The sequence below is a fragment of the Bufo bufo genome, chromosome 4 (genome assembly GCF_905171765.1).
Source record: "Bufo bufo chromosome 4, aBufBuf1.1, whole genome shotgun sequence".
Classification (NCBI taxonomy): domain Eukaryota; kingdom Metazoa; phylum Chordata; class Amphibia; order Anura; family Bufonidae; genus Bufo; species Bufo bufo.
The window spans coordinates 408,331,711-408,403,799 of NC_053392.1; positions in this window are offsets into that span (position 1 = coordinate 408,331,711).

Consider the following 72,089-nt stretch of genomic DNA (forward strand, 5'->3'; position numbering starts at 1 on the left):
GGTCATACCTCCGAATCAGATCTTGGCCGCCATTCGCACCAGCCTGACCTCTCCCCTGGGTGAGCAGATTTTGGCGGCTCAATCTGGTGCTCCCTCTGGGAGACCCAACGGCAGATGTTTTGTGCCTGAGGAGTTGCGCACTCGGTTGTTGCGAACCTACCATAACTCCAAGACCGCGGGGCATCCTGGAAAGAATCAGCTGTCCTGGGCTGTTTCACGTCTGTTCTGGTGGCCTTCCCTACGTTCCGACATCGCCGCATATGTAGCGGCATGCTCCGTTTGTGCCCAGAGTAAGTCCCCTCGGCACCCTTCCGTTGGGCCTTCTGCAACCCATAGCCACCGGGGAGCGCCCATGGTCACACCTGGGGATGGATTTCATTGTGGACCTCCCTGCATCCCGAGGCCATACGGTCATTCTCATGATTGTGGATCGGTTTTCCAAAATGTGCCACTGTGTTCCTCTCAAGAAGTTACCCTCTGCACAAGAGTTGGCCACGATTTTTGCCAGGGAGGTCTTCCGGTTGCACGGTTTGCCTAAGGAGATTGTGTCGGATCGGGGGAGTCAGTTTGTGTCCAGGTTCTGGCGCGCCTTTTGCTCCCAGTTGGGGATTCATCTCTCCTTCTCCTCGGCCTACCACCCTCAGTCCAATGGGGCCGCAGAACGATCCAATCAGGCCTTGGAGCAATTCCTTCGTTGCTATGTCTCCGATCACCAAGACAATTGGGTTGACCTCCTGCCTTGGGCTGAGTTTGCCAGGAACACGGCGGTGAACTCTTCCTCTGGGACGTCTCCCTTCATGGCCAATTATGGGTTCCAACCTGCCGTGTTACCGGAGGTATTCTCTCCCCAGGATATTCCGGCTGTGGAGGATCACCTTTCCGTCCTACGTGCTTCTTGGGTACTCATCCAGAAGTCCCTTGAGGTCTCTGCGCAGCGCCAGAGACTCCAGGCTGATCGCAGACAAGCGCCTGCTCCTTCCTACCAGGTCGGAGACCGTGTATGGTTGTCCACCCGCAACCTCAACCTTCGAGTGCCCACTCCCAAGCTGGCGCCTCGCTTTGTTGGTCCCTTCCGAGTGCTTCGCAGGGTAAACCCGGTAGCCTATGCCCTTGCGCTTCCTCCTGGCATGCGGATCTCCAACGTGTTTCATGTCTCCCTGTTGAAGCCACTGGTGTGTAATCGTTTCACTTCCTCGGTTCCTCGGCCTCGTCCGGTCCAAGTGGGTAATCGTGAGGAGTATGAGGTGAGCAATATCCTGGACTCACGCCTGGTCCGCGGTCGGGTGCAGTTTTTGGTCCATTGGCGTGGTTATGGTCCAGAGGAGCGTTCCTGGGTTCCCTCCGCAGATGTCCATGCTCCTGCCTTGCTCCGAGCCTTCCTGGCACGCTTCCCTCAGAAACCGTTCTTTACTCCGCGGAGGAGGGGCCCTTGAGGGGGAGGTACTGTCATGGTCTTACCTTCTTGCTGTTCTCCTTCGTTTGACATGTGCTGGCGGCCATCTTGGTTTCTGGGTTTCTTGTAGCCTCCCATCCTGCGGCTCCTCCTTCCCACTGGGAGGAGCTGGATGCCTAGCTCATATATATAGGAGGTCTGTGGCTTCAGTTCCTTGCTTGGTCCTCCTGTGTTCACATGCTTCTAGTCTGCTGCTGCTTCTGGTTCCTGATCCTGGTTTCGTCCGACTACCCTGCTGGTTCCTGATCCTGGTTTCGTCCGACTACCCTGCTGGTTCCTGATCCTGGTTTCGTCCGACTACCCTGCTGGTTCCTGATCCTGGCTTCGTCTGACTACCCTGCTGGTTCCTGATCCTGGCTTCGTCTGACTACCCTTCTGGTTCCTGACCTCTGGCTTCGCTAAGACTCTGCTTCGGTTTCGCCATCCGTTTGGACTTTTGCTTTACAGCTTTATTTTCAATAAAGCCTTCTTATTTTCACTTATCTCTTGTTGTACGTCTGGTTCATGGTTCCGTGACAAAGAGTCCCTCACAACGATATTGCCCCCCTAATCGGAGGGCTTGATTGTGATCGACATATCCATCCCAAGCACCTGAATCGCCCTACGTTCCTTGCCACTACAATTCAATCTCCTAGTGGTTGGATTTATATGGGTCAGATCTGATGTGACCTGTTTCACAAAGACATCTATGCACGACACTTCACATTGTGGGGCATTTTTCGACTTTTATTCTTTAAGTCTGTGAATGGTCCCTCGCCCTCTATATTTATAGGTATTTTGTCCAAGCTAAACAACTTTAAGGATCTCCACCGGTATTCCCAGCTCGCGACTCTCCTTCTTGGCGATGGTTTTAAAATATTTGTGCCACTGTAATCTGCGAGCAAACAGGTAGAGATCCTTAGTCCACTCAAAGGTGTTAAATCACCAATTTTTCTTTCGTGAATAAACTGTAGGCAATGACTGCGGGTTTAGATTTTGTAAAGGGTAGTTTATTCCCCCATCCAAAAAATGGGAGAGGGTAGGTTGATTCTGTTTATAGCGTCCACCCCTCCTTCTCGGTCTGAACATACCCCTACCCCTACCCCTTGGTCTGGGTTGTTTATCGCTGTCAGGATCATAATTATCCGTTTCTGTTGAAGAGAGGTCTGACTTCTTCTCTAAGGTTAGATCAGAATTGTTAATGAACAAGTAGGCCCTATTTTCTTTAAAATCCTGCAGGTCTTTTGCAAATAATCTATGTTTTCGTTCCTTTAAATGATATTGGAATCGATTAATCGTGTTTTCTAGTTGTTTCTCTTTGGTACTAAAATCCGATTCCTGATTACATTTTTTTATAACTAGAGATGTCCCGAACGATTCGCCGGCGAACAGTTCCCGGCGAACATAGCTTGTGCGTTCGCCGCGGCGGGCGAACATATGCAATGTTCGGTCCGCCCCCTATTCGTCATCATTGAGTAAACTTTGACCCTGTACCTCACAGTCAGTAGACATATTCCAGCCAATCAGCAGCATACCCTCCCTCCCAGACCCTCCCACCTCCTGGACAGCATCCATTTTAGACTCATTCAGAAGCTGCAGTCTTAGTGAGAGGAGGGACAGTGTAGCTGCTGCTGATTTAATAGGGAAATCGATAGCTAGGCTAGTGTATTAAGTGTCCACTCCAGTCCTGAAAGACTCATCTGATCTCTGCTGTAAGGACAGTGTCCTGACAGCACCCCAAAAAGCCCTTTTTAGGGCTAGTACATCAGTCTGCTTTTTTTTCCCTGTGTAATCTAATTGCAGTTTCCTGCCAGCGTGTGTGTCAGGCTTACAGCGTATACTGTGCCCACTTGCCCAGTGCCACCACTCATATCTGGTGTCACAGTAGATTACATTTAAAAAAAATAATAAATTTTGACTGTAAAATAATAGCAGTCAGTTGCCTGCACGCGTGTGTGCTTCAGGCCCTGCAAGTGCACAGTGTTACCAGCGCAACTCATATCTGGTGTCACAGTAGATTACATTTAAAAAAACAAAACAATTTTGACTGTAAAATAATAGCAGTCAGTTGCCTGCACGCGTTTGTGTTTCTGGCCCTGCAAGTGCACAGTGTCACCAGCGCAACTCATATCTGGTGTCACATGTAGATTACATAAAAAAAATAATAATATTTTGACTGTAAAATAATAGCAGTCAGTTGCCTGCACGCGTGTGTGTTTCAGGCCCTGCAAGTGCACAGTGTCACCAGCGCAACTCATATCTGGTGTCACAGTAGATTACATTTTAAAAAAAACAACAATTTTGACTGTAAAATAATAGCAGTCAGTTGCCTGCACGCGTGTGTGTTTCAGGCCCTGCAAGTGCACAGTGTCACCAGCGCAACTCATATCTGGTGTCACAGTAGATTACATTTAAAAAAAACAAAACAATTTTGACTGTAAAATAATAGCAGTCAGTTGCCTGCACGCGTGTGTGTTTCAGGCCCTGCAAGTGCATAGTGTCACCAGCGCAACTCATATCTGGTGTCACAGTAGATAACATTAAAAAAAAAAAATTTGAATAGCAGTTAGTTGTCTGCAAGCGTGTGTGTCAGGCCTACAGCGTCTACTCTGCCAACTTCTGCCAGTGCACAGTGCCACTCATAGTAGTGCACGCATAGTACAACTAAACTAATCTAAAAAAAATGACAGGCAGAGGCAAGCCACCCCGCAGGGGCCGTCGTGGTCATGGTGCTGTGATTCCCTTTGGCCCTAGAATAATGCCCAGTGTTCAGAGGCCACCTACCCTGAACTCAAAAAGTTCTGAGGACATAGTTGACTGGCTAACACAGGACACCCAATCTTCTACAGCTTCCGCTCGGAACCTTGACGCACCATCCTCCTCCAGCTCAGCTTCGGGCACCTCTCAAGTTACCACTCGCCACCACCAACACTGGCACCACAGCTGCTTCACTTGATCTGTCAGAGGAGTTATTTACACATCAGTTGGAAGAAATGAGTGATGCGCAACCATTATTGCCAGAGGATGTAGATAACAGGGATATGTCTCAGTCAGGCAGCATTACACACATGGACGTACGGTGCGATGATGATGATGTTGTACCCGCTGCTGCTTCCTTTGCTGAGTTGTCAGATACAAGTGAAGCGGTTGATGATGACGATGTGTCAGTGGATGTCACGTGGGTGCCCGCTCGAAGAGAAGAAGAACAGGGGGAAAGTTCAGATGGGGGGACAGAGAGTAGGAGGAGACGAGTTGGAAGCAGGGGGAGGTCGTCGCAAGGAGCTAGTGGCACAGTCAGACAGCATGCATTGGCACCCGGGATCAGCCAGACAGCACGCCAATCAACGCATGCTGTTGCCACCACCAGAATGCCGTCATTGCAGAGCTCAGCAGTGTGTCATTTTTTTTTGTGTGTCTGCCTCAGCGATGCCATTTGCAACCTGGGCCAAAAGAAACTGAGTCGTGGGAAGTCCAACACCCACCTAGGTACAACTGCTTTGCGAAGGCACATGATCTCAAATCACAAACGCCTATGGGATCAACACATGAGTACAAGCAGCACACAAACTCAAAGCCGCCATCCTCCTCCTGGTCCAGCATCTTCAGCCACGTCAACCACTGCTGTCCTCCTTGCCCCCTCTCAACCATCCGCCACTCCGTCTCCCGCCTTGAGCAGTTCCTGCTCATCTGCCCACAGTCAGGTGTCTGTCAAGGACATGTTTGAGCATAAGAAGCCAATGTCACAGACTCACCCCCTTGCCCGGCATCTGACAGCTGGCTTGTCGGAACTCTTAGCCCGCCAGCTTTTACCATAAAAGCTGATGGAGTCTGTGGCCTTCAAAAAATTTGTAGCTATTGGGACACCGCAGTGGAAGGTACCCGGCCGAAATTTATTTTCACAAAAGGCAATCCCCAACCTGTACTCGATTGTGCAAAAGGAAGTCATGGCATGTCTGGCACACAGTGTTGGGGCAAGGGTCCATCTGACCACTGATACCTGGTCTGCAAAGCACGGTCAGGGCAGGTATATCACCTACACTGCGAATTGGGTAAACCTGCTGACGGCTGCCAAGCATGGAATGCGTGGCTCTGCAGAGGAGTTGGTGACACCGCCACGACTTGCAGGCAGGCCTGCTGCCACCTCCTCTACTCCTCCTACTCCATCCTCTTCGATAACCTCCTAGGCTGATTCCTCTTCTGCTGCTGCGTCTTGCTCCACATCAACTGCACCCCCCAGCTCCCCAGGGGCTATTCCACATCCCGGATACGACAGTGTCACGCCGTCTTGGGGTTGACTTGCCTGAAAGCAGAGAGTTACACCGGACCAGCACTCCTGTCCGCCCTGAACGCACAGGTGGATCAGTGGCTGACTCCGCACCAACTGGAGATCGGCAGAGTGGTGTGTGACAATGGAAGCAATTTGTTGGCGGCATTGAATTTGGGCAAGTTGACACATGTGCCGTGCATGGCACATGTGTTGAATCTGATTGTACAACGCTTTGTGCATAAGTACCCAGGCTTACAGGACGTCCTCAAGCAGGCCAGGAAGGTGTGTGGCCATTTCAGGCATTCCTACACGGCCATGGCGCACTTTTCAGATATCCAGCGGCGAAACAACATGCCAGTGAGGCGCTTGATTTGCGACAGCCCGACACGTTGGAATTCAACACTCCTAATGTTCGACCGCCTGCTCCAACAAGAAAAAGCCGTCAACGAGTATTTGTATGACCGGGGTGCTAGGACAGCCTCTGCGGAGCTGGGAATTTTTTTGCCATGTTACTGGACGCTCATGCGCAATGCCTGTAGGCTCATGCGTCCTTTTGAGGAGGTGACAAACCTAGTCAGTTGCACTGAAGTCACCATCAGTGACATCATCCCATTTGTTTTCTTCCTGCAGCGTGCCCTGCGAAGAGTGCTGAATCAGGCCGTAGATGAGCGGGAAGAGGAAGAGGAAGAGTTGTGGTCACCATCACCACCAGAAACAGCCGTATCAGCATCGCTTGCTGGACCTGCGGCAATGCTGGAAGAGGAGTCTGAGGAAGAGGAGTCATAGAAGGAATGTGGCTTTGAGGAGGAGGAGGAAGACCAACCACAGCAGGCATCCCAGGGTGCTCATTGTCACCTATCTGGTACCCGTGGTGTTGTACGTGGCTGGGGGGAAGAACAGACCTTCAGTGAGATCAGTGAGGACGAGGAACGGGACATGAGTAGCTCGGCATCCAACCTTGTGCAAATGGGGTCTTTCATGCTGTCGTGCCTGTTGAGGGACCCTCGTATAAAAAGGCTGAAGGAGAACGACCTGTACTGGGTGGCCACGCTACTAGACCCCCGGTATAAGCAGAAAGTGCCTGATATGTTACCGAATTACCGCAAGTCGGAAAGGATGCAGCAGTTCCAAAATAAATTAAAAGGTATGCTTTACACAGTGTATAAGGGGGATGTCACAGCACAACGGGAATCTAACAGGGGAAGAGGTGAAAGTAATTCTCCTCCTACCATGACCACGCCGGCAAGGACAGGACGCTTTACAGACGTGTTGTTGATAGAGGACATGCAGAGCTTTTTAAGTCCTACGCATCACCACAGCCCTTCGGGGTCCACCCTCAGAGAATGACTTGACCGACAGGTAGCAGACTACCTCGCCTTAACTGCAGATATCGACACTCTGAGGAGCGATGAACCCCTTGACTACTGGGTGTGCAGGCTTGACCTGTGGCCTGAGCTATCTCAATTTGCGATAGAACTTCTGGCCTGCCCCCCTTCAAGTGTCCTGTCAGAAAGGACCTTCAGCGCAGCAGGAGGTATTGTCACTGAGAAGAGAAGTCGCCTAGGTCAAAAAAGTCTAGATTACCTCACCTTTATTAAGATGAATGAGGAATGGATCCCGAAGGGACTGACAGTGGGCGATACATTTGACTAAAAAAGGCCTGATGAGATGAGCTGCCTTGGGCTAAAAGTGGTCCACACGCTGCTGTATTTTATCTCTGCATGCTGGATGACTTGCATGACTTATCCGCCACCAACTAGGGTTCAAGCCGCAATGTTTTAGTGCACTTTCTGCCTGGGAAGAATTAATATTTCTGGCCGCTGCTATAGCAGCGGCTGCAACAATACCTGACTTTTCTGGCATGTGTACATGCCTAATTTTTCTGGCCTCTGGTGCTGCACTGTGGCTGCAAAAACAAAACAAAAAAAAAGGCACATACATGTGTCAATTCCCCTTCGTGATCGTTACCTTGTTCTGGTGAAGGGGCTTGTGTATCAGAATGAAGCGACCACCTCTATGAGTGTGTTGGCAATGGCAATGTTGGCACACCCCAGATGATAAGGTCATTGCTTCATTGTGAACAGACCAAAAGCGATCGGCTGGATAATTTTGCATAGAAAAAACATAATTTTTTTTTGTGATCATCTAAGGTGATCATTAAAGCCTACTAGGCCAACAATGGGCCCACACTGCAGAATCATTGTTTTCTGTGTCACTTAACTGCCACTGAACTACCTCAGCATGACCATAGGCTTTGAAAAAACCCCATCGCCTCCAATCTCCCAAACGTGCGCACGAGCACAGTCATCACTACACCAAGATTGACGCATAGAGGAATAAAATTTATGTCATGCATGAGTGTGTCAACTATTGACAACTCTTTGCGGTTGTCTAAAATCTATTCCATACACGTCCCCTGATAGGGGACGTAACAGGGATTAAACTGCTAGGAATAGTACTACTTAACATACCACTCATATTGGGATTGTACAGTACATTACACGGCGCACGCGCAGTGCCCCAAATTGGAAGTAAGGGGACCGACCAAGCATCTTTTTCCATATCCCGGTTCCTAAAATCTATTCCATACACGTCCCCTGATAGGGGACGTAACAGGGACTAAACTGATAGGAATAGTACTACTTAACATACCACTCATATTGGGATTGCACAGTACATTACACGGCGCACGCGCAGTGCCCCAAATTGGAAGTAAGAGGACCGACCAAGCATCTTTTTCCATCTCCCGGTTCCTAAAATCTATTCCATACACGTCCCCTGATAGGGGACGTAACAGGGATTAAACTGATAGGAATAGTACTACTTAAACACACCACTGATATCTGGGTGGCACAGTACATTGCAAGGCGTACGCGCAGTGCCCCAAATTGGAAGTAAGAGGACCGACCAAGCATCTTTTTCCATCTCCCGGTTCCTAAAATCTATTCCATACACCGGCCCCTGATAGGGGACAAAACAGAGATTAAACTGTTAAGAACAGATTTTTTTTAATAAAGGAGGACAGCCTCTGCGGAGCTGGGTATTTTTTGGCTGCGTTACTGAACGCTCATGCACAATGGCTGTAGGCTCATGCGTCCTTTTGCGGAGGTGACAAACCTGGTCAGTCAAACCCAAGGCAACATCATCGAACTCATCCCATATGCGTTTTTTCTGGAGCGTGCCCTGCGAAGAGTGCTGGATCAGGCCGTAGATGAGCATGAAGAGGAAGAGTTGTGGTCACCATCACCACCAGAAGCAGCCTTGTCGTCGTCGATTGCTGGACCTGCGGCAACGCAGAGAGAGGAGTCTGAAGAAGAGGAGTCAGAAGAGGAAGGTGGCTTTGAGGAAGTGGAAGACCAACCACAGCAGGCGTCCCAGGGGGCTTGTTGTCACCTTTCGGGGACCCTTGGTGTTGTACGTGGCTGGGTGGAGGAAGAGACCTTCAATGACGTCAGTGAGGACAAGGAACAGGACATGGCTAGCTTGGTATCCAACCTTGTGCAAATGGGGAGTTTGCGGTTGTGCAAATGGACTGTTTGCGGTTGTTTGCGGTGCGTTAAACGGGGAGTTTGGTCTGTCAGAGTTTGGTCTGTCACTGTGAAGCGGGCGTAACCCTTACACTACCTGATCGATACAACATCATACCTGATCGTATACACACACTGGATGTGTTAAAGCACGTTATTCCAAACAATTTAGGAATGTTAGTTGATTTATGCCCTTTATGGATTAAAACCCGACTTTGCGTCAACTACGTAATTTTCCATGGGAGTTTTGCCATGGATCCCCCTCCGGCATGCCACAGTCCAGGTGTTAGTCCCCTTGAAACAACTTTTCCATCACTATTGTGGCCAGAGTCCCTGTGGGTTTTAAAATTTGCCTGCCTATTGAAGTCTATGGCGGTTCGCCCAGTTCGCCCGTTCACAAACATTTTTGAAAATTTGCGTTCGCCGCTCGCGAACGGAAAATTTGATGTTCGCGACATCTCTATTTATAACCTCGATTTGTTCTACTAGTTGTTTCTCTACTTATTCAAGTGTGACCCTCTCTTCCTCTAGCAGGAGTTGCATAAACCGAAGTGAGCTATTTATTGCTTCTTTTTCCCACTTCTGCATAAGTTCGTGATTTCTGCCACGCGTGGCTGGAGGTAATGTGATGCGCAAACCCCGAGGAACAATACCATGCTTGATATACATTTCTAGTCCCTGTACCTCCCACCAGGAAACAGGATGTTCTTTATACACTTTAGTTAACTCAGAGAAAGCCCCATTCAGTGTTGGAGTATATTTTTTCTGAACGAAGGCTTCCTTCGAAAACACCGCTTTTGCCTCCGATAACCATATGCTCTTGTTCAGACCAGCAGCGAGAAAGCCAGCCATATCCTAAACTCATAAATCCAACTAAATCAATGCAAATACAGCCAGAGACTGTTCCAGTTTTAAGACCACATACAGTCCAAGCAGACCACCGCAGTATATATGGAACAAAAATAATAAAACGGAAAGTAGAAAAATTTTACTTTTAATATTATACCTTTAAAATTTAAAGGCCCACAATTCTATTCATAGACACCACCACTAAATGAGCCAGTACCACCGGCAGTCCCTACCATGGAGGTGTGTTAATACCTAAGAAGGGTAAACCAACATACAAAAAGGCATACACTTCTTACCAGAAAATGTGTACAGGTAGGGCCTTGCTTGAATCTCACACCCAATCAGGTTGCTCCCATTCTCACAGATAAGCGGTGGGAATTCTGCTGTATTCCACCAAATGGGACCACACCGATATCTCGCCGTCTGGTCCGTATGTGTGTGTGTATAATGTTGTAGAAAGAGCAAAAGGGTAGAGTCCTACCACTAATAATAAAGGGTGCAATGAAACCTACATATAAGTGCTCAAATAAATAGATATATGCGTCCCTACACGTTTCATCTATTTTTTAGCCCCAGATTCATCAGGGGACACGGGGCTAGTGCTACCTACAAAACAAAAACAAAGGAAATATATATATAGTTATGCTTATTAACCTATATGTACATTTGAAATTAGGGGTAATTGGATAGCCCATTATCACCATTCAGGGCATCCAATACACCACTCACTTACATCTATATGGGCTGGTTAGTCCCCGATGTAGCCGTCCTGGAAGATGTATGGTCGCACCTCCGGATCTATTACCCCTTATAAGATGAGGGTACTGTTGCATGGGTTCACGCCATTAGCGATGTATGGCATCCCCTATTACATGTGGCGTCTTAGCAACCGTCCTTTTAAACTGAAATTACCGCCCCCCGATGTGTGCTGACGTCATCACGCACCGCCAGTGCGTCACTGCACACACGGGGAGCGTCATGTGGGTACGCTAGTCACACCCAAAGGGCGGGGACAAGGGCTGGCAGGTCCTGAAAGATACCCCAAGTATCCAGGTCCTTGAAGGTCAGTAAGAAACTGGTAGCGTAAGGGTGACATAAAGGGGCGTGACATCGTTATTACCATAGTATATTACACCAACCTATGGCAAATGCCCAATTAAAGCGGACTAGATACTAGGAAGTCCTTAATAGGATACTGTCCAAATGGACATAAATACCAATGGATATTTCGGCCTTATTCTCGCTGCGGTCATAGACAAGAGCACAAGATTAAATCACGGAAAGGGCAAGGGGGTTTATATAAAGCAGCCAAAATTCAATTGTTCATTCAGGCCACAGGTATTAGACATATCAAGTTCGAAAATCCACCAACATTCTCGTTGCAGGATACGTCTATCCCAGTCACCAACTCCCCCCCCCTCCCCCCGGCAATGGTTTGCGAACTCGTTCTATCCCCGTAAATTTGAGTACCATCAAACGTCCATTATGGACAGCATTAACATGTCTGGCCACCGGGTTCTCTCTGTTATTCCAAACATCCCCAAGGTGTTCACCCACCTGGCAGCGTAGTTCTCTTCCTGTCTTACCTACATACTGTAAGCTGCAAAGGCAGGTAATCAGATAGACCACACCCATAGTGTGGCATGTAATGAAGTCACGTATATCATATGACTTCTGAGTACTGATACTAGTAAATATTTTTTCCAGTTCATACAGTATAACTATATAATGTTTTTATAATGTTTTCCCTGTGTTTACTAGTTTCTAGACCTCTATATTCACTAAGCGCATTTTGGTAGAGTTGATTTGAGTCTAACTAGACCAGTTGATGACTGCCCCTGGTCTCAAATGAAGCAATGATGATGCTTTGAGACAACTATCCCTGTGAGATTGCTTTTCCCATGTGTCGACATTTGATGATAGAAAGAATAAAGCATACATTTCTGCTTCTGTTTGGGCCTGGAAATGATAAAAGCTCTCACAACTATGCTGATGCACATACTGTAGGTTGTTTGTACTGCAGAAATTAAAAATCGGAATTTCAAATAATCTATTCTTTCTTGCACATATGTAATATTTATAGGATCAGTGCATCAGAGTCGATTGTTTTCATAATCTTCAAGCAACAGCCAGTTTGGACCAAATGCCAGAAACCCATTTTTCAAATCTGACATGTGTCAGTTTATGTGGTAATAACTTTGGAACTCCTTTACTTATCCAAGCCATCGAACTTCATGTTAGTGGTGAATTTGAGTTGATAAGTTTAACCTTTATGCATAAAAAGATCCAAAATTTGCTGAAGATTTGGAGAAATTAGCTATTTTCAAAATTTGAAATTCTCTGCTTTTAAGGCCTCTTGCACACAAACGTTTTTTTTTTCTGTTTATGGTCCGTTTTTTGCGTTCCGTATACGTTGTGTTTCCATTCTGTTCAAAGATAGAACATGTCCTATTATTGTCCGCATAACGGACAAGGATAGTACTGTTCTATCATGGGACAGCTGTTCCGTTCCGCAAAATTTTTGTGCAAATTTTTCATTCCGTTCAAAGATAGAACATGTCCTATTATTGTCCGCATAACGGACAAGGATAGTACTGTTCTATCATGGGACAGCTGTTCCGTTCCGCAAAATTTTTGTGCAAATTTTCCATTTAAATAAATTTTTCCTGTAACACAGCAAGGGTTAACAGCCAAACAAACCTCAATATTTATTACCCTGATTCTGCAGTTTACAGAAACACTCCATATGTGGGCGTGACCTGCTGTATGGGCAAATGGCAGGGCTCAAAAGGAAAGGAGCGCAATATTGTTTTTGGAGGGCAGATTTTGCTGGAAGCTTTTTCATGTCACCTTTGAAGAGACCCTGAGGTACCCCTAGAAAGAAAACCCCCCAAAAATGTGACCCCATTTTGAAAACTACGCCCCTCAAGGAGAAAATCTAGGGGTAAAGTAAATGCTTTGACCCTACAAGCATTTCATAGATTATCATTTGGAAATACATGGCTGTGAAAATAAATAATTTACTTTTGTTTACAATATACCGGTATACTGATGAGCAAAATGGTAACACTGTTTTGAACTTTTGACTTTCAGGCTCCATATGTCACCATCCACACCATACAGTTTCAAACATGAGACTACCATAATTTTATATACAATCATCCTGGCTATCTCATACATAAATTAAACTTGCAACTAATAAGCATATGATTAGTTATGCAGATTCTTCTCATGTAACTGCATTGCTACTGTTTTGCTCCTAAATTTAAAAATTGTAATTTTTATTATTTTGTTACTATTTTGTAAATCCACCAAATCCTTCTGGGCAAGCTCTCGATCAGATTCAATCATGCCTCGACCAAAATCTGTTCTACACTTTCCCAATGTTGATGCATACTGGTCAACTCACTTGGGTATGAATACAGCTTTTTCTTCAACTCTACCCAAAGGTTTTTGATCGGGTTGAGGTCTGGAGACTGTGAGGGCCAATCCAGCACTATCGACGAATGCTTCGGGTCGTTGCCCTGCTGGAAAACTATATCGTCCTTTTCATACCCATAGTACTTCAGTGTACAAAGTAACTCGTCTTGTAGGATACTCACATATAGCTAAGCATTGAGACCACCATCAATCCTGGTAAAGAATCCACCTCCTTTGGCTGTGAAACAACCCCATATCATCATGCTTCCTCCACCAAACTTGACAGTTCCTTCAATTTCTCAATCCATTGGCCCTCTTTTCCCTTGTTACTTTCAGACCCATCTGCACCCATTAGAGCCCAGTCTATTGACTTTAGTTTCATCACTCCAAATCACTGTTTCCAATATTCTACTGTCTACTGTTTGTACTTTTTTGCAAACCCGAGCCGACGCTTCTTATGACAATATAGAATTTTTTTTTAGCCACCATTCCAGACTTGGTTGCATGGAAGTTGCTTACATGGACGTCTGTGATCTTACTAATACGAAACATATGAGCCACCTCCACTGCCGTGTTTGTTGCATCAGAACTGATAGACCTTAGGATGAGACAACTTGTTGACTCCGATATTTGCCTGGATGTCCACCTCTTAGCTTTGGAATGGATGGACAGACTTAATTTTTTATTTTTCCAACTGTCATGGCACTCACATGATACAGTTTGGCAATTTTCTTGGCCAAGATACCGCTATCGATGAGCTGGATGATGCTGTTTCTCTTTTCTTGGGAAATCTTCTTCATGGCTGCTCCTGGATTTGAACCAGTGACCTTTCGCTTGGGAATCAACCTGATAACCGAGTGAGCTATTAGGGAATGTGAGAACAGGTTGTAATTTGTAGTATACAAGAAGAAAAAGATTGTTCCACCACCAGGAGCCAAACAGTAACAATGTACACTGCTCAAAAAAATAAAGGGAACACTTAAACAACACAATGTAACTCCAAGTCAATCACACTTTTGTGAAATCAAACTGTCCACTGAGTGACAATCAATTTCACATGCTGTTGTGCAAATGGGATAGACAACAGGTGGAAATTATAGGCAATTAGCAAGACACCCCCAATAAAGGAGTGGTTCTGCAGGTGGTGACCACAGACCTCTTCTCAGTTCCTATGCTTCCTAGCTGATGTTTTGGTCACTTTTGAATGCTGGCGGTGCTTTCACTCTAGTGGTAGCATGAGACGGAGTTTACAACCCACACAAGTGGCTCAGGTAGTGCAGCTTATCCAGGATGGCACATCAATCGAGCTGTGGCAAGAAGGTTTGCTGTGTCTGTCAGCGTAGTGTCCAGAGCATGGAGGCGCTACCAGGAGACAGGCCAGTACATCAGGAGACGTGGAGGAGGCCGTAGGAGGGCAACAACCCAGCAGCAGGACCGCTACCTCCGCCTTTGTGCAAGGAGGAACAAGAGGAGCACTGCCAGAGCCCTGCAAAATGACCTCCAGCAGGCCACAAATGTGCATGTGTCTGCTCAAACGGTCAGAAACAGACTCCATGAGGGCGATATGAGGGCCCGACGTCCACAGGTGGGGGTTGTGCTTACAGCCAAACACCGTGCAGGATGTTTGGCATTTGCCAGAGAACACCAAGATTGGCAAATTCGCCACTGGCACCCTGTGCTCATCACAGATGAAAGCAGGTTCACACTGAGCACATGTGACAGACGTGACAGAGTCTGGAGACGCCGTGGAGAACGTTCTGCTGCCTGCAACATCCTCCAGCATGACCGGTTTGGCATTGGGTCAGTAATGGTGTGGGGTGGCATTTCTTTGGAGGGACGCACAGCCCTCCATGTGCTCGCCAGAGGTAGCCTGACTGCCATTAGGTACCGAGATGAGATCCTCAGACCCCTTGTGAGACCATATGCTGGTGCGGTTGGCCCTGGGTTCCTCCTGATGCAAGACAATGCTAGACCTCATGTGGCTGGAGTGTGTCAGCAGTTCCTGCAAGACGAAGGCATTGATGCTATGGACTGGCCCGCCCGTTCCCCAGACCTCAATCCAATTGAGCACATCTGGGACATCATGTCTCGCTCTATCCACCAACGTCACGTTGCACCACAGACTGTCCAGGAGTTGGCAGATGCTTTAGTCCAGGTCTGGGAGGAGATCCCTCAGGAGACCGTCCGCCACCTCATCAGGAGTGTTGAGGGACGTGTTGGATTTAAATATATATGTATATATGCCCTTACATATATGCATGTATATTGGCCCGTTTGCATGGGCCGGTCCAGGTGGTATGGGTGTATACATGGAGATGTATGTATGCCCCCTTGTCAGCATACATCTCTACATCTCTACTGTATGTATAATATATCCATATGCAGGTGGGCTTATTACTGCCCATTTATGATATTGTGTATATGTACATGCATGTAGATGTGCCCCAAACATCTATATGGATGTATATACCTAAGTATCCCCAGGTTGTGTAGTGTGTATATGTGTACATATATATATACACTACGTGCAGAATTATTAGGCAAATGAGTATTTTGACCACATCCTCCTCTTTATGCATGTTGTCTTACTCCAAGCTGTATAGGCTCGAAAGCCTACTAACAATTAAGCATATTAGGTGATGTGCATCTCTGTAATGAGAAGGGGTGTGGTCTAATGACATCAACACCCTATATTAGGTGTGCATAATTATTAGGCAACTTCCTTTCCTTTGGCAAAATGGGTCAAAAGAAGGACTTGACAGGCTCAGAAAAGTCAAAAATAGTGAGATATCTTGCAGAGGGATGCAGCACTCTTAAAATTGCAAAGCTTCTGAAGCGTGATCATTGAACAATCAAGCGTTTCATTCAAAATAGTCAACAGGGTCGCAAGAAGCGTGTGGAAAAACCAAGGCGCAAAATAACTGCCCATGAACTGAGAAAAGTCAAGCGTGCAGCTGCCAAGATGCCACTTGCCACCAGTTTGGCCATATTTCAGAGCTGCAACATCACTGGAGTGCCCAAAAGCATTAGGTGTGCAATACTCAGACATGGCGAAGGTAAGAAAGGCTGAAAGACGACCACCACTGAACAAGACACACAAGCTGAAACGTCAAGACTGGGCCAAGAAATATCTCAAGACTGATTTTTCTAAGGTTTTATGGACTGATGAAATGAGAGTGAGTCTTGATGGGCCAGATGGATGGGCCCGTGGCTGGATTGGTAAAGGGCAGAGAGCTCCAGTCTGACTCAGACGCCAGCAAGGTGGAGGTGGAGTACTGGTTTGGGCTGGTGTCATCAAAGATGAGCTTGTGGGGCCTTTTCGGGTTGAGGATGGAGTCAAGATCAACTCCCAGTCATACTGCCAGTTTCTGAAAGACACCTTCTTCAAGCAGTGGTACAGGAAGAAGTCTGCATCCTTCAAGAAAAACATGATTTTCATGCAGGACAATGCTCCATCACACGCGTCCAAGTACTCCACAGCGTGGCTGGCAAGAAAGGGTATAAAAGAAGAAAATCTAATGACATGGCCTCCTTGTTCACCTGATCTGAACCCCATTGAGAACCTGTGGTCCATCATCAAATGTGAGATTTACAAGGAGGGAAAACAGTACACCTCTCTGAACAGTGTCTGGGAGGCTGTGGTTGCTGCTGCACGCAATGTTGATGGTGAACAGATCAAAACACTGACAGAATCCATGGATGGCAGGCTTTTGAGTGTCCTTGCAAAGAAAGGTGGCTATATTGGTCACTGATTTGTTTTTGTTTTGTTTTTGAATGTCAGAAATGTATATTTGTGAATGTTGAGATGTTATATTGGTTTCACTGGTAAAAATAAATAATTGAAATGGGTATATATTTGTTTTTTGTTAAGTTGCCTAATAATTATGCACAGTAATAGTCACCTGCACACACAGATATCCCCCTAAAATAGCTAAAACTAAAAACAAACTAAAAACTACTTCCAAAAATATTCAGCTTTGATATTAATGAGTTTTTTGGGTTCATTGAGAACATGGTTGTTGTTCAATAATAAAATTAATCCTCAAAAATACAACTTGCCTAATAATTCTGCACTCCCTGTATATATATATATATTGATCAGCCTGGTTTGTTTATGACGTGGGAGTGTGTGATGTTATGTTGTAGCAGCTGGGGGGGGGAAGGCTTACAGCTTGGGCAGGAAGTCCTTTGTTTCAGTTCTAGCATTCCGTCACACAACCCCACGATGATGTCATCACCCTCCAGTTGAAGAAGGAGGAGGGGGCTGCTTTTGGGCTATAAAACCCCAAGCAGGACAGAGGTGCGGGTCTTGGAATCTGGTGTCACGAGGGTGTCAAGAACCACACCTGACTCCGTTATACCCGGGGTCAGGAAGTCGCAGCGGTTGGCTGCACGCTCTATGTAAGATAGGGCTGTTTCCTTATGGTAGCTTTCTGGGTTTGCTTTGCAAACCCTTTTGGCTCACTCAGGGATCCGTAGCTCCTTCTCCTCAGCTGTTCCTTGTCCAGCACTCCCAAATCTCCTTATATTCCCCTCTCACACTTCTCTGGTTGCCAGATATAGAGCTTCCTGCCTGGACATCTATTCTGACCCTCTGGAGCTGTGTTGCTGCGTTCTCTGGTTGTTGGTCCAGAACGCTGCCCTCCGGATCCCTGTTGGACCTTTGTGGTCTGCTGTGGTCTCCCACCTGGGTGTATGTGTTTGTTTGTATTGTCTGTCCTCTCCCTGGTGTTTCCCTCTTAGTGTCAGTGGCGCGGACTAGCGATCCCACCGGCCCGTTCACTATCTAGGGCTCATTTTAGGGAAAGCCAGGGTTTAGGCACGTGATCGCCGCACGGGTGAGGAACCCGTCTAGGGACATCAGGGCAGTCAGGTGCCAGCCGCAAGGTGAGTCAGGGGTCACCACCTTACCCTCTCCCTTGGGCAGGGCTTTCCCTTTTCCCTCCCTGTGCGTGACGCCGGTCATTACATTATATCTGGCCCTTATTTTGTGTAGGTAAAAAAAAAAAAAATTTTTTTTTTTTTTTACCTACTTAGAATCTAGTATGGATCAAATTGCTGCTCTGTCCAAACAATTTCATGGCCTGTCTTTGGAGATGGCAGGATTGAAGGCGTCGGTCCTCCAGCAACAGCAGCATTTACAACAGACCGCAAGCCCAGCGGTTGCTACTGGTAACCAGGTTGTTGCGGAACCCAAGGTCCCTCTCCCTGACAGATTTTCTGGGGGAAGGGACAAGTTTTTGACATTCCGTGAGGCCTGTAAATTATACTTTAAACTGCGCCCTTACTCCTCTGGTAATGAAGAACAGCGGGTGGGGGTTGTTATTTCCCTGCTGCAGGGGGACCCGCAGTCCTGGGCGTTCTCTTTACCTACTGATTCCCAGGCTCTTCGGTCAGTGGATGAGTTTTTCGGGGCCTTGGGTCTCATATATGACGACCCTGACCGAGTCGCACTGGCTGAATCAAGATTACGGAGACTCCTACAAGGAGAGCAGCCGGTAGAGGAGTATTGCTCTGACTTCCGTAGGTGGGCTACGGATACCCAATGGAACGACCCGGCTCTCAGGAGTCAGTTCTGCTCTGGGTTATCCGAAAGGGTTAAGGATGCGCTTGCATTATATGAGACCCCCTTTTCCCTTGATGCGGTTATGTCCCTTTCTATCCAAATAGATAGACGCCTTAGGGACAGGTTGAAAAAACCGGAGCCATTGGTAACCCCTCCCAAGCAGCAGTTAGTCTGTACGGACTTAGACGAGCCTATGCAGCTAGGAGGAACTACTCGTCAGGTCCATCCTCCTGAGGCTCGCCGTAGGCGTGGGGTTTATTTTTTTTGTGGGGAGAGGGGTCATTTCATTAATGTCTGTCCGTCTTTCCTCAGAAACAAAAGACCGTCGGAAAACTACTAACCCCAGGCTGTGTGGAGGATGTCAGCCGGGGGGGGGTATACGTTTCCTCCATACGTACATCGCAATTTGTGTTGCCAGCGGTTATTGTTTTTGGTGATAAGATGGAGACTATTTCTTTCTTTCTAGACAGTGGAGCAGGGGTAAATTTGATAGATGCCCATTTTGCCCGCACTATGGGTTTGTCACTCTGTACGCTACAGAGACCTATTCCCATATTCGCTATTGATTCTGCTCCTCTGTCTCAGACAAACCTCACCCACATTGTTCATAATTTACACCTTCGGGTAGGGGACCACCATAACGAGATGCTTTCATGTTATGTTCTGGAGGGGCTTCCCACTCCGGTAGTTCTGGGTCTTCCCTGGTTGGTAACGCACAATCCAGTGGTGGATTGGCAGGCCAGGGAGATATTGGAGTGGAGTGAGCAGTGCAGAGAAAATTGCTTAAATAGCAATTGCTTAGTCGCCTCCATAACTACCCTACCTACATTTATTTCGGATTTTGAGGACGTTTTTTCTGAAAAGGGTTGTCAGAAGTTACCACCTCATCGTCCTTATGATTGCCCGGTTAACCTTATTCCCGGCGCAAAATTACCCAAGACCAGGTTATATAATCTTTCAGGTCCAGAGAGACAAGCCATGAAAGATTATATCTCCGAGAGCTTGGCTAAGGGACACATCAGACCCTCTTCTTCACCCGTGGCTGCAGGGTTTTTCTTCGTTAAAAAGAAAGATGGGGGCCTGCGTCCTTGCCTAGATTTTCGCGAATTAAATCGGATAACCATCCGAGACCTATACCCTCTTCCTCTCATTCCTGACCTGTTTAACCAGATTGCGGGTGCTAGGTGGTTCTCCAAACTTGATCTTAGGGGGGCCTACAATCTGATTCGTATTAAGGAGGGGGATGAGTGGAAGACAACTTTTAACACCCCTGAGGGGCATTATGAAAATCTAGTTATGCCTTTCGGTCTGACCAATGCTCCTGCCGTCTTTCAACATTTCGTTAATGACATTTTTAGTCATCTAATCGGCAGGTTTGTGGTAATATACCTAGATGATATTTTAATTTATTTGTCTGATCTGAGAACACATGAGGTGCATGTCAGACAAGTACTGCAGGTCCTACGGACGAATAAATTATATGCTAAAATTGAAAAATGTGTCTTCGCCGTTCAGGAGATACAATTCCTAGGTTATTTTTTATCTGCTTCAGTTTTCCGTATGGATCCTAGGAAGGTCCAGGCAATTTTAGATTGGGATCTTCCTGAGAACCTCAAAGCATTACAACGGTTCTTGGGCTTCGCGAATTTCTATAGGAAATTCATTAAAAATTATTCGGTGATTGTAAAACCCCTTACTGACATGACTAGGAAGGGGACTGATTTTTCTAAATGGTCTGACGCCGCTAAAGTTGCTTTTTCCTCTCTAAAAGAGAGGTTTACCTCAGCACCTGTACTAGTCCAACCTGATGTCTCTCAGCCTTTTATTGTTGAAGTCGATGCGTCAGAGGTGGGAGTGGGGGCGGTGCTGTCTCAGGGTCCGTCTCCTGGCAAATGGCGTCCTTGTGCTTTCTTTTCTAAAAAACTATCTGCAGCAGAAAAGAACTACAATATTGGCAATAGGGAACTATTAGCTATTAAACTTGCGTTTGAGGAGTGGCGTCACTTTTTAGAGGGGGCAGTCCACCCCGTCACTGTGATTACGGACCACAAAAATCTTCTGTACCTCGAATCAGCTAAGCGTCTTACCCCTAGACAGGCTAGGTGGTCGCTATTTTTTACCAGGTTTAACTTTGTGATTACCTATCGTCCTGGAGCAAAGAATACCAAGGCTGATGCACTATCTCGTTCTTTCCCTGGAGGGGGTAATGTGAGTGATCCGGTGCCCATTCTTCAAAGAGGAGTGGTTGTTTCTGCGGTACACTCTGTTCTGGAGGGGAAGGTGTTAGAGGCCCAGGGGGACGCCCCGGTCTCTTGCCCCTCAGAGAAATTGTTTGTACCGTTGAACCTACGTTTCGAATTATTAAAGGAACATCATAATTCGACACTTGCTGGGCACCCGGGTAGTAAAGCAACCTTGGAGCTATTGTCTCGTCGTTTTTGGTGGCCAAGGGTGCGTCAGGATGTTTTGCAAAAGTTTCACATACACGTCCTGCAGGGTCTCTATTACCACTCGTCATTCCCAATAGACCGTGGACACATCTGTCAATGGATTTTATCACTGACTTACCTTTGTCTGCGGGTAAAACAGTTATTTTGGTAGTAGTGGACAGGTTTAGCAAAATGGTACACCTCATTGCGTTACCCGCACTACCTAATGCTAAGACTCTTGCTCAGGTATTCGTCAGTCAAATCGTAAAGCTTCACGGGGTCCCCTCCAATGTTGTTTCGGATCGGGGTACCCAGTTTATTTCTAAATTTTGGAAAGCTTTTTGTTCCTGTTTGGGGGTACACGTCCTTTTCCTCAGCTTTCCATCCTCCGTTCGAATGGACAGACTGAGCGTACCAATCAAAACCTGGAGACATATCTAAGATGTTTTGTGTCTGAAAACCAAGAGTTGTGGTCATCATATTTACCGTTAGCTGAGTTTGCCATAAATAATCGTCGGCAGGAATCCACTGGCAAGTCACCATTTCTTGGTGCATATGGTTTTCATCCCCAATTCTGTACTTTCAAAGAGGGGGGGTCTTCTGGGGTTCCCGAAGAGGAACGGTTTTCGTCATCTCTTTCATCGGTATGGCAGAAGGTGCAAGCTAACTTGAAAAATATGGGAGGTAAATACAAATGCATGGCTGATAAGAGACGGTCACCAGGTCCGGACCTAGGAGTGAATGACTATGTGTGGTTGTCTACTAGGAATATTAAATTGAAGGTTCCCTCTTGGAAACTGGGTCCTAGGTTTATTGGCCCTTACAAAATTGTAGCCATCATCAACCCCGTGGCTTCAATATCCGCCGCTCTCTTCAATATCTGGTGCATTGGAGAGGTTACGGTCCCGAGGAAAGAATGTGGGTTCCTGCATCTGAGGTAAACGCCGACAGGCTAGTTCGGGTTTTTCATGCCTCTCATCCTGAGAGACCTGGTCCTGAGTGTCCGGAGGCCCCTCGTAGAGAGGGGGGTACTGTCATGAGGGTGTCAAGAACCACGCCTGACTCCGTTATACCCGGGGTCAGGAAGTCGCAGCGGTTGGCTGCACGCTCTATGTAAGATAGGGCTGTTTCCTTATGGTAGCTTTCTGGGTTTGCTTTGCAAACCCTTTTGGCTCACTCAGGGATCCGTAGCTCCTTCTCCTCAGCTGTTCCTTGTCCAGCACTCCCAAACCTCCTTATATTCCCCTCTCACACTTCTCTGGTTGCCAGATATAGAGCTTCCTGCCTGGACATCTATTCTGACCCTCTGGAGCTGTGTTGCTGCGTTCTCTGGTTGTTGGTCCAGAACGCTGCCCTCCGGATCCCTGTTGGACCTTTGTGGTCTGCTGTGGTCGCCCACCTGGGTGTATGTGTTTGTTTGTATTGTCTGTCCTCTCCCTGGTGTTTCCCTCTTAGTGTCAGTGGTGCGAACTAGCGATCCCACCGGCCCGTTCACTATCTAGGGCTCATTTTAGGGAAAGCCAGGGTTTAGGCACGTGATTGCCGCACGGGTGAGGAACCCGTCTAGGGACGTCAGGGCAGTCAGGTGTCAGCCGCAAGGTGAGTCAGGGGTCACCACCTTACCCTCTCCCTTGGGCAGGGCTTTCCCTTTTCCCTCCCTGTGCGTGACGCCGGTCATTACATCTGGACTGCAATGAGAGACACATGGGAGCTGCTCCCTGAAGGAAGAGAGGCCACATGGCCCTGAGGATGGCTGAGTAACCCTTTCCCTCCAGACCCCTAATACACCTGCCCTGATTCACCCCTTCCCTGCCACCAACATACCCCTGTGGCTGCCCTGTGATCTTACCCCTTCACTGCTGCCTGCTTACCCCAGTAGCAGCTGAGTGTGTGTTTTGGGTGGGCTGCTAAGGAATGTATGTATGTGTATTGTACAGCTAGAGTGTGGGGTGGAATTGGGACATGTCTAGTGTAGTTAGGTTTGTATTGTGGTGTGTGCGTCTATATGTATGTATATTTATAACCATTGATCTATAGATATATATAGATATAGTGTATAATTAGACTTGCCTGTGTGTAGATTACCCCTGCATAGTTACTACCCAGTGTTCCTTGGCCTGTATTTATTAACTCCTGCAGTGCCATATTCCTAAGTGATCCCCCCTGGTTAACCCCTATATCCCCCCCTGGTTAACCCCTGCATATATCCCCCCCTGGTTAACCCCTGCATATCCAAACCCCTACTCCCCTGAATAACCCCTGATCACCTCCTCACTGTACACTTGTAGGGTATTAACTCCTGCATTGCTGTACAGCCCTGAACACCCCCATCGTCAACCCTTACCTACCCTGTCCCACCAACGATCCCTGAAGCCCTGAACACCCCCCCACTATAACTCACCCCTATTCGTCGTACCCCATATGGACAGTAAGTAGTACCAGGTGGGTGAGCTACTAATATTTGTGTGAGTGTATTGTATAGTTAGTTTGTGGGTGGAACTTGGGATTGTGTAGTGTAGTTGGGTTACTGATATTTCTGTGTATGTAAGTGTATTATTGTATTGTATAGCTAGTGTGTGGGGTGGAACTTGGGACTGTGTCAGTGTAGTTAGAACCGTATTAGTGTGTTGTTATAGTGTGTTTACATATTGCTGTGTGCTGCTATAAATATATATATCCATTCCATTGATATAGATGTATATAATTATAAGCAAATATTAGACTGTTATAGTGTGTTAATAAATACCTTATATTTAAGCACAGTGTGTAGTCTTTTGTAGTATAAGGCGCCGCAGCAATAGCCGTAGTGTAGTTCAGTGGAGTGTATAGCTAACAGAGGTAGTTAGCTAGTTAACATAGCTAAATAGGTTAGGTAGTTTATTTATGGTATGATTTAGGCATAAATAGGCGGAGTCATCACTAGACTGTTCACGCCTATTTATGAATATTAATTATTGAGATTTGCATAAATATCAATAATTAATATCCCCTTTAACAAGGAGCATGCACAGGCGTTGTAGGGAGGTCATACAGGCACGTGGAGGCCACACACACTACTGAGCCTCATTTTGACTTGTTTTAAGGACATTACATCAAAGTTGGATCAGCCTGTAGTGCGTTTTTCCACTTTAATTTTGAGTGTGACTCCAAATCCAGACCTCCATGGGTTGAAAAATTTGATTTCCATTTTTTTTATTTTTGTCTGATTTTGTTGTCAGCACATTCAACTATGTAAATAACAAAGTATTTCAGAAGAGTATTTAATTAACTCAGATCTAGGATGTGTTATTTTTGTGTTCCCTTTATTTTTTTGAGCAGTGTAGTTACATGACAAGAATCTGCATAGCTAATCATATGCTAAATACTTGCAAGTTCTATTTCTGTATGAGATAGCCAAGATGATTGTCTATAAAATGATGGTAGTCTCATGTTCGAAGCTGTAGTGGATGGTGAGATATGGAACCTTAAAGTAAAAAGTTCAAAACATTGTTACCCTATTGCTTTAGCTCTAATTTTTTTATTTTCACAAGGGGTAACAGGAGAAAATGCACCCCACAATTTGTTATGCATTTTTTCCTACCATATATGTGGTCGTTAACCGCTGGGGGCACAGCAGCATTCAGAAGGGATGGAGCAGCATTGGGATTTTATAACATATAATTTGCTGAAACTGTTTTTAGGGGCTATAACATTTTTATTTTTTCACAAAATGTAGCTATCTGAGGGTTTGCTTTTTTGCGGTACGAGCTTTAGTTTTTATTGGCATCATTTTGGTGTATACATGTCTTTTTGATCTTTGAAACTATAATTTTTTTTACAACTTTTTCAGCATAAAATCACTTTTGTGTTAAAAATAAATTATATTTTGTATTGTTATATACTAAAGTCCATACCAATAAAAATTTTTACCAATGGAGCTGTGTGGGAGCTTGTTTTTTGCGGGACGGGCTTTAGTTTTTATTGGTATAATTTTGGGGTACATGTCTTTTTGATCAGTTTTTATACCATTTTTGTGGAGGCAAAGAGAGCAAAAATGGCAATTCTGTCAGTGTTTTTTATTTTTTATGGGGTTCATCATGCGGTAAATATGATATGATAATTTTATTCTGTGGATTGATATGGTTATGGTCATACCAAATTAATATTTTTTTATGTTTTACTACTTTTTCCATCATGAAATCACTTTTGTGTTAAAAATAAATGATATTTTGCATCATAACATACTAAGGTCCATAACATTTTTATTTTTTCACTAATGTAGCTGTGTGGGAGCTTGTTTCTTGTGGGAGAAGCTAAAGATTTCATTGCTATCATTTTGGGGTACTTATGACTTTTTGATCACATTTTTGTGGAAGTGAGGTGACAAAAAGAGCAATTCCGTCATGGTTTTTTAAAATTTGTTTTACGGTGTTCCCCATACAGGATTAGTAACATGATACTTTCATAGATCAGGTCATTACAGATGCGGCGATACCAATTATGTGAACTTTACTTTATTTTTTCATTTTTAATCAATTATAAATGAACGGATATGGGAAAAGGCAATTTATTTTATTTTTATTTATTTATTTTTACTTTTTTTTATACTTTTTTAATTTTATCAAGACCAACTTAATATTAGGCTACATTGGGGTTTCTAAGCAAAAAAAATAAAAATAAAAAAGCCAGAGGGCTTCTTTAAATAATACTTAAAGGGGTTGTATCACTTCAGCAATTAGCATTTATTATGTAGAGAAAGGTAATACATGGCACTTACTAATGTATTGTGATTGTCCATATTGCTTCCTTTGCTGGCTGGATTAATTTTTCCACCACATTATACACTGCTCATTACCATGGTTACGACCACCCTGTAATCCAACAGCAGTGGTCATGCTTGCACATTATAGGAAAAAGCACAGACCTCTGTGCACTCCCACGGTCTCGTCCACAAGAGAGGCTTGTGATTTTTTTCTATAGTGTGCAAGTATGACCACCACTGATGGATTGCAGGGTGGTCGTAACCATGGAAATGAGCAGTATGTAATATGATGGAAAAATGAATCCAGCCAGCAAACGAGACAATATTGACAATCACAATACATTAGTAAGTGGCTTGTATTAACTTTCTCTACATGATAAATGCCATTTGCTGAAGTGACAATGGTACAATGTTATGTGTATGTGTGTTGGATCATCAATTGAATGGGTTTTTTTTAATTCAAAGGAGTAGAATATAGAATGAGTCAATAACCAATTACTGTGATTAACTGTGTGGGGTCATTTACTTTGCTCGGATGGATCCAGCCCTTAATAAAATAGTGTGTCTAGTAATCATAATTATACAGTATATAGAGTTTGTCTGTAGTTTGAGTTTGTTGGCCATGGAAACAAATAAATTTTCATAGGAGCTACAGAAACCAAACAATGGGAGAAAACATGTACACAAGAGGTCATGTTTGCATGCCTGTAATTTAGAGAATTATATTTATGATTAACTCCTTCAGGACCCTGCCATTTTTCACCTTAAGAACCAGGCCATTTTTTGCAAATCTGACGTGTCAGTTTATGTGGTGATAACTGTAAAACGCTTTTACTTATCCAGGCCATTCTGAGACTGTTTTCTCGTCAAGTATTGTACTTCATGACAGTGGTAAAATTGAGTAAAAAAATAATAAATTTTATTTATAAAAAAATTCTAAATTTACCAAAAATTTTGAAAAATTAGCAAATTTCCAAATTTCTATTTCTCTACTTTTATAATAGATAGTAATACCTCCAAAAATAGTTATTACTTTACATTCCCCATATGTCTACTTCATGTTTGGATCATTTTGTGAATGCCATTTTATTTTTTGGGGATGTTAAAAGGCTTAGAAGTTTAGAAGCAAATCTTGAAATTTTTCTGAAAATTTCTAAAACCCAGTTTTTCAGGACCACTTCAGGTTTGAAGTCACTTTGTGAGGCTTACATAATAGAAACCACACAAAAATGACCCCATTTTACAAACTACACCCCTTAAGGTATTTAAAACTCATTTTACAAACTTTGTTAACCCTTTAGGTGTTCCACAAGAATTAATTGAAAATAGAGATAAAATTTCAACATTTCACTTTTTTGGCAGGTTTTCCATTTGAATCTATTTCTTCCAGTTACAAAGCAAGGGTTAACAGCCTAACAAAGCTCAATATTTATGGCCATGACTCTGTAGTGTACAGAAACACCCCATATGTGGTCGTAAACTGTTGTACGGGCACACGGCAGGGCGTAGAAAGAAAGGAATGCCATACGGTTTTTGGAAGGTAGATTTTGCTGGACTGTTTTTTGACACCATGTCCCATTTGAAACCCCCCTGATGCACCCCTAGAGTAGAAACTCCCCAAAAAGTGACCCCATTTTGGAAACTATGGGATAAGGTGGCAGTTTTTTTGGTACTATTTTAGGTTACATATGATTTTTGGTTGCTCTATATTACACTTTTTGTGAGGCAAGGTAACAAGAAATAGCTGTTTTGGCACAGTTATTATTTTTTGATATTTACAATATTCATCTGACAGATTAGATCATGTGGAATTTTTATAGAGCAGGTTGTTACGAACGTGACAATACTAAAAATAATGTCTCTACATTCTGAAAACTGTAGTTTTATTAATTTTTTGGGTGACTGTCTAGTGTATGGGCTCATTTTTTTCGGGATGAGATGACGGTTTGATTAGTACTATTATAGGGTACATATAACTTTTTGATCGCTTGCTATTACACTTTTTGCGATGTAAGGTGACAAAAAATGGCTTTTTTTACACCGTTTTTATTTTTTATTTTTTACGGTATTCACCTGATGCCTAAGGTCATGTGATATTTTTATAGAGCAGGTTATTCCGGATGTGGCGATACCTAATATGTCTACTTTTTTATTTTATTAAGTTTTACACAATGATTTCATTTTTGAAACAAAAAAAATCATGTTTTAGTGTCTCCATAGTCTGAGAGACATAGTTTTTTCAGTTTTTGGGCAATTATCTTAGGTAGGTTATGATTTTTGTGGGATGAGATAGCGGTTTGATTGGCACTATATTTGGGTGTGTATGACTTTTTGATCGCTTGCTATTACACTTTTTGTGATGTAAAGTGACAAAAAATGGCTTTTTTTACACAATTTTTATTTTACATTTTTTACGGTATTCACCTTAGGGGTTAGGTCATGTGGTATTTTTATAGAGCCGGTCATTACGAATGTGGCAAAACCTAATATGTATACTTGTTTTTATTTAAGATTTACACAATAATATCATTTTTGAAAAAATAAATATACATGATTTATTTATTTTTTCAAAATTCTGAGAGCCATAGTTTTTTCAATTTTTGGGCGATTATCTTAGGTAGAGTACCATTTTTGCAGGATGAGATGACAGTTTGATTGGCACTATTTTGGGGTGCATATGACTTTTTGATCGCTTGCTATTACACTTTTTGTGATGTAAGGTGACAAAAAATAGCTTTTTATTTTTTACGGTGTTCACCTGAGGGGTTAGGTTATGTGATATTTTAATAGAGCAGGTTCTTACGGACGCGCGACCTAATATGTATACTTTTTTTTATTTACTTTTACACAATAACAGCATTTTTAAAACAAAAAAAATATATGTTTTAGTGTCTCTATACTCTTAGCCACAGATAGTTTTTTTATTTTTTGGGCGATTGTCTTAGGTAGGGGCTCATTTTTTGCGGGATGAGATGACGGTTAGATTGGTACTATTTTGGCAGGCATACGCCTTTTTGATCGCTTGGTGTTGTACTTTTAGTGATGTAAGGTGACAAAAAAATTGTTTATTTAGCACAGTTTTTTTTTTTTTTTCTACGGTGTTAGGTTATGTCATATGTTTATAGAGCCAGTCAATACGGACGCGGCAATACCTAATATGTCTACTTTTTCCCTATTTATTACAATTTTTTTTTACTTTATTTGGGGAAAAGTTTTTTTTTTACTTGAAACTTTTAAGTTTTTTTTGGGGGGGAAATGAAATCATTGTGTAAAACTTAAATAAAAAATATTTTATATTAGGTATCGCCGCATCCGTAATAACATGCTCTCTAAAAATATCACATGACCTAACCCCTCAGGTGAATACCGTAAAAAAAAATAACGGTGTAAAAAAAGCAATTTTTTGTCACCTTACATCACAAAAAGTGTAATAGCAAGCGTTATCAAAAAGTCATACGCACCCCAAAATAGTGCCAATCAATCCGTTATCTCATCTCGCAAAAATCATACCCTACCCAAGATAATGGCCCAAAAACTGAAAAAACTATGGCTCTAAGACTATGGAAACACTTAAACATGTTTTTTTTTGTTTCAAAAATGAAATCATTGTGTAAAACATACATAAATAAAAAAATAATAATGCATATTAGGTATCGCCGCGTCCGTGACATCCTGCTCTATAAAAATACTATATGATCTAACCTGTCAGATGAATGTTGTAAATAAATAAAAAAAATAACTGTGCCAAAACAGCTATTTCTTGTTACCTTGCCTCACAAAAAGTGTAATATAGAGCAACCAAAAATCATATGTACCCTAAACTAGTATCAACAAAACTGCCACCTTATCCCAAGTTTCTACTCTAGTGGTGCATCAGGGGGGCTTCAAATGGGACATGGTGTCAAAAAACCAGTCCAGCAAAATCTGCCTTCCAAACACCGTATGGCATTCCTTTCTTTCTGCGCCCTGCCGTGTGCCCATACAGCAGTTTACGACCACATATGGGGTGTTTCTGTAAACTACAGAATCAGGGCCATAAATATTGAGTTTTGTTTGGCTGTTAACCCTTGCTTTGCAACTGGAAAAAAAATCTTAAAATGGAAAACCTGCCAAAAAAGTGAAATTTTTAAATAGTATCTCTATTTTCCATTAATTCTTGTGGAACACCTAAAGGGTTCTAAACTTCTAAGCCTTGTAACATCCCCCCAAAAAAATATCATTCCTAAACTGATCCAAACATGAAGTAGACATATGGGGAATGCAAAGTAATAACTATTTTTGGAGGTATTACTATCTATTATAGAAGTAGAGAAATTGAAACTTAAAAATTTTTAAAAAATTTTGGGTAAATTTTGTATTTTTTGGACTCCATTTTACCAGTGTCATGAAGTACAATTTGATAAAGACCAGCGGCTCAACCTATAGACCGAACGGAAGTGGGTGCTCACCTCTCGGACCACCCAGACCGCACGGTAGACAAAAAATGGTAATAGAAATATGAGGGGCACTCCGTATAAGGGAACAGGAGACGGTAGTAAAGGATTAAAATTTAATTGAAAGTAACACACATCGCATCAGATAGTCATACATAAAAACATCATATCAAATAACCGAAAAATAGGTGAATGAAAGCAGGGTCCTAGAAAAACCTGATGGCAATAAAAGTTCAAGGGTTCATGAGACACTCCCCGCAATGAAAATTAGTTCCAGCAGGTCTTGATACACCTAGATAAGGCTCCAAAAGTGCATGGTTTGACTGCGTCAAACGGAGGGTATAGATATCAAACACTGTCCAACTTCAAACCTCCAAGATGGAAGGATAGACAATTGTGTCAAGTCCTGAGAGAAATCTCTCTTCGGATGTTGTAGCAGAATAGTAACAAACGTCTCTTACCCTATGCCTTCACTAGGCTCACTGTGGTGAATCAAGGAAACAGCCGATCACAGCTCAAACGCGGCGTCCCACGTTGTATAGAGTCTGAACGTGACGTCTCACGTGACTCATCAGCTGGAGCTGTGGTGACGTATTCAGTTGAACTTGAAAACACCACCTCAATGCGAGACTGGCTATGCAGATCACCCCGACCGACGTAATTTCTTCTCGGTCACTTGTGGTTACTTGGGGGAAAAGGCTCACTGTCCCAACTTGCCCAAACGCGTTTCAGGGTATACACCCCTTCCTCAGTGGTAAAGACAGTGAGCTCTAAACAGCATTTTATATCCTCCCAGAAAGCCAGCCATGGGTGGGACTGCTCTAATTGGGACATCAGGAAAACCCGGTATGGAAACCAATTATATTCGGTATCCCGAACCATATAGAACATCTGATCCTGCAAAACTAACATCATAAATAATATAGACATATCAAAATACATATAGACATGGCAATATGAATATCAAAATAATAAAAATTATATAAACGCATGAAAAAACACATATCACGACCCTTGCGTCTTCAATGTGCCTTCATGCGCCTAATCACACAAGAAATCATCTATTTGGGAAATCCAGAAGGTATATAGAGTGGTACCCCAAATCTAACCACCATAAAATATTTGATCATACATAAATATCTTCCTAAAATGATAAAACATATAAATGACAATACCAATATAATAATCATGCCAAATAGAAAGAAACCGCACAGAAAACGCACATGCGGTCGAGTGCGTCTTCGATGCGTCTTTGATGCGTTTTATTCAAAAAACGATAAAACAATAAAATCCACCTTTTGGGAGGTTTAAAAAGGCATACAGGGTAGTAAATTTCATCAAATTAGAATCTGGAGAAATTATATTCAAAGGGAAGTGAAAATATCTATCCAATTCTTACAGAAGGCCTATACGAGTCGAAAAAGGGGAGGGGAGCAGGGCAGGGAGGAAGGAACAGAGTGCTGAAAAACAGCCAAACTCTGAATCTACATCACCACCCGGCTCACCCCCCATCCCTCAGAGGAATCCGAACAATTCCCATTCGGCATTCAAGCCCCTGGGGATCAGGGATTCAAATTCAAAAATACGGCGGGATTCCTGCCTGGACATAGCGGCCACATGGTTACCACCTCTCCATGGTTTCTTGACTCTCTCTAATGCAAAAAATGTCAAGGACGAGGGATCGCAATTATGTATATCTTTGAAATGTTTCGAGAGGGAGTGTAATATATAACCCTTTTTGATATTGGCCAGGTGTTCTGCCACTCTCTTCTTTAATGTCCTCTTAGTCCTCCCTATGTATTGTTTACGGCAACCACACTGTAACAGGTAGATGACATCTGTCGAATCACAGGTCAGACATTCATTAATGTCGAACCTGAAGGAATTCTGAGTCGAGGTGACACTTGTAGTTTTTCTCGCAAAGTTCGTCACCTTACAATTCCCACACCGCCCACATCTATGGAAGCCACCAATTGTTAACCAATTGTGGCCTTTACTTGGACCTTTCTTACTATTTTTCAATGTGGGTGCTACCTTTGCTGCCAATGTAGTGGCTCTCGTGTAAGTGATTCTTGGATCTCTAGTAAGGGATGACCCTATAATCTTGTCATCCAAGAGAAGATGCCAGTGTTTCCTGATGATTTTTTCTACCTGTCGATATTGTGAATGATAGGGTAGGATCATCCTTAATATCTCATCTGTTGGGGATGCACATTTCGGGACAAAAAAGTCCTGCCTGTTCATATTCCTGACTTTTTCTAAGGCTTTCTTAACTGTCTGGTCTGGGTATTCTCTATCCAGAAACTGCTGACTAAGGGTAGTGGCTTCTTCTTCAAATTGTCTCTGGTCAGTACAATTACGCTTCAGTCGCCTAAATTGGCTGACTGGTATATTCAATAGCCACTTGGGTAGGTGGCAGCTGGAAAAGCTACCTCCTTCACAAAGGTACTACATTTAATCGTCGTTCCCTCTATCACTACTCTAATGTCTAGAAACTCAATTTCTTTATGACTGATCTTCGGGGTAAATATCAGATTTCTCTCATTCATATTAATCTCCACCTGAAAATCATCAAGGGTCTCCTTAGTACCTTCCCAAATGAACAGAACGTCGTCAATGTACCTACGCCATAGCACCAGACTCCCCCCCCCAACCTATGCCTGATGGTCTCATACTCCCACTGGGCCAGGAAGAGATTGGCATAGCTGGGGGCGAATCTGGTGCCCATGGCGGTACCAGTCAACTGAAGATAGAAGTCCCGCTCGAATGCAAAGTAGTTATGTGAAAGGATATATTCCACTCCCTCCAAAATGAACATTAGCTGTTCACTTTTCAGAGTATTGTCCCTTTGAAACTGTTTCATTAGGGCATCAATCCCCATTTTATGTTCAATCACGGTATAGAGGGAGCTCACATCAAGTGTGCCCAGCAGCCAACCCTCCTTCCATTCCAGAGATTCAAGCAGTTTGACAATATCAGTGGTGTCTTTAATATAAGAGGCGGTAGTCTTGACCAAAGGCTGAAGCCAGCGGTCAATATACCGCGATAGATTGGATGAGATAGAATCAATTCCCGATACTATTGGTCTTCCTGGGGGACATTTCAGATCTTTATGGATCTTAGGAAGACAATAGAAAACGGGAATTCTTTTTTGTGTTTCCATAATATATCTAGCCTCATGGTCCTGCAGGAATCCCGCCGTCATTCCCTTATCACAAAACATCTTCAACTCCCTATGATATTCCTCTGTGGGATCTCCTTTCAGTTTCTGATATGTAATCCCATCTCTGAACTGTCTTAGACATTCTTCTCTGTATGCTTCTGTATCTAAAATCACTACCGCTCTAGGTGTATCAAGACCTGCTGGGACTGATTTTCATTGCGGGGAGTGTCTCATGAACCCTTGAACTTTTATTGCCATCAGGTTTTTCTAGGACCCTGCTTTCATTCACCTATTTTTCTGTTATTTGATATGATGTTTTTATGTATGACTATCTGATGCGATGTGTGTTACTTTCAATTAAATTTTAATCCTTTACTACCGTCTCCTGTTCCCTTATACGGAGTGCCCCTCATATTTCTATTACCATTTTTTGTCTACCGTGTGGTCTGGGTGGACCGAAAGGTGAGCACCCACTTCCGTTCGGTCTATAGGTTGAGCCGCTGGTCTTTATCACTTGTTATTCGTTTTATCCACCCTTCGGCTGTGCTCCCCATAGACCGTAATGGATATTTGGGAACATATTAATAGCAAGTTCAAGAAAATTGATGAATTTGTGTTTAATGATGAAGGAAATGCTGGATCTAATTATTTGAGATCAAATAGCGATGTCTTTAGAGATTTGGAGAAACTTCTCCAAAGACAGTTACGTAACAAGTGGGAAGTGACCTCACTTTCCCACTTCCTGCAAAAGGGGATTATTCCGAAAGGCCTAGCTCTAAATAAAACCCCAGCTAGTGATCTAGTTAATGATATCTTTAGAGAGGATTGGGACACCTTTCTGAAAGCCCAGTCGGTTTGCTTGATTCAAATGATTATCAAGCATCGGCAAGAGATATCTAGTGAATTGGGTGAACAGATCACTAAAATCAAAAAGGAACTAGAACAGTTCCCCACTGGGGAAGACACAAAGGGCTGGCATGACAGAATTTGTAAAAATTTGGATACCCTAGAAAAATAAATTATATATGAAAAAAACTAGAAAATTGAAAAAATCAGTATGGGAGTGCCCCCAATGGCAATAATGGTTATGTCCGGGAAAGAACCAATGACAATATAGATACACATAGACCCACGAACGATACCAATGATATTATACAACATGAATCACTGATTGCAGTCACTAACAGATATGAGGCACTATCATCGCCCCTTTTTTTAGATGGGACTCATCCTCATCATCGTCCCAAAATGAAGCATACACGGACTCCCTCCCCACCAAGGAGACACGGGATTGCACAGAAAGGAGATCACAAACACGATTACAATTTAAGACAGCGTTACCCGGAACATCGGGACAATCAGACAAGGACACCAGGAGTGAGACACAATTACAATCAGACACGATATCCTCAACCATACAATCAACAAGAACAATCATACCACAGAGGTCAACAAACACACAGGCACGGGGAAAGATACGAAGGGGCAGACACGCAAAAAAGAAGAAACTATCACAACTCACCGAGGAAATATCAAACATAATTAATATCAGCACTACCACACTCACAGAGGCACAGACACTTCTCCTCAATAAAGGTTTAAAGTTTTCTCCGACCAGGGCCTTAGATACATTTTCCACATATGTGGGCATTGAAAAGTTTATGCGCAGGCTCTGCTTGAAGAAGTACTTTCTCAAAAATCCAGTTACTGGTATGGCCCCGGACGTTCCATGTGTTGGGAGATATTCCCATACTGATTTAAGAATTAGATCCAAAAAATACCCAAGGCAGGAAATAAGTGGGGAAATGGTCACCTTTAAGACAAACATAGAAAAAGAGTTAAGATCATTGAAGGGTCGCACCCGGAATCCAAATTTGACAAGAATGGAACGAGATGCGATCCAAGAATTACAAGACACTAAAGAGATCACTATCAGACCTGCCGATAAGGGCGGAGCGGTAGTTATTTTAGATACAGAAGCATACAGAGAAGAATGTCTAAGACAGTTGAGAGATGGGATTACATATCAGAAACTGAAAGGAGATCCCACAGAGGAATATCATAGGGAGTTGAAGATGTTTTGTGATAAGGGAATGACGGCGGGATTCCTGCAGGACCATGAGGCTAGATATATTATGGAAACACAAAAAAGAATTCCCGTTTTGTATTGTCTTCCTAAGATCCATAAAGATCTGAAATGTCACCCAGGAAGACCAATAGTATCGGGAATTGATTCTATCTCATCCAATCTATCGCGGTATATTGACCGCTGGCTTCAGCCTTTGGTCAAGACTACCGTCTCTTATATTAAAGACACCACTGATATTGTCAAACTGCTTGAATCTCTGGAATGGAAGGAGGGTTGGCTGCTGGGCACACTTGATGTGAGCTCCCTCTATACCGTGATTGAACATAAAATGGGGATTGATGCCCTAATGAAACAGTTTCAAAGGGACAATACTCTGAAAAGTGAACAGCTTATGTACATTTTGGAGGGAGTGGAATATATCCTTTCACATAACTACTTTGCATTCGAGCGGGACTTCTATCTTCAGTTGACTGGTACCGCCATGGGCACCAGATTCGCCCCCAGCTATGCCAATCTCTTCCTGGCCCAGTGGGAGTATGAGACCATCAGGCATAGGTTGGGGGGGGAGTCTGGTGCTATGGCGTAGGTACATTGACGACGTTCTGTTCATTTGGGAAGGTACTAAGGAGACCCTTGATGATTTTCAGGTGGAGATTAATATGAATGAGAGAAATCTGATATTTACCCCGAAGATCAGTCATAAAGAAATTGAGTTTCTAGACATTAGAGTAGTGATAGAGGGAACGACGATTAAATGTAGTACCTTTGTGAAGGAGGTAGCTTTTCCAGCTGCCACCTACCCAAGTGGCTATTGAATATACCAGTCAGCCAATTTAGGCGACTGAAGCGTAATTGTACTGACCAGAGACAATTTGAAGAAGAAGCCACTACCCTTAGTCAGCAGTTTCTGGATAGAGAATACCCAGACCAGACAGTTAAGAAAGCCTTAGAAAAAGTCAGGAATATGAACAGGCAGGACTTTTTTGTCCCGAAATGTGCATCCCCAACAGATGAGATATTAAGGATGATCCTACCCTATCATTCACAATATCGACAGGTAGAAAAAATCATCAGGAAACACTGGCATCTTCTCTTGGATGACAAGATTATAGGGTCATCCCTTACTAGAGATCCAAGAATCACTTACACGAGAGCCACTACATTGGCAGCAAAGGTAGCACCCACATTGAAAAATAGTAAGAAAGGTCCAAGTGAAGGCCACAATTGGTTAACAATTGGTGGCTTCCATAGATGTGGGCGGTGTGGGAATTGTAAGGTGACGAACTTTGCGAGAAAAACTACAAGTGTCACCTCGACTCAGAATTCCTTCAGGTTCGACATTAATGAATGTCTGACCTGTGATTCGACAGATGTCATCTACCTGTTACAGTGTGGTTGCCGTAAACAATACATAGGGAGGACTAAGAGGACATTAAAGAAGAGAGTGGCAGAACACCTGGCCAATATCAAAAAGGGTTATATATTACACTCCCTCTCGAAACATTTCAAAGATATACATAATTGCGATCCCTCGTCCTTGACATTTTTTGCATTAGAGAGAGTCAAGAAACCATGGAGAGGTGGTAACCATGTGGCCGCTATGTCCAGGCAGGAATCCCGCCGTATTTTTGAATTTGAATCCCTGATCCCCAGGGGCTTGAATGCCGAATGGGAATTGTTCGGATTCCTCTGAGGGATGGGGGGTGAGCCGGGTGGTGATGTAGATTCAGAGTTTGGCTGTTTTTCAGCACTCTGTTCCTTCCTCCCTGCCCTGCTCCCCTCCCCTTTTTCGACTCGTATAGGCCTTCTGTAAGAATTGGATAGATATTTTCACTTCCCTTTGAATATAATTTCTCCAGATTCTAATTTGATGAAATTTACTACCCTGTATGCCTTTTTAAATCTCCCAAAAGGTGGATTTTATTGTTTTATCGTTTTTTGAATAAAACGCATCAAAGACGCATCGAAGACGCACCTGACCGCATGTGCGTTTTCTGTGCGGTTTCTTTCTATTTGGCATGATTATTATATCTGTATTGTCATTTATATGTTTTATCATTTTAGGAAGATATTTATGTATGATCAAATATTTTATGGTGGTTAGATTTGGGGTACCACTCTATATACCTTCTGGATTTCCCAAATAGATGATTTCTTGTGTGATTAGGCGCATGAAGGCACATTGAAGACGCAAGGGTCGTGATATGTGTTTTTTCATGCGTTTATATAATTTTTATTATTTTGATATTCATATTGCCATGTCTATATGTATTTTGATATGTCTATATTATTTATGATGTTAGTTTTGCAGGATCAGATGTTCTATATGGTTCGGGATACCGAATATAATTGGTTTCCATACCGGGTTTTCCTGATGTCCCAATTAGAGCAGTCCCACCCATGGCTGGCTTTCTGGGAGGATATAAAATGCTGTTTAGAGCTCACTGTCTTTACCACTGAGGAAGGGGTGTATACCCTGAAACGCGTTTGGGCAAGTTGGGACAGTGAGCCTTTTCCCCCAAGTAACCACAAGTGACCGAGAAGAAATTACGTCGGTCGGGGTGATCTGCATAGCCAGTCTCGCATTGAGGTGGTGTTTTCAAGTTCAACTGAATACGTCACCACAGCTCCAGCTGATGAGTCACGTGAGACGTCACGTTCAGACTCTATACAACGTGGGACGCCGCGTTTGAGCTGTGATCGGCTGTTTCCTTGATTCACCACAGTGAGCCTAGTGAAGGCATAGGGTAAGAGACGTTTGTTACTATTCTGCTACAACATCCGAAGAGAGATTTCTCTCAGGACTTGACACAATTGTCTATCCTTCCATCTTGGAGGTTTGAAGTTGGACAGTGTTTGATATCTATACCCTCCGTTTGACGCAGTCAAACCATGCGCTTTTGGAGCCTTATCTAGGTGTATCAAGACCTGCTGGGACTGATTTTCATTGCAGGGAGTGTCTCATGAACCCTTGAACTTTTATTGCCATCAGGTTTTTCTAGGACCCTGCTTTTATTCACCTATTTTTCGGTTATTTGATATGATGTTTTTTTGTATGACTATCTGATGCGATGTGTGTTACTTTCAATTAAATTTTAATCCTTTACTACCGTCTCCTGTTCCCTTATACGGAGTGCCCCTCATATTTCTATTACCATGAAGTACAATATGTGATGAAAAAACAAGCTCAGAATGGCCTGGATAAGTCAAAGCGTTTTAAAGTTATCACCACATAAAGCGACACTGGTCAGATTTGCAAAAAATTGCCTGGTCCTTAACCACCTCCGGACCGCCTAACGCAGATTCGCGTTCCGGAGGTGGCAGCGCTGCGCACAGTCACGCATATACGCGTCATCTCGCGAGACGCGAGATTTCGCTCCAAGCCGGCCCGCGCATGCGCATCGCGGGCCGGCAAAAGTTAAAGAACAAGTTCGTCACCAGCCTGCCAGCAACGATCATTGGCTGGCAGGCTGGCGATTTTTAAAAAATCCAATCACAAGCCATATAACAGATCATATTAGTAAATATGATCTGTTATATGGCTTCTCTGCTCCTGTGCTGGTCCTTTTCGTCGGTTGGATCCAGCACAGGAGCAGACTGAACTGTGAGTAGCACCAACACTACACCTTAGCCCCAGATCACCCCCCTGCACCCCAATTAACCCTTTGATCACCCCTTTGATCGCCCCTGTCAATCACCAGTGAAAGGAAAAAAAGTGATCAGTGTAAACTGTCACTTTTTTTTTTTCACTAGTATTGGCTGTTAGGTTTTAGGGATAGTTTAGGCCCCTTGGTTAGGTAGTTAGCGTCAGTTAGCGCCCACCCCACCGCACCGCAGTCACTTTTATTCGCTGAATAGCGTATCGCTAATCAGCATTTGTACTTTTATAGTATCTGTAAGTGATCAAAACTGATCACGGTCAGATCTATAATAGAATTAGTGTCACTTTAGTTCGCCCTCCACCCAAAACGCAGTGTTTGCCCGATCAGGCCTGATCGGTCGCCCACACGTGCGTTCACCCACGCCCGCCCCACCGCAGTGACAAAAAATATATATTTTTTGATCACTGCACATTCATTTTACACGCACTGCGGCGATAAAAAAATCTGTTTTGATATTTTTTATCAACCGCAGCGGCCTCCGGTACTTCGCTAGCCTCCCCTTTGTAAGACAGGCTTGCTTTTTTTCTTTGGTAGTCTCAGGGAATACCCCTAAATTTAGTAGTCCAAAATGTCAAACAGGGGGTATTCTTCTGAAGAGGCCTACAGGATTCTGACCCAGTCGGATGAGGAGTGGGAACCCTCATCTGATGAATCTAGCGGGTCAGAATATGAACCTGTGGAAAGCAGTGGCTCTCTGACCCAAAGTTCGGACGAGGAGGTGGAGGTCCAGGCGTACCCGGCCCCATGTCGCTAGACCACAGGTTATGCAGGATCCGCTTCAAGAGCAGCAGAGTGGGGCTGTCGCTGCCGGATCACGTGGTGAGGCATACACCAGCAGCGCAGCCCTCCCTGGACCTAGTACCAGCACTGCCGTACAACATGGTGACGTGGCGAGCACCAGAAGGGCAGTTGAAGCTGGTACGGTGGCACGTGCACTAGTTACCCCGTCGCAGCCACCGCAAAGACAGGCCCGTAGAGCCCCTAGAATCCCTGAGGTGCTGGCAAACCCTGATTGGCAGTCACCAACTTCAGCCGCACCTGTAGTTCCCCCTTTCACCGCCCAGTCTGGAGTTCGGGTTGAGACGGCTCAGATCGGTTCGGCCCTGGGATTTTTTGAGCTGTTCTTGACTGCGGAGCTCTTGGACTTAGTCGTGGCAGAGACCAACCAGTATGCCACACAATTTATATCCGCCAACCCGGGAAGCTTTTATGCCCAGCCTTTCCGGTGGAAACCAGTCCAAGTTTCCGAAATTAACATTTTTTTGGGCCTTCTCCTCAACATGGGCCTGACAAAAAAGCATGAATTGCGGTCATATTGGTCAACGCACCCGATTCATCACATGCCCATGTTCTCTGCTGCTATGTCCAGGGCACGATTTGAGGCCATCCTCCGTTTCCTGCATTTTAGCGACAACACCACCTCCCGTCCCAGAGGCCACCCAGCTTTTGACCGGCTCCACAAAATTCGGCCCCTCATAGACCATTTCAACCAGAAATTTGCAGATTTGTATACCCCCGAGCAAAACATCTGCGTAGACGAGTCCCTAATACATTTTACCGGGCGCCTTGGCTTCAAACAGTACATCCCAAGCAAGCGTGCCCTGTATGGGGTCAAATTGTATAAGCTCTGTGAAAGGGCCACAGGCTATACCCACAAATTTCGTGTCTATGAGGGAAAAGATCAGACCCTGGAGCCGGTCGGTTGCCCTGACTACCTGGGGAGCAGTGGGAAGACAGTCTGGGACTTGGTGTCACCCTTATTCGGCAAGGGGTACCATCTTTATGTGGACAATTTTTACACAAGTGTGGCCCTCTTTAGGCATTTGTTTCTAGAACGGATTTGCGCCTGTGGCACCGCGCGAACTAGTCGCGTGGGCTTCCCCCAACGGCTTGTAACCACCCGTCTTGCAAGGGGGGAGAGGGCTGCCTTGTGTAACGAAGAACTGCTTGCGGTGAAATGGAGAGACAAGCGTGACGTTTACATGCTCTCCTCCATTCACGCAGACACGACAATCCAAATTGAGCGAGCAACCCGTGTCATTGAAAAGCCCCTCTGTGTCCACGACTATAATGCGCTCATGGGAGGGGTGGACTTCAATGACCAGATGTTGTCTCCGTATTTAGTTTCCCGCAGAACCAGACGCTGGTATAAGAAGGTGTCTGTATATTTAATTCAATTGGCGCTGTACAATAGTTTTGTTCTCTACAGTAAGGCTGGGAGAACACGATCTTTCCTCAAATTCCAGGAAGAGATCATCGAGAACCTCCTTTACCCAGGAGGTTCCGTGGCCCCATCCCCCAGTGTAGTTAGCCGTCTACACGAGCGACATTTCCCCAGTGTCGTTCCTGGTACCTCAACCCAACCGTCACCCCGAAAAAGATGTCGTGTCTGTAGCAGGAGTGGAATAAGGCGTGACACCCGCTATTTCTGTCCTGACTGTGCTGACCACCCTGCCCTATGCTATGGAGAGTGTTTCCGGAAGTACCACACACAGGTACACCTAGCATAGGGATTGCATCTCACAGGACAGGCACACAGGGCTATTAGGGCCCTTTTACTCTCAGCTGCTGCAAACCTCTCCTTTCACCTGGGATAAAGTGCATAACGTACTTCGCCACATCTTTGGGCGATTTGCGCTTTGCACATTGTCCCATGGGGAAGGAGAGGTTTGTTCTATAAAGGTAAAAAAAACTAAACAAAAAAGAAATTACCGGTAAGTAAAAAAGTTAAAAAAGTTTAAAAAAGTTAATATGTTCTGTTCTAAAGTTAATAAAGTTATTGCTTTGCGGCCTGGTTTTTTCTTTTTTGTTTTTTTTTACCTTCCAGGTGGACCAACCGATCGACCAGCTGCAGCACTGATGTGCATTCGGACAGAAGCATTGTGCTGCTGTCAGATTACACGCAAGTCGGTGTATGCGGCGCTGCAAGACGAGATTTCTCCTCTGCAGTAAAAGATATGTTTGCCGAGGCATATGAGCTGAGGAGGTGGCGGTGTTCATATACTTTGGCAAACACTTTGTATATATAAAAAAAAAAAATCCCGGCAATGATTTATTCATCCACATCGATTGATGTGAATGGAGAAATCTGGTTTGCCAGGGCATACGAGCTGAAGTGGGTATGGATGTTGGGCGGAGCTCCTATGTCCTGGCAGACGCCTTTCCCCTCCTTTTTCTTTTTTTGGCAGAGATTTTTTCATCCACATTGATCGATGCGAATGAAGAAATCTGTGCCGTTCATTTTTTTCTTTCAGCCCAGAGGCTGAACGGAAAAAAAAAATCTCATTACCCGTATGCTCAATATAAGGAGAATAGCAGAAACTCCTAATGCTGGGCATACATGTAATGATTGCGGAGACCCTCAAATGCCAGGGCAGTACAAACACCCCACAAATAACACCATTTTGGAAAGAAGACACCCCAAGGTATTCGCTGAGGGGCATATTGAGTCCATGAAAGATTGAAATTTTTGTCCCAAGTTAGCGGAAAGGGAGACTTTGTGAGAACAAAATCCAAAAAATCAATTTCCGCTAACTTGTGCCAAAATTTTTTTTTTTCAATGAACTCGCCATGCCCCTCATTGAATACCTTGGGGTGTCTTCTTTCCAAAATGGGGTCACATGTGGGGTATTTATACTGCCCTGGCATTTTAGGGGCCCCAAAGCGTGAGAAGAAGTCTGGTATCCAAATGTCTAAAAATGCCCTCCTAAAAGGAATTTGGGCCCCTTTGCCCACCTAGGCTGCAAAAAAGTGTCACACATGTGGTATCTCCGTATTCAGCAGAAGTTGGGGAATATGTTTTGGGGTGTCATTTTACATATACCCATGCTGGGTGAGATAAATATCTTGGTCAAATGCCAACTTTGTATAAAAAAAATGGGAAAAGTTGTCTTTTGCCAAGATATTTCTCTCACCCAGCATGGGTATATGTAAAATGACACCCCAAAACACATTCCTTACCTTCTCCTGAGTACGGAGATACCAGATGTGTGACACTTTTTTGCAGCCTAGCTGGGCAAAGGGGCCCACATTCCAAAGAGCACCTTTCAGATTTCACAGGTCATTTACCTACTTACCAGACATTAGGGCCCCTGGAAAATGCCAGGGCAGTATAACTGCCCCACAAGTGACCCCATTTTGGAAAGAAGACACCCCAAGGTATTCCGTGAGGGGCATGGCAAGTTCCTAGAATTTTTTATTTTTTGTCACAAGTTAGTGGACAATGATGATTTTTTATTTTTTATTTTTTTTTCATACAAAGTCTCCTATTCCACTAACTTGTGACAAAAAAAAAAAAATTCCATGAACTCACTATGCCCATCAGCGAATACCTTGGGGTCTCTTCTTTCCAAAATGGGGTCACTTGTGGGGTAGTTATACTGCCCTGGCATTCTAGGGGCCCAAATGTGTGGTAAGGAGTTTGAAATCAAATTCAGTAAAAAATGACCTGTGAAATCCGAAAGGTGCTCTTTGGAATATGGGCCCCTTTGCCCACCTAGGCTGCAAAAAAGTGTCACACATCTGGTATCTCCGTACTCAGGAGAAGGTGGGGAATGTGTTTTGGGGTGTCATTTTATATATACCCATGCTGGGTGAGAGAAATATCTTGGCAAAAGACAACTTTTCCCATTTTTTTATACAAAGTTGTCATTTGACCAAGATATTTATCTCACCCAGCATGGGTATATGTAAAAAGACACCCCAAAACACATTCCTCAACTTCTCCTGAGTACGGGGATACCACATGTGTGACACTTTTTTGCAGCCTAGGTGGGCAAAGGGGCCCATATTCCAAAGAGCACCTTTCGGATTTCACTCGTCATTTTTTACAGAATTTGATTTCAAACTCCTTACCACACATTTGGGCCCCTAGAATGCCAGGGCAGTATAACTACCCCACAAGTGACCCCATTTTGGAAAGAAGAGACCCCAAGGTATTCGCTGATGGGCATAGTGAGTTCATGGAAGTTTTTATTTTTTGTCACAAGTTAGTGGAATATGAGACTTTGTATGAAAAAAAAATAAAAAAAAAAATCATCATTTTCCACTAACTTGTGACAAAAAATAAAAAATTCTAGGAACTCGCCATGCCCCTCACGGAATAGCTTGGGGTGTCTTCTTTCCAAAATGGGGTCACTTGTGGGGTAGTTATACTGCCCTGGCATTCTAGGGGCCCAAATGTGTGGTAAGGAGTTTGAAATCAAATTCTGTAAAAAATGACGAGTGAAATCCGAAAGGTGCTCTTTGGAATATGGGCCCCTTTGCCCACCTAGGCTGCAAAAAAGTGTCACACATCTGGTATCTCCGTACTCAGGAGAAGGTGGGGAATGTGTTTTGGGGTGTCATTTTACATATACCCATGCTGGGTGAGAGAAATATCTTGGCAAAAGACAACTTTTCCCATTTTTTTATACAAAGTTGTCATTTGACCAAGATATTTATCTCACCCAGCATGGGTATATGTAAAAAGACACCCCAAAACACATTCCTCAACTTCTCCTGAGTACGGGGATACCAGATGTGTGACACTTTTTTGCAGCCTAGGTGGGCAAAGGGGCCCATATTCCAAAGAGCACCTTTCGGATTTCACTCGTCATTTTTTACAGAATTTGATTTCAAACTCCTTACCACACATTTGGGCCCCTAGAATGCCAGGGCAGTATAACTACCCCACAAGTGACCCCATTTTGGAAAGAAGAGACCCCAAGGTATTCGCTGATGGGCATAGTGAGTTCATGGAAGTTTTTATTTTTTGTCACAAGTTAGTGGAATATGAGACTTTGTATGAAAAAAAAAAAAAAAAAAAAATCATCATTTTCCACTAACTTGTGACAAAAAATAAAAAATTCTAGGAACTCGCCATGCCCCTCACGGAATAGCTTGGGGTGTCTTCTTTCCAAAATGGGGTCACTTGTGGGGTAGTTATACTGCCCTGGCATTCTAGGGGCCCAAATGTGTGGTAAGGAGTTAGAAATCAAATTCTGTAAAAAATGATGAGTGAAATCCAAAAGGTGCTCTTTGGAATATGGGCCCCTTTGCCCACCTAGGCTGCAAAAAAGTGTCACACATCTGGTATCTCCGTACTCAGGAGAAGGTGGGGAATGTGTTTTGGGGTGTCATTTTATATATACCCATGCTGGGTGAGAGAAATATCTTGGCAAAAGACAACTTTTCCCATTTTTTTATACAAAGTTGTCATTTGACCAAGATATTTATCTCACCCAGCATGGGTATATGTAAAAAGACACCCCAAAACACATTCCTCAACTTCTCCTGAGTACGGGGATACCAGATGTGTGACACTTTTTTGCAGCCTAGGTGGGCAAAGGGGCCCATATTCCAAAGAGCACCTTTCGGATTTCACAGGTCATTTTTTACTGAATTTGATTTCAAACTCTTTACCACACATTTGGGCACCTAGAATGCCAGGGCAGTATAACTACCCCACAAGTGACCCCATTTTGGAAAGAAGAGACCCCAAGGTATTCGCTGATGGGCATAGTGAGTTCATAGAACTTTTTATTTTTTGTCACAAGTTAGTGGAATATGAGACTTTGTAAGAAAAAAAAAAAAAAAAAAATCATCATTTTCCGCTAACTTGTGACAAAAAATAAAAAGTTCTATGAACTCACTATGCCCATCAGCGAATACCTTAGGGTGTGTACTTTCAGAAATGGGGTCATTTGTGGGGTGTTTGTACTGTCTGGGCATTGTAGAACCTCAGGAAACATGACAGGTGCTCAGAAAGTCAGAGCTGCTTCAAAAAGCGGAAATTCACATTTTTGTACCATAGTTTGTAAACGCTATAACTTTTACCCAAACCATTTTTTTTTTACCCAAACATTTTTTTTTTATCAAAGACATGTAGAACTATAAATTTAGAGCAAAATTTCTATATGGATGTCGTTTTTTTTGCAAAATTTTACAACTGAAAGTGAAAAATGTCATTTTTTTGCAAAAAAATCGTTAAATTTCGATTAATAACAAAAAAAGTAAAAATGTCAGCAGCAATGAAATACCACCAAATGAAAGCTCTATTAGTGAGAAGAAAAGGAGGTAAAATTCATTTGGGTGGTAAGTTGCATGACCGAGCAATAAACGGTGAAAGTAGTGTAGGTCAGAAGTGTAAAAAGTGGCCTGGTCTTTCAGGGTGTTTAAGCACTGGGGGCTGAGGTGGTTAAGGTGAAAATGAGCCCGGTCCCTAAGGGGTTAAGTCCCGCAAAGAAATGACGTACATGTACGTCATGGGTCCTTAAGGGGTTAAAGGGGTTCTCCGGTAATTTTATATTGGTGACCTTTACTCAGGATAGGTCACGAATATCAGATCAGTGGGGGTCTAACTTCCAGCACCCCGCCAATCTGCTACATTCAATGGAGCTCCAGACATTTTTCCAAGCACAGTACATTGTATAGTGGCTGTGCTTGGTATCGCAGCTCAGCCTCATTTACAAAAGGGTCTGAGCTGCAACTAGACCATGTGACCGATATACGGTGACATCACTGGCCTAGGAAGAGACCTAGGCTTTCATGGAATGCTATGCCTCTTCTAACAGCTAATACGGAGGGGGGGGGGAGCAGGAGTCGGACCCCTGACGATCTGCCGATCTGATTTTGGTAGGACATCATTATCAAATTCACGGATAACCCCTTTTATTCTAAATGCATGTTTATTATTTTTGGTAATGGTATTTAATGCATACAGAAATGCTGTACAGCAATTTCAATGCTACCTTTGGAAATAAAAACCTAATGCCAAAGGGACACCCCAGTCACTCTTTCTGTAAATATGAAGTGTGTGCACAGCTTAGATTTCAATGTTTAATATGTTTATGGGTATGTGTGTTTCCAGTACGCCCATTATTGATATTCTCTACTGAAACTAAACCTATTAGAAGAACAGCATGATGATTTCACCATTTCCCATTTGTCTTCATCTTTGCAGCTCTCTATTTTCTGCATTTTGCTTTATCTACCCCTCATTGTGGTCTGTAAGAAGGACAGAAAAGTAAATTATTTGTATCACCGCAGACATACAGGATGCTCTGTAATTGATTATCGTTCCATTACACTTCTACATGACTTTTTCTTCACAATAAAATAAGATCCAGTTGCGCATTAGAAGCATCATCTTCATGGCTACAATTTAACTTAATTGATGAAGAATATGCACATTAATTTATGATTTCACATAAGGCTATGTTGACAAGTGTTTGAGGAAAAATTTGTACTTAAATATTAATTGTGTAATTAAAACTTCATTAGTTTATTGTGAAAAATGACAGTATTCACTTCACATTTGTGAACTATGTTTGGTGTATGTGCCAGGAAAACTCCTGCATATGCAGTATGGGCCCATTTGACCTTATGCCATAAGGAGTTGCTTTTTGCATTTGATAGGCAAGTATGCGTGACATACTTTTTTTTCTAATAAACCATGCTATGCAGATAGATACAGTAATATAATACACCACAGTTACGTGTTACAGGCTTTCATCAAAGATATATGCGGTGGACTGCACTCTACTTTGGTCAGTATACATTTTAAATATTATTCTTGTAGGATATTGATATTTAATATTCAATTTTCCTGGCCCCAAAATAATCTTATGCACTTTATCATCTCCCTTGCACCTGAAAAGTGGCGTTAAAAAGTCCCAATCTATGTGTTTGCAATTTTTTTAATTGGCACATCTCACAGTTTCTATGTCGCCCTTGCCACATTTTAGAAAGTGGGTGTGGCCAGCGGCCACAACAAATGTATCTTCATTTACAACAGTTTTCTGCGGCAAATAAACCCTGAGCTGCCCTAGATTTCTGTTTAGATGCACCGACTGATGAAGGATGCGCCTAATTTATGATGAGGACTGAGCCTCATCATAAATGGGGTGCATCCTCCAGCAGAACAGGGGATATCAAGGCAGGCACAGAAAGCTCCACCAAATGTTTATAATGGGTATTGCTAGCATGACACCTTATCTGATGTAGTTTATTGTACTAATTGTAGTGTCCCTCTTATTGTCTTTTTAAATATATTTTATGAATTTTCTCAATAATAATTTTTTTTTTTCATACTTTGGCCTAGTGCATTTTTGTGGGTTTGCTATATGTCATAAGGCTGAAGCCCAGTGTTAACAGAGCCTTAGGGCTTTTTTATATGGGTCAATGATTGGGGACAGATGGTTGTTCAACTGTTCACTGCTCCATCTAAACATGCTGCAAAACACCCGACAAACGAGCAAATGCAAATTTGCAGGTTAATAGCATTTTTTGAGCAGCATTCAAATATTTGTATTTGCTGGTAGCACATCCCGCTGCGCTTACTCTACTCCAAGCAAGTGCAGGGCAGGAGCTCCATAGCACATCGTTCCTCTGCCTATGCCCCCTCTGCTGAAGCCTTAGGCTACTTTCACACTTGCGTTCAGAGCGGGTCCGTCTGGTATCTGCACAGACGGATCCGCTCCTATAATGCAAACGCTTAGATCCGTTCAGAACGGATCCGTTTGCATTACCATGAACAAAAAAAAAATGCAAAAGGATCCGTTTTGACTTTACATTAAAAGTCAATGGGGGACGGATCCGTTTGAAAATTGAGCCATACTGTGTCAACCTCAAACGGATCCGTCCCCATTGACTTACATTGTAAGTCTGGACGGATCCGTTTGCCTCCGCACGGCCAGGCGGACACCCGAACGCTGCAAGCAGCGTTCAGGTGTCCGTCTGCTGAGCGGAGCGGAGGACAAACGCTGCCAGACTGATGCATTCTGAGCGGATCCGCCTCCACTCAGAATGCATTAGGACTGGACGGATCCGTTCGGGGCCGCTTGTGAGAGCCTTCAAACGGAGCTCACAAGCGGACACCCGAACGCTAGTGTGAAACATAGCCCATCTATGCCAGGGTTTAGGAGAGCAGCTCTAGTACAGTCAGAAGTAGCAATGCTCCAGCCTAAATGGCACTCATGGCAGCTGTAGAGGAATCTGTACTCCTATACACAACAGTGTATGAGAGTACGAATTCTAAAGCGCAATAGGCACCTGAACTATTATGAGGAAGTTTCCAGACCTGCAACATGGAGCATGGTAGGAGGGATGTGTAAAGGATTGAGGGGCTTCGTTTGGGAAGTTAAATATATTCCTGCCCAACTCTTAACAGGTTAACCTGGTGATTGCTGTTCAAACAGGTGCAGGGTGATTAAAAGCTCACCTATGCTGTGGTCAGAGAGAGAAGTATGGTGGGGGAAGCAGAACTGTGTGAAGGCTGATCTCCTGCTGTAGGCCAGGGCTTAATTTCCTCTCAGGCCAGGGGAGAGCTAACCCCTGTCGGCAGTTGCCAGGCTATTACATGCAGGACAGCGATGTGTTGGCGGCAGATCCATATATTTCAGCATGCTGAAATATCTGAATTGCCCAATGAACAGGCAATCAAAGGCGGTATTAGACTGCCAGATGATCGCTAATGAGTGTTGCTATGAATGCTTATTTGAGATTATCGGGCATAAAATCTGTCTGTCTAATATACCCTTAAGCCCTTAATTGTTAAGAGACTGTATTTGCATTTCTGGGACTTTTATTTGCTGGATAGAAAGACTGTGTACATTATATGTCTATTTATGCTGAAGAGAAGCAATATTTTGTTTTCTGGACCTCAGTGTGTGCTGAAAATAAAGCTACTGAGAAATTGTATACTACAAGTGTCCCTTTGCTTGGACTAAAACTGCAACTGCTTATGTAAGCGTTGGAGTACATTTATGGCTTCTGAGGAGTGCCCTTTTCAAATATGGTGCTTGAATGCTCTACAGGTATGTGCATCAGAGTACCCAGTGTAAGGGATTGCTCTCTCACAGAGGGTCGCAATCACAGACTTCTCCTCTGACAACGGGGTTCAAGTCCAAATGATGCTTCAGCACCAGCACAAACATAAACATCGCAAAAATAATCACCTGCCTGTCTAGGCACTAGCTAATACAGAGGTCTTCTCCCTGAATCACCTCTAAAGCACAGTTAGCAGGGCTCAGGCTCCAACCCTTAGCAGGTCAGCTCACCAAACATACAGGGAGTGCAGAATTATTAGGCAAGTTGTATTTTTGAGGATTAATTTTATTATTGAACAACAACCATGTTCTTAATGAACCCAAAAAACTCATTAATATCAAAGCTGAATATTTTTGGAAGTAGTTTTTAGTTTGTTTTTAGTTTTAGCTATTTTAGGGGGATATCTGTGTGTGCAGGTGACTATTACTGTGCATAATTATTAGGCAACTTAACAAAAAACAAATATATACCTATTTCAATTATTTATTTTTACCAGTGAAACCAATATAACATCTCAACATTCACAAATATACATTTCTGACATTCAAAAACAAAACAAAAACAAATCAGTGACCAATATAGCCACCTTTCTTTGCAAGGACACTCAAAAGCCTGCCATCCATGGATTCTGTCAGTGTTTTGATCTGTTCACCATCAACATTGCGTGCAGCAGCAACCACAGCCTCCCAGTCACTGTTCAGAAAGGTGTACTGTTTTCCCTCCTTGTAAATCTCACATTTGATGATGGACCACAGGTTCTCAATGGGGTTCAGATCAGGTGAACAAGGAGGCCATGTCATTAGATTTTCTTCTTTTATACCCTTTCTTGCCAGCCACGCTGTGGAGTACTTGGACGCGTGTGATGGAGCATTGTCCTGCATGAAAATCATGTTTTTCTTGAAGGATGCAGACTTCTTCCTGTACCACTGCTTGAAGAAGGTGTCTTCCAGAAACTGGCAGTAGGACGGGAGTTGAGCTTGACTCCATCCTCAACCCGAAAAGGCCCCACAAGCTCATCTTTGATGATACCAGCCCAAACCAGTACTCCACCTCCACCTTGCTGGCGTCTGAGTCGGACTGGAGCTCTCTGCCCTTTACCAATCCAGCCACGGGCCCATCCATCTGGCCCATCAAGACTCACTCTCATTTCATCAGTCCATAAAACCTTAGAAAAATCAGTCTTGAGATATTTCTTGGCCCAGTCTTGACGTTTCAGCTTGTGTGTCTTGTTCAGTGGTGGTCGTCTTTCAGCCTTTCTTACCTTGGCCATGTCTCTGAGTATTGCACACCTTGTGCTTTTGGGCACTCCAGTGATGTTGCAGCTCTGAAATATGGCCAAACTGGTGGCAAGTGGCATCTTGGCAGCTGCACGCTTGACTTTTCTCAGTTCATGGGCAGTTATTTTGCGCCTTGGTTTTTCCACACGCTTCTTGCGACCCTGCTGACTATTTTGAATGAAACGCTTGATTGTTCGATGATCACGCTTCAGAAGCTTTGCAATTTTAAGAGTGCTGCATCCCTCTGCAAGATATCTCACTATTTTTGACTTTTCTGAGCCTGTCAAGTCCTTCTTTTGACCCATTTTGCCAAAGGAAAGGAAGTTGCCTAATAATTATGCACACCTGATATAGGGTGTTGATGTCATTAGACCACACCCCTTCTCATTACAGAGATGCACATCACCTAATATGCTTAATTGGTAGTAGGCTTTCGAGCCTATACAGCTTGGAGTAAGACAACATGCATAAAGAGGATGATGTGGTCAAAATACTCATTTGCCTAATAATTCTGCACGCAGTGTATGTCTAGGGAAGAGATCCGGTTTCACTAAGCCATACGGTCTAGCAGCCCACCTGGCTGTGACCACACAAGCCTCTCAGGCTTCCCTCTCTGTAGGGTCACTTCCTCTCCCCCAAACTCAAACACAGAGGGTTGATTTATCCCAGCTTGATTAACCCAGCTGGCCTCACCTGGGGCCAGGGAACCTGTAATGGACTGGGGTGTGGACTGGAAGACTCCCACTACCAATCTGTCTCCCAGTCCAAAGAAATCCAGCCATACAACTTTAAATAAAAAACAGCTCCAGCAACTATTCCTTGCTGAAGCCATACCATTTCTGGATTTCAGTTCTCACCCAGCTAAACTGAACAACCGGATGAGATACACACCCCCACCATACTTCTACCGTGCACTTTACTGTACACATTACCACTAGGGTTGCCACCTTTTCTTCAAGCCAAACCCGAACAGAAGGGAGGGAGGGCCCCGGGAGGGAGGGCCCCCTTCCAGGCTTCACCCATGTCCCGCCTCCAGCCACGCCCATGTCCCACCTCCAGCCACGCCCGTGTCCCGCCTCCAGCCCTGGTCGTTGTCACACCGCGATCGTTACGCCCCTGAAGAGGCTCATTAGCATATTATAAGTCTTTATTTTAAGAGAACGGCGGCGGCGGCAGGCAGGGAGTTATAAAACACACTGTTATGTACTGCTGACATTAGCCCATCGCTAATGTCAGTCAGCTACATAACGTAACGTTTTTTCTGATGATTGACAGATTCAGAAACCTGTTTAAAGGGTTTCTACCACCAGAAATACTGTTATGTAGCTGACTGATATAGCGATGCGCTAATGTCAGCACTACATAACCGTATGTTTCTAACATTAGTCCCTGCAGCCGTTCTGATAAAATAAGCACTTTTATTACATGCTAATGAGCCTCTAGGTGCTATGTGGGCGTAAAATCAGCACCTAGAGGCTCCGTCCACTCACCCATTATCCCGCCCAGGTCCAGTGTTGTGCCCGCCCCGCTCCTCTTGATTGATGCCACTGTTCCCTGCATCGATGGCGAAATCCCGCGCCTGCGCCGTTCACTTCTGTCTTCGGCGCAGGCGCAGTGAGTGAATGATGCGCTCCTGGTGCCGGATTCCTCACTGCGCCTGCGCTGACTACGTCACAGTGAGGAAGCCGGCATCAGGAGAGCGGCCTTCACTCACTGCGCCTGCGCTGAAGACAGAAGTGAACGGCACAGGCGCGGGATTTTGTCAATGCTGCTGCGAACCGTCACATCAATCAAGAGGAGCTGGGCGGGCAGAACAGGGGACCTATGCGGGATAAAGGGTGAGTGGACGGAGCCTCTAGGTGCCGATTTTACGCCCACATAGCACCTAGAGGCTCATTAGCATATAATAAAAGTGCTTTTTTAGCAAAAAACGGCTGCAGGGACTAATGTTAGAAACATACTGTTATGTAGTGCTGACATTAGGGCATCGATACATAACAGTATTTCTGGTGGTAGAAGCCCTTTAAACACTGTTACATTTACACACTTCAAATGTTTTATATACCTTTTTAGAAGTGCCTATCTAGGACAGTTGTCAGGACTGTCTTGGTCACACACAGGTTGAAAAACCACTCTGCAGGCAGGGCACAGTGGGCACTGGGCTGGGCACTACTTGGGCAGGCTGCTGGAGCTGGACTGGAGTCTGGAGAAGAAGAATGATTTCAATTCTCCCTCCCTGCCTCTCTCTCTGATGTCACTTCCTGTGTGGACTTCACTTCCTTATCAGAGAGAAGGAGAGAAGGAGGGAGGGACTGGGAGGCAGGGGAGGAGCGAGGAGTCCGGAGACTGATTGAACAGTGAGTGAGCGGCTGCGCTGCCTGGCATCATTCACTGTTACACTGTAGTGACTGTAGACTAGAGGAGGGAGGGTGAGGGAGGGACTCGGGGAGGCTCGGGAGGAGTGCTGGCTGCGCTCAGCTGATCACCCGGCCCCGGCCGCCGCAGTGAGTGACAGCAGCTAAGCTTATGCGATCGGAGTCTGTCTCACTCTCGGTCGGACGTCCGCACTGTCTGCAGTTTGAATGAATAATCCTGTCTCTGGAAGTATGCTCAGAGCAACCTGGAAGCAAGTCATGAGAATGCAACATAGTTTGCCATATTGATGATGTAATGTATAAGCTGAAACATGTAGATTTCCTACAGTTTACAGGACGATCTATTATACAGTATGCGCAATCAGGCAATGTGATCTGGTATGTGTACCGATCTTTATGTTTCCACAGGATTTATTTTGATACATTATTGCATTATATTTGTTTTAGCACATTTTATTGTTTGTATACATGTGCTTAATGCTTCACAGCCAAATCTCATTTCTAAAATAGGCAACAGCAAGTTGCAGACAAGTCACAAGTATTTGTGTGTCGTGCGACATTTGCGTGACACGTGTGTAGTCCTACCCTAACTGTAGCATGTTGTATGAACAGGATTTTATTTTTTCACCTGTAACATTGCACAGCTCTGATGTATAATTAAGATAGGCTGTGTATGCAGTAGGCTTAACCAGTGTTTTAGGTACAATTCTGCACAGCTACAGTTGCAAGAAAAAGTATGTGAACCCTTTGGAATGATATGGATTTCTGCACAAATTGGTCATAAAATGTGATCTGATCTTCATCTAAGTCACAACAATAGACAATCACAGTCTGCTTAAACTAATAACACACAAAGAATTAAATGTTACCATGTTTTTATTGAACACACCATGTAAACATTCACAGTGCAGGTGGAAAAAGTATATGAACCCTTGGAGTTAATAACTGGTTGAACCTCCTTTGGCAGCAATAACTTCAACCAAACGTTTCCTGTAGTTGCAGATCAGACGTGCACAACGGTCAGGAGTAATTCTTGAGCATTCCTCTTTACAGAACTGTTTCAGTTCAGCAATATTCTTGAGATGTCTGGTGTGAATCGCTTTCTTGAGGTCATGCCACAGCATCTCAATCGGGTTGAGGTCAGGACTCTGACTGGGCCACTCCAGAAGGCGTATTTTCTTCTGTTTAAGCCATTCTGTTGTTGATTTATTTCTATGCTTTGGGTCGTTGTCCTGTTGCAACACCCATCTTCTGTTGAGCTTCAGCTGGTGGACAGATGGCCTTAAGTTCTCCTGCAAAATGTCTTGATAAACTTGGGAATTCATTTTTCCTTTGATGATAGCAATCCGTCCAGGCCCTGACGCAGCAAAGCAGCCCCAAACCATGATGCCCCCACCACCATACTTCACAGTTGGGATGAGGTTTTGATGTTGGTGTGCTGTGCCTCTTTTTCTCCACACATAGTGTTGTGTGTTTCTTCCAAACAACTCAACTTTGGTTTCATCTGTCCACAGAATATTTTTCCAGTACTGCTGTGGAACATCCAGGTGCTCTTGTGCAAACTGAAAACGTGCAGCAATGTTTTTTTTGGACAGCAGTGGCTTCCTCTGTGGTATCCTCCCATGAAATCCATTCTTGTTTAGTGTTTTACATATCGTAGATTCACTAACAGGGATGTTAGCATATGCCAAAGACTTTTGTAAGTCTTTAGCTGACACTCTAGGATTCTTCTTCACCTCATTGAGCAGTCTGCGCTGTGCTCTTGCAGTCATCTTTACAGGACGGCCACTCCTAGGGAGAGTAGCAGCAGTGCTGAACTTTCTCCATTTATAGACAATTTGTCTTACCGTGGACTGATGAACAGCAAGGTGTCATGCCCCGTCCTGACGGTGTGCGGAGGTCGGCCAGAATAGCAGCACTAGTTTAGTGTTTTGTTTTGGAGCCGTGCTGGATCCGCCTCCCATCAGGTGCACTGGGTGGGGTTATGAGTTTAAATAGCACTCCACCCCAGTGCTCTGAGCGGATTATATTCATCACTTTGGTCTTGGAAGCTAGAGAGGAAGGTTGTCTGTTCCAGCGCAGAGAGATAAGTGTCGTTTCTTGTTTGATTGTTTGGTGTCATCTCTCCCATCCAGGTTCTGTGCGAGCAGGCTGCTCCTATTTCCCCTCTTCACCATCTCAGGGAATTTAGGGTGTTTCAGTCCAGGCACGGGGACACATCATACCTACTATTAAGGTCTGCATGTGGGCTGAGCATTGCAGGGAGAGAGGTCAGGGATAAGTTAGGAGGTGACCCTTCCCCTGCCTCTCGCCTAGAGCCTTGTTGGTGGTTTAACTGTTAGTCTGTGTGCACGTCCGTCGTGACATTATAATCCGCCCAAAACTCTGACTGTCATTGCTCAGCGGTTTTGTAATGGCGTCAATTGAGGCATTAGTTGACCGCATGCAGGGGCTATCCCTAGAGGTTGCAGAGCTGCGTGGTTCGGTCGCACGGTGTCAGAGTGCTCTGGCATCAGGAGGAGGTCAAGTTTGTGTGGAGCCTAAAGTGGCTCTTCCTGATCGATTTTCAGGGGGTACGGATGACTTTGTCCGTTTTAGAGAGTCCTGCAAATTGTACTTTCGGCTGCGTCCATCCTCATCAGGGGATGAGGGTCAGAGGATAGGAATAATTATTTCTCTACTTAAAGGGGACGTACAATCCTGGGCCTTTTCTCTGCTGTCTGGTTCTCGGGCCCTCCGGTCGGTGGAGGAATTTTTTAAGGCTCTGGGATTGATCTACGATGACCCAGATCGTGTCTCGATGGCAGAGTCGAGATTACGTAACTTATTTCAGGGGGAACATACTGCAGAGGCTTATTGTGTCGAATTCAGGAGATGGGCTACTGAATCAGAGTGGAATGATCCTGCGTTACGTAGCCAGTTTTGTCAGGGGTTATCCGAAAGACTGAAGGATGCCCTTGCTTTTCATGAATACCCAGACTCTTTGGAGAACGCCATGTCGCTAGCAGTACGGCTAGACAGACGTATCAGAGAGAGGTATACGGCTTCTCCTGCACGAGGTATCCCTTCTGTGAGTGGTTTCGTCTCTACTGCCTCCCCGGGTGATGTTACAGGTAACGCGGGGGTAGCGGAGGAACCCATGCAATTGGGTCAGATTTCTTTCCATTCGGATAGTAGAGACTTTAGAAAATCGCACAAACTATGTTACTATTGTGGAAAGAGTGGTCATTTTGTTTTTGCTTGTCCTTATGTTAAACCACAGGTGGTAGAGAAAAAGAAAAAAAAACTTCCCTGACACTTGGTAGCATGAATGGTGTGGTGGAGTAGGCAGGTATGCAAGCTCCCTGCAGTTCCCGTTTTCTCCTTCCAGCTATGGAGGCGCTGGAGTCAAGAAATGTTTTTTTAGAGGTGTTCCTTGATTGTGGTGCTGGTGTAAACCTAATTGACTTTCTTTTCCTTCAAGATTTAGGACTAAGTACTAAGAACGAGATTCGTGTTTTTGCAATTGATTCTTCCCCTCTTTCTCTAAGAAGCCTTACTCACATTGTTCATGGTATTCACTTAACGGTGGGTGATTCACATGTGGAAATTATTTCTTGTTTTGTCTTGAAGGATTTGCCAGCTCCTATAGTTTTGGGGTTGCCATGGTTGACTAAACATAACCCAAGTATAGACTGGCAAGCGAGACAAATCATCGGTTGGAGTGAGTTTTGTTCGGATAATTGTTTTGGCACATCTATCTCTGGTTTGTCCACTTCGGCTTTACCTTCGTATCTCTCAGATTTTGCTGATGTCTTTTTGGAGGGCGGGGCTCAGGAATTGCCCCCTCATCGTGATTATGATTGTCCAGTCAATCTCGTCCCAGGGGCTAAGTTGCCAAAGTCTCGGCTTTATAACCTTTCTCAACCCGAAAGAGAGGTCATGCGAAAATATATCGCCGAGAGTTTGGCAAAAGGGCATATTAGACCATCTAAGTCTCCAGTGGCAGTGGGGTTGTTCTTTGTGAAGAAAAAGGATGGATCACTGAGACCGTGTTTGGATTTCCGGGAATTGAACCGTATTACAGTACGGGATCCATATCCCCTGCCTTTGATCTCTGACCTTTTTGATCAGATTGTTGGAGCCAAGGTGTTCTCCAAGTTGGATTTGAGAGGGGCCTACAATCTGATAAGAATCAAGAAGGGGGATGAGTGGAAAACGGCCTTCAATACGCACGAGGGTCATTTTGAGAACCTGGTTATACCTTTTGGGTAGGGATGAGTGAACCCGAACTGTATAGTTCGGGTTCGTACCGAATTTTGGGGTGTCCGTGACACGGACCCGAACCCGAACATTTTCGTAAAAGTCTGGGTTCGGGTTCGGTGTTCGGCGCTTTCTTGGCGCTTTTTGAAAGGCTGCAAAGCAGCCAATCAACAAGCGTCATACTACTTGCCCCAAGAGGCCATCACAGCCTTGCCTACTATTGGCATGGCTGTGATTGGCCAGTGCAGCATGTGACCCAGCCTCTATATAAGCTTGGGTCACGTAGCGCTGCACGTCACTCTGCTGATTCAAGCATAGGGAGAGGTTGCTGCTGCGACGTTATGGCGAGATTAGGCAGATTAACTCCTCCAAAAGACTTAATTCAGTGATCGATCTCCAGCTGTGGATCATTGAAGTGCTGATATTGAATTGCTCACTTTTTTTAGGCTGCCCAGAGCGTTTTTATATCACTTTTTTCTGGGGTGATTGGCGGCCATTTTGTGGCTTGTGGTGCGCCAGCACAAGCTACCACCAAGTGCATTTAACCATCAACAGTGTGGTTATTTTTTGGCCATATACTACATCAGGTGCAGGCTGAGCCTGTGTCACCCAAGTGCATTTAACCATCAACAGTGTGGTTATTTTTTGGCCATATACTACATCAGGTGCAGGCTGAGCCTGTGTCACCCAAGTGCATTTAACCATCAACAGTGTGGTTATTTTTTGGCCATATACTACATCAGGTGCAGGCTGAGCCTGTGTCACCCAAGTGCATTTAACCATCAACAGTGTGGTTATTTTTTGGCCATATACTACATCAGGTGCAGGCTGAGCCTGTGTCACCCAAGTGCATTTAACCATCAATAGTGTGGTTATTTTTTGGCCATATACTACATCAGGGGCAAGTTGAGCCTGTCACCCAGCGCCTAAAAAATAGCCCTGACATTTATATTCCTCCAAATCAGTACTGTTTTAGCTGGTCAAGTTATTTGTAGTGACCGTAAAAGCACAGTTTTTGTTCTGGGTTGAAAAAGTATTCCCAAATTTGCCATTTTCTAAATTGGTAGTTTCTGCTATATCAGGCCTACTTTAAATCTATCCCAAAAAGGGTATATTAGATTCAAGGTGCTGATAGTGTCATTCTGAAAAACTTAACACACGCTACAGTGCAGATACAAATATAATTCTGTGATTAAAGGTATACCTGTCACACAGCGCCTAAAAAATAGCCCTGACATTTATATTCCTCTAAATCAGTACTGTTTTAGCTGGTCAAATTATTTGTAGTGACCGTAAAAGCTCAGTTTTTGTTCTGGGTTGAAAAAGGATTCCCAAATTTGCCATTTTCTAAATTGGTAGTTTCTGCTATATCAGGCCTACTTTAAATCTATCCCAAAAAGGGTATATTAGATTCAAGGTGCTGATAGTGTCATTCTGAAAAACTTAACACACGCTACAGTGCAGATACAAGTCTAATTCTGTGATTAAAGGTATACCTGTCACACAGCGCCTAAAAAATAGGCCTGACATTTATATTCCTCTAAATCAGTACTGTTTTAGCTGGTCAAATTATTTGTAGTGACCGTAAAAGCACAGTTTTTGTTCTGGGTTGAAAAACTATTCCCAAATTTGCCATTTTCAAAATTGTGGTGAACGGGAACAATGAGGAAAACATCTAATAAGGGACGCGGACGTGGACATGGTCGTGGTGGTGTTAGTGGACCCTCTGGTGCTGGGAGAGGACGTGGCCGTTCTGCCACAGCCACACGTACTAGTGTACCAACTACCTCAGGTCCCAGTAGCCGCCAGAATTTACAGGGATATTTGGTGGGGCCCAATGCAGTTCTAAGGATGGTAAGGCCTGAGCAGGTACAGGCATTAGTCAATTGGGTGGCCGACAGTGCATCCAGCACGTTCACATTATCTCCCACCCAGTCTTCTGCAGAAAGCGCACAGATGGCGCATGAAAACCAAGCCCATCAGTCTGTCACATCACCCCCTTGCATATCAGGGAAACTGTCTGAGCCTCAAGTTATGCAGCAGTCTCTTATGCTGTTTGAAGACTCTGCTGCCAGGGTTTCCCAAGGGCATCCACCTAGCCCTTCCCCAGGGGTGGAAGAGATAGAATGCACTAACGCACAACCACTTTTGTTTCCTGATGATGATGACATGGAATACCACCTCAGCACGTCTCTGTTGATGACGAAATACAGGTGCCAACTGCTGCGTCTTTCTGCAGTGTGCAGACTGAACAGGAGGTCAGGGATCAAGACTGGGTGGAAGACGATGCAGGGGACGATGAGGTCCTAGACCCCACATGGAATGAAGGTCGTGCCACTGACTTTCACAGTTCAGAGGAAGAGGCAGTGGTGAGACCGAGCCAACAGCGTAGCAAAAGAGGGAGCAGTGGGCAAAATCAGAACACCAGCCGCCAAGAGACTCCACCTGCTACTGACCGCCGCCATCTGGGACCGAGCACCCCAAAGGCAGCTTCAAGGAGTTCCCTGGCATGGCACTTCTTCAAACAATGTGCTGACGACAAGACCCGAGTGGTTTGCACGCTGTGCCATCAGAGCCTGAAGCGAGGCATTAACGTTCTGAACCTTAGCACAACCTGCATGACCAGGCACCTGCATGCAAAGCATGAACTGCAGTGGAGTAAACACCTTAAAAAAGAGAAGTCACTCAGGCTCCCCCTGCTACCTCTTCTGCTGCTGCCGCCCCGGCCTCTTCTGCTGCTGCAGCCTCGGCCTCTTCCTCCGCCTCTGGAGGAACGTTGGCACCTGCCGCCCAGCAAACATGGGATGTACCACCAACACCACCACCTGCGTCACCAAGCATCTCAACCATGTCACACGGCAGCGTTCAGCTCTCCATCTCACAAACATTTGAGAGAAAGCGTAAATTCCCACCTAGCCACCCTCGATCCTTGGCCCTGAATGCCAGCATTTCTAAACTACTGGCCTATGAAATGCTGTCATTTAGGCTGGTGGACACAGACCGCTTCAAACAGCTCATGTCGCTTGCTGTCCCACAGTATGTTGTTCCCAGCCGGCACTACTTCTCCAAGAGAGCCGTGCCTTCCCTGCACAACCAAGTGTCCGATAAAATCAAGTGTGCACTGCGCAACGCCATCTGTGGCAAGGTCCACCTAACCACAAATACGTGGACCAGTAAGCACGGCCAGGGACGCTATATCTCCCTAACTGCACACTGGGTAAATGTAGTGGTGGCTGGGCCCCAGGCGGAGAGCTGTTTGGCGCACGTCCTTCTGCCGCCAAGGATCGCAGGGCAACATTCTTTGCCTCCTGTCTCCTCCTCCTCCTACTCAGCTTCCTCCTCCTCTTCTTCCACCTGCTCATCCAGTCAGCCACACACCTTCACCACCAACTTCAGCACAGCCCGGGGTAAACGTCAGCAGGCCGTTCTGAAACTCATATGTTTGGGGGACAGGCCCCACACCGCACAGGAGTTGTGGCGGGGTATAGAACAATAGACCGACGAGTGGTTGCTGCCGGTGAGCCTCAAGCCCGGCCTGGTGGTGTGCGATAATGGGCGAAATCTCGTTGCAGCTCTGGGACTAGCCGGTTTGACGCACATCCCTTGCCTGGCGCATGTGCTGAATTTGGTGGTGCAGAAGTTCATTCGCAACTACCCCGACATGTCAGAGCTGCTGCATAAAGTGCGGGCCGTCTGTTCGCGCTTGCGGCGTTCACACCCTGCTGCTGCACGCCTGTCTGCGCTACAGCGTAACTTCGGCCTTCCCGCTCACCGCCTCATATGCGATGTGCCCACCAGGTGGAACTCCACCTTGCACATGCTGGACAGACTGTGCGAGCAGCAGCAGGCCATAGTGGAGTTTCAGCTGCAGCACGCACGGGTCAGTCGCACTGCGGAACAGCACCACTTCACCACCAATGACTGGGCCTCCATGCGAGACCTGTGTGCCCTGTTGCGCTGTTTCGAGTACTCCACCAACATGGCCAGTGGCGATGACGCCGTTATCAGCGTTACAATACCACTTCTATGTCTCCTTGAGAAAACACTTAGGGCGATGATGGAAGAGGAGGTGGCCCAGGAGGAAGAGGAGGAAGAGGGGTCATTTTTAGCACTTTCAGGCCAGTCTCTTCAAAGTGACTCAGAGGGAGGTTTTTTGCAACACCAGAGGCCAGGTACAAATGTGGCCAGACAGGGCCCACTACTGGAGGACGAGGAGGACGAGGATGAGGAGGAAGTGGAGGAGGATGAGGATGAAGCATGTTCACAGCGGGGTGGCACCCAAAGCAGCTCGGGCCCATCACTGGTGCGTGGCTGGGGGGAAACACAGGACGATGACGATACGCCTCCCACAGAGGACAGCTTGTCCTTACCTCTGGGCAGCCTGGCACACATGAGCGACTACATGCTGCAGTGCCTGCGCAACGACAGCAGAGTTGCCCACATTTTAACGTGTGCGGACTACTGGGTTGCCACCCTGCTGGATCCCCGGTACAAAGACAATGTGCCCACCTTACTTCCTACACTGGAGCGTGATAGGAAGATGCGCGAGTACAAGCGCACGTTGGTTAACGCACTACTGAGAGCATTCCCAAATGTCACAGGGGAACCAGTGGAAGCCCAAGTTAAAGGCAGAGGAGGAGCAAGAGGTCGCCAACGCAGCTGTGTCACGGCCAGCTCCTCTGAGGGCAGGGTTAGCATGGCAGAGATGTGGAAAAGTTTTGTCACCACGCCACAGCTAACTGCACCACCACCTGATACGGAACGTGTTAGCAGGAGGCAACATTTCACACTAACATGGTGAAACAGTACCTGTGCACACCCCTCCACGTACTGACTGATGGTTCAGCCCCATTCAACTTCTGGGTCTCCAAATTGTCCACGTGGCCAGAGCTAGCCTTTTATGCCTTGGAGGTGCTGGCCTGCCCGGCGGCCAGCGTTTTGTCTGAACGTGTATTCAGCACGGCAGGGGGCGTCATTACAGACAAACGCAGCCGCCTGTCTACAGCCAATGTGGACAAGCTGACGTTCATAAAAATGAACCAGGCATGGATCCCACAGGACCTGTCCATCCCTTGTGCAGTTTAGACATTAACTACCTCCCCTTAACAATATATTATTGTACTCCAGGGCACTTCCTCATTCAATCCTATTTTTATTTTCATTTTACCATTATATTGCGGGGCAACCCAAAGTTGAATGAACCTCTCCTCTGTCTGGGTGCCGTGGCCTAAATGTGTGACAGTGGCCTGTTCCAGTGGTGGGTGACGTGAAGCCTGATTCTCTGCTATGACATGAAGACTGATTCTGTGCTGACATGAAGCCAGATTCTCTGTTACGCGACCTCTCTCCTCTGCCTGGGTGCCTGGGCCTAAATATGTGACAGTGGCCTGTTCCAGTGGTGGGTGACGTGAAGCCTGATTCTCTGCTATGACATGAAGACTGATTCTGTGCTGACATGATGACAGATTCTCTGTTACGGGACCTCTCTCCTCTGTCTGGGTGCCGGGGCCTAAATATGTGACAGTGGCCTGTTCCAGTGGTGGGTGACGTGAAGCCTGATTCTCTGCTATGACATGAAGACTGATTCTCTGCTGACATGAAGCCTGAATCTCTGTTATGGGACCTCTCTCCTCTGCCTGGGTGCCTGGGCCTAAATATGTGACAGTGGCCTGTTCCAGTGGTGGGTGACGTGAAGCCTGATACTCTGCTATGACATGAAGACTGATTCTGTGCTGACATGAAACAAGATTCTCTGTTACGGGACCTCTCTCCTCTGTCTGGGTGCCGGGGCCTAAATATGTGACAGTGGTCTGTTCCAGTGGTGGGTGACGTGAAGCCTGATTCTCTGCTATGACATGAAGACTGATTCTGTGCTGACATGAAGCCAGATTCTCTGTTACGGGACCTCTCTCCTCTGTCTGGGTGCCAGGGCCAAAATGTGTGACAGTGGCCTGTTCCAGTGGTGGGTGACGTGAAGCCTGATTCTCTGCTATGACATGAAGACTGATTCTGTGCTCACATGAAGCCAGATTCTCTGTTACGGGACCTCTCTCCTCTGTCTGGGTGCCAGGGCCTAAATGTGTGACAGTGGCCTGTTCCAGTGGTGGGTGACGTGAAGCCTGATTCTCTGCTATGACATGAAGACTGATTCTGCGCTGACATGAAGCCAGATTCTCTGTTACGGGACCTCTCTCCTCTGTCTGGGTGCCAGGGCCTAAATGTGTGACAGTGGCCTGTTCCAGTGGTGGGTGATGTGAAGCCTGATTCTCTGCTATGACATGAAGACTGATTCTGTGCTGACATGAAGCCAGATTCTCTGTTACGGGACCTCTCTCCTCTGTCTGGGTGCCTGGGCCTAAATATGTGACAGTGGCCTGTTCCAGTGGTGGGTGACGTGAAGCCTGATTCTCTGCTATGACATGAAGACTGATTCTCTGCTGACATGAAGCCTGAATCTCTGTTATGGGACCTCTCTCCTCTGCCTGGGTGCCTGGGCCTAAATATGTGACAGTGGCCTGTTCCAGTGGTGGGTGACGTGAAGCCTGATTCTCTGCTATGACATGAAGACTGATTCTGTGCTGACATGAAGCAAGATTCTCTGTTACGGGACCTCTCTCCTCTGTCTGGGTGCCAGGGCCTAAATGTGTGACAGTGGCCTGTTCCAGTGGTGGGTGACGTGAAGCCTGATTCTCTGCTATGACATTAAGACAGATTCTGTGCTGACATGAAGCCAGATTCTCTGTTACGGGACCTCTCTCCTCTGTCTGGGTGCCTGGGCCTAAATATGTGACAGTGGCCTGTTCCAGTGGTGGGTGACGTGAAGCCTGATTCTCTGCTATGACATGAAGACTGATTCTCTGCTGACATGAAGCCAGATTCTCTGTTACAGGACCTCTCTCCTCTGTCTGGGTGCCAGGGCCTAAATGTGTGACAGTGGCCTGTTCCAGTGGTAGGTGACGTGAAGCCTGATTCTCTGCTATGACATGAAGACTGATTCTGTGCTGACATGAAGCCAGATTCTCTGTTACGGGACCTCTCTCCTCTGTCTGGGTGCCAGGGCCTAAATGTGTGACAGTGGCCTGTTCCAGTGGTGGGTGATGTGAAGCCTGATTCTCTGCTATGACATGAAGACTGATTCTGTGCTGACATGAAGCCAGATTCTCTGTTACGGGACCTCTCTCCTCTGTCTGGGTGCCTGGGCCTAAATATGTGACAGTGGCGTGTTCCAGTGGTGGGTGACGTGAAGCCTGATTCTCTGCTATGACATGAAGACTGATTCTCTGCTGACATGAAGCCTGAATCTCTGTTATAGGACCTCTCTCCTCTGCCTGGGTGCCTGGGCCTAAATATGTGACAGTGGCCTGTTCCAGTGGTGGGTGACGTGAAGCCTGATTCTCTGCTATGACATGAAGACTGATTCTGTGCTGACATGAAGCAAGATTCTCTGTTACGGGACCTCTCTCCTCTGTCTGGGTGCCAGGGCCTTAATGTGTGACAGTGGCCTGTTCCAGTGGTGGGTGACGTGAAGCCTGATTCTCTGCTATGACAGGAAGACTGATTCTGTGCTGACATGAAGCCAGATTCTCTGTTACGGGACCTCTCTCCTCTGTCTGGGTGCCTGGGCCTAAATATGTGACAGTGGCCTGTTCCAGTGGTGGGTGACGTGAAGCCTGATTCTCTGCTATGACATGAAGACTGATTCTCTGCTGACATGAAGCCTGAATCTCTGTTATGGGACCTCTCTCCTCTGCCTGGGTGCCTGGGCCTAAATATGTGACAGTGGCCTGTTCCAGTGGTGGGTGACGTGAAGCCTGATTCTCTGCTATGACATGAAGACTGATTCTCTGTTGACATGAAGCCTGAATCTCTGTTATGGGACCTCTCTCCTCTGCCTGGGTGCCTGGGCCTAAATATGTGACAGTGGCCTGTTCCAGTGGTGGGTGATGTGAAGCCTGATTCTCTGCTATGACATGAAGACTGATTCTGTGCTGACATGAAGCCAGATTCTCTGTTACGGGACCTCTCTCCTCTGTCTGGGTGCCGGGGCCTAAATGTGTGACAGTGGCCTGTTCCAGTGGTGGGTGACGTGAAGCCTGATTCTCTGCTATGACATGAAGACTGATTCTGTGCTGACATGAAGCCAGATTCTCTGTTACGGGACCTCTCTCCTCTGTCTGGGTGCCAGGGCCTAAATGTGTGACAGTGGCCTGTTCCAGTGGTGGGTGACGTGAAGCCTGATTCTCTGCTATGACATAAAGACTGATTCTGTGCTGACATGAAGCCAGATTCTCTGTTACGGGACCTCTCTCCTCTGCCTGGGTGCCGGGGCCTAAATATATGACAATGGACTGTTACAGTGGTGGGTGACGTGAAGCCAGATTCTCTGCTATGGCATGAAGACTGATTCTCTGCTGACGTGAAGCCAGATTCTCTGCTATGGGACCTCTCTCCAATTGATATTGGTTTATTTTTATATATTTTATTTTAATTTTAATTCATTTCCCTATCCACATTTGTTTGCAGGGGATTTACCTACATGTTGCTGCCTTTTGCAGCCCTCTAGCTCTTTCCTGGGCTGTTTTATAGCCTTTTTAGTGCCGAAAAGTTCGGGTCCTCATTGACTTCAATGGGGTTCGGGTTCGGGACGAAGTTCGGGTCGGGTTCGGATCCCGAACCCGAACATTTCCGGGAAGTTCGGCCGAACTTCTCGAACCCGAACATCCAGGTGTTCTCTCAACTCTACTTTTGGGTTGACGAACGCGCCAGCAGTATTTCAGCGATTCGTCAATGACATTTTTCATCATTTGGTGGGGAGGTTCGTAGTAGTTTACCTGGATGATATTTTAATTTATTCTCCTGATCTGAAGACCCATCAGGATCATGTGAGACAGGTTTTGATGATCCTTCGGGAGAATAAATTATATGCTAAATTGGAGAAATGTTTGTTTGCGGTGCAAGAGCTTCCGTTCTTGGGATACCTGCTTTCTGATTCTGGTTTTCATATGGACCCCGAGAAGGTCCGGGCGGTTCTGGAATGGGACCGACCAGAGAATCAGAAAGCCTTGATGCGGTTCTTGGGGTTTACGAATTATTATAGAAAATGTATTTCAAACTAATATACCATAGTAAAACCTCTCACTGATATGACCAAGAAGGGCGCCCTAGTCTCTGTCTGGTCGGATGAGGCATTGCAGGCCTTTTCGGCTATTAAGGAGCGTTTTGCGTCCGCTCCCATTCTGGTGCAGCCGGATGTGTGTCAGCCATTTGTAGTGGAGGTTGATGCATCAGAGGTGGGGGTTGGAGCGGTACTGTCACAGGGTTCATCCCCGGGCAAGTGGGTCCCGTGTGCCTTTTTCTCCAAGAAGCTCTCGGTCGCCGAGAGGAATTATGATGTTGGAGATAGAGAGTTGTTGGCTATCAAGTTGGCCTTTGAGGAATAGCGCCACTGGTTGGAGGGGGCAGTTCACCCCGTTACGGTATATACAGACCATAAGAATTTGGCATACCTGCAATCTCCCAAGCGTCTGAACCCTAGGCAAGCCAGATGGTCACTGTTTTTTACCAGGTTCAATTTTGTGGTTACCTTTCGCCCAGGGGTCAAGAACGTCAAGGCAGATGCCTTGGCTCGCAGCTTTCCTGGGAGAGGTGATTCAGAGGATCCTGCGCCGATTTTAGCGGATGGGGTGGTGGTCTTTGCTCTATACCCTGAATTGGAGATGGAGGTGTTGGGAGCCCAGGAGGAGGCTCCTGGCTCTTGTCCCCGAGGGAGGTTGTTTGTTCCTGAGGGCCTGCGATACAAGGGGTTCAAGGAACATCACGATACTGTCCTTGCTGGACATCCTGGTGGTAAGTCCACCTGTGATCTGGTGTCCCGGAGGTTCTGGTGGCCAGGGTTATGTAAGAGCATTGAGAATTACGTGACAGCCTGTGAAACCTGCGCTCGGTCAAAGGTTGCTCATACTCGACCGGCTGGTTCACTTCTTCCATTGTCTATTCCGTCTCGTCCTTGGACGCATTTGTCTATGGATTTCATTACGGATCTGCCGAGTTCCTCCGGGAGAACAGTGATTTTGGTGGTGGTTGACCGTTTCAGTAAAATGGCTCACTTTATATCACTAACTAGTCTGCCTAACGCTAAGACTCTGGTGCAGATTTTTGTGGATAATATTGTGAAATTGCATGGTATTCCTTCGGATGTGGTCTCTGATAGGGGCACGCAGTTTGTCTCCAGGTTTTGGAGGGCGTTCTGCTCTCGGCTTGGCATTCAACTTTCTTTCTCTTTGGCTTTTCATCCGCAGTCGAATGGTCAGACGGAGCGTACTAATCAAAACCTGGAGACCTACTTGAGGTGTTTTTTGGCTGAGAATCAGGAGGACTGGTCCTCATTCTTGTCCTTAGCAGAATTTGCGTTGAATAACCGTAGGCAGGAGTCCACGGGTAAGTCGCCATTTTTTGGCGCATACGGTTTCCATCCTCAGTTTGGTACCTTTTCTGGGACTGGTTCCTCTGGGATGCCAGAGGAGGAGAGATTCTCTTCTGCCTTATCCTCCATCTGGCGGAGGATTCAAGGGAATTTGGAGAAGATGGGTGAGAGGTCCGGACCTGTGTGTGGGTGATCTGGTATGGTTGTCCACTAAGAATATCAAGTTGAGGGTGCCATCTTGGAAACTGGGTCCAAGATTTATTGGTCCGTATAAAATTTCTGCAGGATCTTCCGCAGACTTGGAGGATCCATGATGTGTTCCACAGGTCGTTACTAAAAAAATATGTGAATCCAGTGGAACCATCGCCATTGCGTCCTCCTCCTCTTCTGGTCGAGGGAAACTTGGAGTTCGAGATCTCCAGGATTCTCGACCCTAGAATTCTTCGGGGTTCCCTTCAGTACCTGGTGCACTGGAGGGGATACGGCCCTGAGGAGAGAACGTGGGTTCCGGCGCTAGATGTTAATGCCAGCCGACTGGTGAGGGCGTTTCATAGGTCCCATCCGGATAAGGTTGGTCCGGGGTGTCCGGAGGTCACCCGTAGAAAGGGGGGTACTGTCATGCCCCGTCCTGATGGTGTGCGGAGGTCGGCCAGAATAGCAGCACGAGTTTAGTGTTTTGTTTTGGAGCCGTGCTGGATCCGCCTCCCATCAGGTGCACTGGGTGGGGTTATGAGTTTAAATAGCACTCCACCCCAGTGCTCTGAGCGGATTATATTCATCACTTTGGTCTTGGAAGCTAGAGAGGAAGGTTGTCTGTTCCAGCGCAGAGAGATAAGTGTGGTTTCTTGTTTGATTGTTTGGTGTCATCTCTCCCATCCAGGTTCTGTGCGAGCAGGCTGCTCCTATTTCCCCTCTTCACCATCTCAGGGAATTTAGGGTGTTTCAGTCAGGCACGGGGACACATCATACCTACCATTAAGGTCTGCATGTTGGCTGAGCATTGCAGGGAGAGAGGTCAGGGATAAGTTAGGAGGTGACCCTTCCCTTGCCTCTCGCCTAGAGCCTGGTTGGTGGTTTAACTGTTAGTCTGTGTGCATGTCCGTCGTGACACAAGGCTTTTGGAGATACTTTTATAACCCTTAACAGCTTTATGCAAGTCACCAATTCTTAATCGTAGGTCTTCTGAGAGCATCATTCACATCAGGCAATGCTTCTTGTGAAAAGCAAACCCAGAACTGGTGTGTGTTTTTTATAGGGCAGGGCAGTTGTAACCAACACCTCCAATCTCATCTCATTGATTGGACTCCAGTTGGCTGACACCTCACTCCAATTAGCTCTTGGAGATGTCATTAGTCTAGGGGTTCACATACTTTTTCCACCTGCACTGTGAATGTTTACATTGTGTGTTCAGTAAAAACATGGTAACATTTAACTCTGTGTGTTATTAGTTTAAGCAGACTGTGATTGTCTATTTTTGTGACTTAGATGAAGATCAGATCACATTTTATGACCAATTTGTGCAGAAATCCATATCATTCCAAAGGGTTCACATACTTTTTCTTGCAACTGTACTTCTCAAAAATCACTTAATCCCTTAAAGACCCGCGCCATACATGTACGGCGATGGTGGACATGTACGGTGTTTTCACCAATGCCGGCACATACAGCAGGGGTCCGGCTATCAGTGACTGCCAGACCCCTGCCACTGATTGGGCGGGCGGGCGCAGCTCCTGCACCCGTCCGATCAGCCCACCGTACATGTATTAACCTTTACACTGCCGCGGTCAGCACTGACCGCGGCACATGCGGAATCCTTACGGGTGCAGGGTGGCCATCGGGTCCCCGCACTGCTGTGATGGAACCCTATGTCAGGGAAGACATCCCGATGCCTTCCTTAGGTATCGTGGCTGCCTTCCATGACAGCCTGTGAGATCCAGTCCCCTGGAGCTCACAGGCAGGAAGCTGTAAGTGCAATACAGTTTGTAATACACTTACAGCCAATGCATTACAATACAGTATTGTAATGCATTGTAAAGGGGATCAGATTCCCAAAAGTTGAAGTCCCAGAGTGGGACAAAAAAATTTGTAAAAAAAGAAGTTAAAAAAATAACGTTTTGCAAAAAACAAATAAAAAATTTCAAGTAAAAAAAAGCCTTCTTTTCCCAGAATAAAGTTAATATTTTTTTTTAAAAATAGGGAAAAAAAAGAAAAGTAGACATATTAGGTATCGCCGCGTCCGTATCGATTGGTTCTATAAAAATATCCCATGACCTAACCCCTCAGGTGAACACCATAAATTTTATTTAATAAAAACTGCAAAAAAAATAATTTTTTGTCACCTTACATCACTAAATGTACAACACCAAGCGATCAAAAAGGCATATTCCCCCCAAAATAGTACCAATCTAACAGTCACCTCATCCCGCAAAAAATTAGCCCCTACCTATCTCAGACTATAGAGATACTAAAACATAATTTTTTTTGTTTCAAAAACGCTTTTATTGTGTTAAATGTAAAAAAAAAAAAAAGTTGACATATTAGGTATCGCCGTGTCCATAGCAACCTGCTCTATAAAAATACCACATGATCTAACCCCTTAGGTGAACACTGTAAAAAAGATAAAATAAAAACGGTGTGAAAAAAGCCATTTTTGTCACCTTACATCGCACAAAGTGTAATAGCAAGCAATCAAAAAGTCATATGCACCCCAAAATAGTGCCAATCAAACTGTCATCTCATCCCACATAAATTATACTCTACCTAAGACAATTGCCCAAAAAATAAAACAACTATGGCTCTCAGAATATGGAGACACTAAAACATGTTTTTTTTTTGTACAAAAAATTATATTATTGTGTAAAACTTAAATAAATAAAAAAAGTAGACATATTAGGTATTGCCACATCTGTAATGACCTGCTCTATAAAAATATCACATGACCTAACCCCTCAGGTGAGCACCGTAAAAAATAAAAAATAAAAAACGGTGTCAAAAAAGCCATTTTTGGTCAACTTGCATCACACAAAAAGTGTAATACCAAGCGATCAAAAAGTCATACACCCCAAAATCATACCAATCAAACGTCATCTCATCCCGCAAAAAATTAGAAACTACAGTTCCTAAGACAATCACCTAAAAAATAAAAAAAACTATGGCTCTCAGAATATGGAGACACTAAAACATGATTTTTTTTGTTTCAAAAATATTGTTATTGTGTAAAACAGGCAGTAAATAAAAAAATTATACATATTAGGTATCGCCACATCCGTAAGAACCTGTTGTATAAAAATTTCACATGACCTAACCCCTCAGGTTAACACCGTAAAAAAAAATTATAAATAAAAGTCACTTTACATCACAAAAAGTGTGATACCAAGCGATCAAA